The sequence below is a fragment of the Xenopus laevis genome, chromosome 3S (genome assembly GCF_017654675.1).
Source record: "Xenopus laevis strain J_2021 chromosome 3S, Xenopus_laevis_v10.1, whole genome shotgun sequence".
NCBI lineage: Eukaryota > Metazoa > Chordata > Amphibia > Anura > Pipidae > Xenopus > Xenopus laevis.
In genome coordinates this window covers 99,268,744-99,340,832 of record NC_054376.1, presented here as the reverse complement: position 1 = coordinate 99,340,832, position 72,089 = coordinate 99,268,744, and the positions used below count along the sequence as shown (strand labels likewise).

At 40.2% G+C, this 72,089-nt stretch overlaps 2 protein-coding genes across 2 annotated transcripts; one reads left to right on the top strand and one right to left on the bottom strand.

The window, feature by feature from the left end:
- The first annotated feature begins 20,187 nt into the window (after positions 1–20,187).
- n4bp3.S (NEDD4 binding protein 3 S homeolog) lies at positions 20,188–53,771 on the top strand. The gene is made up of 5 exons (XM_018256086.2): positions 20,188–20,408; positions 47,505–47,930; positions 48,650–49,219; positions 51,500–51,757; positions 52,956–53,771. Exons 2-5 carry the CDS (start codon positions 47,532–47,534, stop codon positions 53,448–53,450), a joined length of 1,722 nt encoding a protein of 573 aa, XP_018111575.1. The 5' UTR covers positions 20,188–20,408; positions 47,505–47,531; the 3' UTR covers positions 53,451–53,771.
- An 11,879-nt stretch (positions 53,772–65,650) lies between these two features.
- nhp2.S (NHP2 ribonucleoprotein S homeolog) lies at positions 65,651–69,806 on the bottom strand. Its single transcript, XM_018256085.2, has 4 exons — positions 69,528–69,806; positions 67,875–67,944; positions 67,407–67,512; positions 65,651–66,306 (listed from the first exon to the last, which is right to left on the bottom strand). The coding sequence occupies exons 1-4, from the start codon at positions 69,673–69,675 to the stop codon at positions 66,181–66,183; spliced, it is 450 nt and encodes a 149-aa protein (XP_018111574.1). The 5' UTR covers positions 69,676–69,806; the 3' UTR covers positions 65,651–66,180.
- Positions 69,807–72,089: the final 2,283 nt, after the last annotated feature.

Sequence of the window (72,089 nt, the reverse complement as noted above, 5' to 3'; positions counted from 1 at the left end):
ATCTGCTCATACAGAGGAATGTCCCCTAGTGGTAAGGTCACCACCAAACAAGCCACCAGCAACTCAGCACCAAATAATCTTATTCAATTGCTTAGTCCCCAGGTGAACAATTGGATTACATGAGGTCAAAGGCTGATCCCATTCACAATAAATGATTTCTGTTGCTAAGACATGTAAACAGCAGTCCCATCTGGGGGAGACAGAAGATCGTGGGGCCCATTTACTTAGCTCGAGTGAAGGAATAGAATAAAAAATACTTAGAATTTCGAAGTATTTTTTTGGCTACTTCGACCATCGAATTGGCTACTTCGACCTTCGACTATGACTTCGACTTCGAACAATTCTAACTAAAAATCGTTCAACTATTCGACCATTCGATAGTCGAAGTACTGTCTCTTTAAAAAAAAACTTCGACCCCCTACTTTGCCACCTAAAACGTACCGAAGTGCAATGTTAGCCTATGGGGAAGGTCCCCATAGGCTTTCTAATGTTTTTTTGATCAAAGGAAAAGCGGTCGATCAAACTATTAACTTTGACAGTCGAATATCGAAGGTTAAATCTGCCCCCTTGTGTACAATGCCCTATATAGTGAGAAAAGTGCAAAAAAAGGATGCAATTGGCATTTTTGCCCAATGTGTAGGGCAGTGTGCATGTAGCTGCATGCCTTTGTGCTCTATTCTCACCCAGTGCTCAATGCAGTGACATTGCCCAGGGGGTACAAGTGCTCCTAGAATTAGCTCTAATGTGTGTACTCATGTGCCCTTAGTATTCTTGCACTTTCAACTCCCCAGAGTTAAGAATGACTCCTAGAGAATCCAGTTTACTAATATAGATACTAAAAAAAATACACTTTACACACTGTGTGGGGCATTGTATCCACTGGGGCAGTGAATGATGAATAATCTCTGTAAAATAAACATAAAATAATAATAATAATAATAAAAAATTGATGGCCGGAAAATACTAAAACATTGGCACACACAGCAGTTATCACAAAAAGTGTAGGAAACAGGGTGAATATGTATATGTTTAACTGTTGCAAGCTGTATTATTATTTAATTATATATAGTCTCAACACATTAAGGGCAGTGACTGACTTGTCGTCTGTAATAAAAATGTACAACTGTGGGTGTCAAATCTACAGGAAATGCCTCTCCATTGAAAATGATTGAAATTGCCGGCAGTAAAACCAGCACATCGCTTCATTCTTCTAAAGTTGCTCGAAGTTGCCTCTGGAGGAAACTTTGGGCGATTTCATGATATATAAAGGTTTTACTGTCTGTGATTTCAGTTGTTTCCAATGGAGTGGCATTTTCAGGAGGTTTGTCACCCACAATAATCAAGGGCAACTAATCTCCCCATCGGCCACTGCTCTAAGAGTTATTGTCTTAAGGTGGCCATAGACGGTAAGATTTTTTTCCTCCCGAACAACCAATTGTTGTGTATTCCTTCAAATATGTCAAATTATCATGAGGTTAGTGGGCACCATACGAAAGTGCACCTAATGATTTTTGGTCTGACATCGGTCAGAAAATCGATTGGTCAGGAAAGAAGATTTTCATTGGTCACAGTGAAATCTATCCATTGTCCAATTGTTTGCAGGGCCAAGCAGGCAGCTGCCCACAGTTTTCCTGGCTTCAGCTAGAAGATATCACTTGAAATGGTCTTTTAAGTCGATGGACAAATCGTATATTTAAACGATTGTCTCAAGATAAGCTTGGTCTTATGATTATGAAGAAATCTTTTGAAAATCTTAACATTTATGGCCACCTTTATACATGGGTTGTTTTGCAGATATCTTTATTTGCCGCTAAAGTCCAAATTGCTCTGTATTGAAATATACACAATGAGTGTGCCATAGCACTAACACAGAAAATAAGTATGTTGCTGTTAACACCCAAACAAACCACAGACAGCATGGTGTAAGCAGTTATATCCTTATTAGGCTAAGGCCACACTAGGCGATAGCGCCGCGATTTGACTCGCGGCGACTTTTCGCCGCGACTTTTAAGCCGCAATCGCTGGGGAAACTTTTGCACTGGCGTCTATGGGGAATCGCGAAAAATCGCCAGCGTAAAAACACACGCGGCGATCTTTTCTCTACTGTCGCTCGAAATTGCCTCGCTAGGCGATTTCGAGCGACAATAGAAAAAAGATCGCCGCGTGTGTTTTTACGCTGGCGATTTTTCGCGATTCCCCATAGACGCCAGCGCAAAAGTTTCCCCATCGATTGCGGCTTAAAAGTTGCGGCGAAAAGTCGCCACGAGTCAAATCGCGGCGCTATCGCCTAGTGTGGCCTTAGCCTTAAGTTCATATATTTATATTTAAACTATTGTACAAAAGATTAGTGTGATTCCAGACATTCTTCAGTTGGTCCTCTCACTCTAGGATTAATTGAGCTATTGTATGCTTGGTGCCAGCCATACTGTCATCATAAGTATCTGCAGTCCTAACACCATTGCACAAGGATTAAGTCTGGCAGCAATCGGACATCTTGAGTGCATTGTGCATTGTTCAAGATTTGCAGTGTTTGTTCCACTACAAACAAGATGTTTATTCCACGATCTAGGCTAGGCAGCCTGGCAGCTCACAAGGCTTGATTAGAACGTTTACTTTGCTTGGTGGAGTCAGAGAAGGTTTATGGAAAGGCAGGTACCCGTCTAAACACTACAGGGATTGTCATACTGAGCCAACTGAAATATCTTCTGTACTTGTATAGCTTCCAAGAGTCTTTATTGTAAGTATGCATTGTCAATAATTAAATATTACATTTTTAATAAACAAAATTAAAGATAGGACAGAAAATCACAGTTTGCAGTTAGCTGCTCTACAATATGATAATGTATAAATCTGGAAAACACCACTGTTACTTTGTAATACCAAGATGACCACCAGAACAATGCTCTGTATTGTGTCAGAAACATTCCTTCAGTTTAGAATTATTAGAATTAACTCTTTGTGGGTTGAAATGTTTTAGGACTATAACTTTGATCTCCAGGTTCCCTGAATAGGACACACCACTCCCAGCTAATAACAAGAGTCTGGGTGCCACAAGAATACAATTGCCTTCTTGCTGTGTCCAAGGCATTCAGGTTCTTGTACCAGCGAGAGAATTATAATCACAATAAAAATCTATTTTTTATTAGAAGCAAAAGGTTAACTCTTACAATGATTAAATAAATGCTCAGACTCTACAGCCACACAAGGTATAAGTCGATTGTAATGAAAAGAGAGAAGGAAAGAAATGAACCTTGTTTTGTAACTGTATCAATTACTACACCTCTATAATTCGAACACTTCCCTCAAAATAATAATTTAGTTTCAATTCGTTGTATGGTTTAGAAAAGGATACCCTTATCTTATTGCAGTAGTCCGAATTGAAACTATGTTTGCGGTCTTTAAGATAAGCTGATAACACCAGGTTAGCAAATTACAATGTTGCTTATTATTGTAGTTTGGTAAATTTAACTCCTCTCTACTGGATATAACAAGCCATGTGCAACATTCACCTTCACAGACCTCACAATAAATATTTCTAATAGAGAAAAACTTATCAATTGGTATCGTTTGTTATTTTTTTCCGGTTTAACCCACAAAATCGATAACCACTAGAATTAAAATTCGGAGTTAATTTCTCCCTATTCAATCACTTTAATTTAAGGTGCCAGTGTTTTATAAGGATTCCAATTCATTTATAAATTAATTAAATTCGCTCTCAACGTTCTAATCAATTAAACCAATAAGAGGTTTACTATTCCTTACAATCCACCCTGATTAACTATGTTATTGGTCACTGCCTTATTGTTTGTTTCACACTCTCTCTCTTGTGAATGCAATTTTAAGGACAAAAACATTAAATAACAGATTAAAATTAAATGATAAGAAGTGAAAAGTTGAAACCTAAAGAAACTGCAGAGAAAGATGGGACAAATATGATGAAAAATGAGGATAACTTGAAATGTAGGTATAAAAGACAGATTTCAGTATAAGAAAACCAAATTAGCATAGAAGGCTCCTGTCAAAGTGAACAAGGTGGAATAGGTGACGTATGTAAGTGATGGGCTGGGAGAGGACCAGGTAAGGAGAACTGAGCAGAGTGTGAAACAGAGGATGAAGCAACAAATATGGTAAGTATTACACTTTTAGTGTAAATTTGATCAATGTTCTAGTAAGGTGTCTTAAATAATTATTTTTCCTTTAAATTATTTTTTTTAATTTTTTTTATTTTAAAGTTCTGTTCATTGACAATGATGCAATACACCTTGCTTATATCTGTAACCTATGACGTGCTTTTCAAAGGTCTATCATTATAACGAAAAAAATAAAGTTAGAAAACATTAGTTAGAAAAAATACAGTGAGTATTAGCAAGAAAAGAAATAATAAGATGATGATTAGATATTTCATCTAAGATGAGCAATTAGATAGAGTACAAAGAGACAAAGGTAATATGGAGGATAATTATCAAACTCAGAAAAAGGAAAGATGGAGGTGAGCCAAGAGGAAAGATTTAAGATAAAGGGGTAATGTCAGGTAAGATTGGGAATAATATGACTGGAGGTATAAGTAGGCATGGGTAAGGTAAAAGGCTAAAATATTTTGAGTTGGGTGAGAAGAAATATTTGAAAATTGTGGTGAGGTGGTGTAAGCAGTGAGTAAACAAACTACGAGATTAGAAGTGAAATAGAAGAAGGGTGACAAGCAAAGTAAAGTGGAAGGAGTAAGTGGTGGGTGGGAAAGCAGGATAACAAGATAGTACACGAGGAGGTAATTAGAGAGGTAAGCAGGTAACACAGGTATTGGTAATGATAAAAGAAATCCCCTTCTGCTTTTTTTTGGGAGAACAATGTCTGTCATGCTGCTCCAAGCATTATTGTGCATGACTGAACTAAACAAAACTGTTCCTGCTTACCCTAATGTTGTCACCAAATCTCCTTTCCATTGGCTAAAGAACTCAGATGGCAGACAAGCAGGAGCCTTCCACATTTGAAATCAGTTGATTTTATGGCAATGACACATATAAAACTCAAAGTCGCTCCCCATTCATTTGAATGCAAATTGCCTTAAACCAATGCTGCACCTGTCATAAGAGGGCACCTTCAAACAGAGGTGATTGCCTTTTGAATCAATCAATTTGTTGCTTCCCAATGGTGCTATGAATTACCCAGGTGGGAAGAATGTCCCAGAATTGCTATGTGTGCTATTCCCCTTGTGAACGAACCTTGTACTAGAAAACTTTGAAAAAGAGATGCAATTGTATTTTTAACTCGTTGATGGGACATGTTTATGTGCCCCTGTTAACTTAATGAGCTTTCTGCTGTGATTTATAATAGCCCTACATCATTTTACTGCCAATATCAATAGCCATTAATCAATAAGTTGTAGTTTCTACTAATTACAAGACTTTATTGCCTGTCCCTATCCTGGGATCACCCTTTGCTGAAATAGAGACCTTGTCATTTTTACAATTTGCACTAATATTTACGGAGGTGCTTTTAGCAGGTTTCCCCTATTTATGAGGAACATAAATTAGCATGTCACTTGCATTCAGTGGATCAGATCAACATTTTTCCGCGTGTAAAGGCAACAATACTTATTAAACGCTCAAATTGTCCTTAAAGTAGTTTGGATAGAGAATGGAATGAACAAAGACTGGTCAGCATTCCACAAGAAATGGTGCAATACATTTGAGCAGAAGGATATGTCATTTCCAGCCATTCTGTTAATATTCACCTTGATTACTGATCAACTGGGAGTTTCAAAGAGATTTTAAGATAGCTAGGATTGGGAAGTTAGTTACAAACTCTAGCACACACATTCGTACACATTGCTTAGAGAAATGACTTCCAGAGTAATATGGTTTCATTGAATTGTTTTTTTTTCATTTACTACTATATCTCAATTGCTAACATAATGCTGCCAATAACAGACAGTTATTTAAGCAATGCTCAGATTTACTAAACATGAATTCTTATATTTAGACTCTGATTTAAGATTCCTTTATTTGTCAATACAGACCATATACAGTTATATAGAGTATCGAAATGACGTTTCACCCAGGAACCCCCCCCCCTATGGTTGCATTTACATAAAGATTGAGGATTGAGGATTCAAATAAGGGTCAGGCCACACTGGGCACAGGGGCAGTTGCTGCTGCCCCCCCCTGGAAATTCGATCTTAAAGTACCAGGAGCAGCATTTTTGCTGCCCCCTGGTACCTAGTGGGGCGCTGCCACCTGAGGCGACAGCCTCAACTCGCCTCATTGGCGAAGCACCCCTGACTGGGCGTTTTGGGGAGATTTGGTCGCTGGCGACTAATCGCCTTATTTTGCAGCGACCAATCTCCTCAAACGCCTTCCCTCACTCTGCGCCTATTCCTTTTCATTTTAGCCGGCACAAAGTGAGGGAAGGCGTTTGGGAAGATTGGTCGCCGCAAAAACGAGGCGATTAGTCGTCAGGCGACCAAATCTCCCCAAAACACCCAGTGTGGCCTGACCCTAAAGTGGCAGGTGCAGGGAACAGTTAGTTCTACGATATTATCTAATTGCTTGTGGGAAGAAGCTTTTGCAGTGTCTAGCAGTTCTAGTTTGAATGCTGCGGAACCTTCTTCCAGATGGCAAGAGAGAGAACAGAGAATGAGACGGGTGAGAAATGTCTTTTGTTAAGATATTTGCATGGCGCATAATGTGTTTCCGGTAGAGTTGGGAAATGGGTGACGATAACAGCAGATATGTAAAAATGTGTTTCTATTTTGTGATGGTAATGTTGTAAGCTGTGCACTGAAATGGATCATACTTTCACAAGCAAAAACTTGCCTGTACCTAAATATTCAGATCCCAGCTGATGTCTTATAGCCCCTGAGATGTCATTATATCTTGGTATATTATATATCATAGCATTGCATTACATGTACTTAGCGATAGTGACCTGTGCTAAAGTGTTAGAGGAACAGTAGTATTCCCCTAGTTTAACATGAATGAAAAGAGCTTGTGCCAACTATACTACTTTTCCTTACTTTGTTGGTGGATAGAGCTCTATGAGATGTTATATATATTATGTATTTTGATATTGAATTGTTGAAAATAAGTATTAGTAACGATCCTTGGAATTTAGTTATACTAGGGATAGCTGCCTGGTAAATTAATATTTTGTGAAAAATCACAAAGTATAGTGTTTTCATTCAAGGGGATAGAATTGCTCAATCCATAGAATACTATCAAAATCTCTTAATGATAAAACATGTTGCTCATCCTTGCCCGGTCATGAAATATGTGATAGCTGTCATACCATGCACAGTTTACCACAGAATCTTAGTGGATCAAGCTTAACCACACCTGCAGCAGCATTCCTTCTGGTATCTACTTAGAATTGTTCAATGAGCCTATTCCTGATCAAGTAATGATAACATGCATTAAAGGAAAACTATACCCCCAAAATGAATACTTAAGCAACAGATAGTTTATATCAAATTGAATGACATATTAAAGAATCTTACCAAACTGGAATATATATTTACAGTACATAAATATTGCCCTTTTACATCTCTTGCCTTGAACCACCATTTCGTGACTCTATCTGTGCTGCCTCAGAGATCACCTGACCAGAAATACTACAACGCACAGGGGCAGATGTATGAAGGGTCGAATATCGAGGGTTAATTAACCCTCGATATTCGACTAGGAACTAAAATCCTTCGACTTCGAATATCGAAGTCGAAGGATTTAGCGCAAATCCTACGATCGAACGATCGAAGGATTATTCCTTCGATCGAACGATTAAATCCTTCGAATCGAACGATTCGAAGGATTTTAATCCAACGATCGAAGGAATATCCTTCGATCAAAAAAACTCAGGCAAGCCTATGGGGACCTTCCCCATAGGCTAACATTGACTTCGGTAGCTTTTAGCTGCCGAAGTAGGGGGTCAAAGTTTTTTTTAAAGAGGTAGTACTTCGACTATCGAATGGTCGAATAGTCGAACGATTTTTAGTTCGAACCGTTCGATTCGTAGTCGTAGTCGAAGGTCGAAGTAGCCCATTCGATGGTCGAAGTAGCCCAAAAAACACTTCGAAATTCGAAGTTTTTTTAATTCGAATACTTCACTCGAGCTTCATAAATAGGCCCCTAACTGTAACAGGAAGAAGTGAGGAAGCAAAAGGCAGAACTCTGTCTGTTAATTGGCTCATGTGACCTTACATGTGGTTTGTATGTGTGCACAGTGAATCTGACGATCTCAGGGGGCGGCCCTTATTTTTTAAAATGGCAATTTTCTATTTATGATTACCCAATGGCACATACTACTAAAAAAGTATATTATTATGATAATGGTTCATTTACATGAAGCAGGGTTTTACACATGAGCTGTTTTGCTCAGTATCTTTTAATAGAGACCTACATTGTTTGGGGGGTATAGTTTTCCTTTAAGTTGGTATGTTAAGTGTGCAAAGATCCTGCATTGGTGGTTTCTGGGTAATAACATTCAGGAATGGCAACAATTCCCAGCATTCCCTCAAATCCTATTCTGGTGGACGTTTTAGAGTTTTAGTTCATCAACATGTGGAAAGAGATACAGAATAAGGGATTTTTTAAAACTCAGTGATGAACAATACACATGGTTCATACCCTTGCTGCCAGTGTGCCTGTGCCACATTGTTTGGGAGTCTAGAAGCCACAATATAGATGATCAAAAAATCCAATTCAGGCATGGAACTCGGGACCAGAATACTCGGGACCTCTGGTTTTCCAGATAATGGTCCTGCAATTTGGATCATCATACCTTAAGTCTACTAGAAAATCATGTAAACATTAAATAAACCCAATAGGCAGGTTTTGATTCCAATTAGGATTACTTATATCTTAGTTTGGATCAAGTACAATGTACTGTTTTATTACTACAGCGAAAAATTTGGATTATTTTATTATAATAGAGTCTTTCCATAACTCAGAGCATTCTGGATAACAGGTTTCTGGATAATGGATCCCATACCCGTATTGTATTTGTAACACAGTTTAAATATATATATGGATTACCTGTTATTGCATTATTGTGCCAAGGATTATTCAGCACTATAATTGTGTAACTTAAAATGGTTCTTATTCATATTGCAGTGAATACTGGATAGTTGCAGCCATAGGCCCAGTTTACACTTCACAAAAAGCATATTTAATAAATGCAAGGTACTATATATACATACTAAATGCATGTACTGTATTTCTGTGCATTTCATTTCTCATAGGTTGCTGCTACTAAATTTATATAGCATCATCAGGTGAATATAAATTCCCATGGTCTGCAAATGCATTTGGCTTGGCCCAAGGGAAGTTGTGGTTAGGTGTGCAACCTTACAGTTACATTGTTGCCAAAACTAAAATAAGAATAACATAACCAATGCAATTTTTCACTCACATAATATTACCCTTTCTTGAAACTAATGTATCTTCCAGTACAACCTCTTCAGGGAGAGACTTCAGCAACCTCACAGCTTTATGTACCCTAAGATGGAACCTAACAGATGCCCTTACATTCCCAGGAAGCTACTACTGAATAAGGCAAAAGCCAGTTAACTGTATGGTCCCCCTGTATATTTATACCTAACTATCATATCACATTTTAATTGCTTCTCCACTGTAAACAATCCCAACCTAGTATGTCTAACTTCATAACTGAGATTGCACACTCCACCCAGTAAGTAAATGCCCCTTTATGTCTGTAAAGATATTCCACTGAACAAAACACAGTTCTGCAGGGCCAGAGGCCGATGGACTACACCCACTGGCAACATGGTGCTTTCAATTAGATTTTTTGTATGTGCACATGTAACATATAACATATTGTATAATCTGAAAAAAGAAACACTGTTGTGGTATAGCAATTATTATGTTTCAGTGTGATTTAACCTTCAAGCACATGAGTATAAAATAAGCACAATATGGCAGCCAGTAAAGAAAGATAGCTGAAGAGGCAAGACAGAAAACAAGGACAATCCCAGGGCTACAAATCCATCTCCATAGACCTTAAAGCTCCCCATAGACGCGACGATTCTTCTTGCCGAACGACCGATTTTAGGGAAGTCCGAGCAATCCTTCGAAATTATCGTGCGGTTAGTGGGATTCGAACGATCCTACATCTTACGATTTTTCGGCCCGACATCTGTCAGGAAATTGATGGGCCAGGTTAAAAAATCTTTGTCTGCCCCAGTGCAATCTATTTATGTTTGCAGGGCCAAGCAGGCAGCTCCCCTTTGTTTTCCTGGCAAATTGGTCTTTTTAGTTGATGGTCAATTCGTACGATCGTTCCGAGAAAATCGTGGTCTCACGATGAGGATCTGATCTTTTAAAAATCTCAACATCTATGGTCAGCTTAAAGGAGAACAAAAGGTTTAGATGAAATGTAGTATCCCTGGAAAGCCTTCCTTCCCCCAAACTGTACTCGTTACAAACCCAAATAGTTCCCCTTTCACCTTGCACAGTGAAAAAAAGCAATGCACAACTCTTTTCTTATAAGCGACTACTGACACCAAGCATCCAAAGCTGAAAATGATGTGGTCCTGGCATCAACTGCACATAGGGTTGCTCTCTTTTAAAAAAATCTTCACCGGCAGGTGGAGGGGGCGGAGTTAAAAGGGCGGGTTGTGACGCTAAAGAGGGCAGGGCCGTGACGTGCTATTGGCTGGGCAGTTCGTGACGTCAAAGGGAGCGGAGCCAAACGCGCACATTTGCCAAGAAGCCCTGGAAAAACGGTTAGTTTTGAGCAGGCTGGGGGCCTTTTTATAGGTGTATTACAAATTTACTGGCAGCTACATTGCCGGTAAATTTGTAATACCGGCCTCGGCCTTGGCTGGTGTTTTACCGGCTATGATTAAGTGTCCCAGTGACACGGAGCGAGTCAGGCGAGAGATGACTATATATAATAAAGCTTCAATTTTTAATCTACTACTATTCTGGTCTGATCAATACGTGAGTTTACCAGTGTGTCCTGCACCAACTTTTATGCTTTATATACACAATGCAATTATACTCAAATTTAGGCCGGTCCCACATGTCCAATATTAAAAGTTAAATATGGTCATCTTTGTTAAAGGTGTCTCCTTAATTCAAGTTTCTTTTGTATTCTCTTCATATTTGTTGAAACGTGCATACCAGTGGAAACAGACTTTGAACCAATTAAACCTTTTTGTACATCTAAAATATAAATCTAGCAGTAATATAGCTTAAAGTACCATTTAACATCATTGCATTCTAATAGGTTCAGTAGAATATTGTCCAATTGTTTCAAAATGAAGGACACTTAGCCCATACTAAGGCATTTCCTGCCAATTAAGTACATTTAGTGAGTGACTTGGTGCCTGGGAACTATACACATCATGCACAAGGAACAACCTTGGAGCAACTATGACATTATTTATAGCTTCCATTAGTGGATCCAATTGATTATTTTAAGGGCAGCTAAAAAGGAAGAAGAACAGCCATTCCACATTACAGCAGCTGGGTCTGTATCTCTGGGGACATTTTTAATAATTCTGACAAAGCAGAATGGCAGCATCAGAATACCTGCTCAGGAGTAATGCGGACAGTAAAGTGACTCATTTGTTATTTGAAGTCTTCATGAATGGTCCCATGGGGGCTGGGATCATAAAGCAAGTGCAAAAGGTTAAACAATAACCACTGTGTGCTATATAGCAAATGGCCAGAACAATGGCCTGAGAATCAGGAAATAAAGGTAATCAGCAAGTGCCTCCTGTGCTCTGCATCCTGCCCAGCCAGTTGGAGGCTGGGTATAGTCACCAACAGAGACCAAAACTATTGATGCTCTGTATCCTACTGGGGAAAATCAGAATACATTTTATCAAACTTTCTATAGAACCCAAATAATTTCCCACGTTGCACAGAAGAGTGGCTTGGATGATTTCTTGGACAGACATAATATTAAACGTTATTGTGAAATTAAACTCTATAGTTAGCATAGAAATGGGTATATATAATTTATGTGAAGGTATGGAGGGGTGTGTGTATGGATGCTGGGTTTCATTTGGAGGGGTTAAACTTGATGGACTTTGTCTTTTTTCAACAAGATTTAACTATATTTATTTTATGTTTTTTTCTATTTCTCTAAATAAAATCAGATATTTTAGAATTGTAGATTTGTTTCCTCTGATTTGCTACGATTTTTTTCTTTATTTCAGTCACTTTGCTAATTAACGCTGGGCAGTGAAGTAAAATGGGGTTCAAACTGGATCTCTGACTACTGTGATATAAAAAAAATGTGATTAGAATTTGCTACATAAGTATATATGTATATATACACACAGTCCCATAGGTGAAGCATTCAAAAGGCAATAAATGCCAAGGTGCTGTCAACATAACATTATAACAAACTGTTTGAGGGCCCAGGCTCCCCCGGTCACCTGCAGACTCCCTGCAGAAGAGGATGTCCACTTGCTCTGCTTCCTCTGTATTTATGCCACAGATATTAAAGCTACATGACCCTGCAGGTATACAAGCTGGCAGAGTAAGGATTACACCAAATAGCTGATGCGGTCCTCTTTCCAATATTATCTGATATTAAAGCTACATGACCTTTGGGTATACAAGATGACGGAGTGAGGATCACATCAACTAGCTGATGCTTTCCTCTATCGGAAAAATAAAACCTGCCTGATGGACATGTCCGATTTTTGACCAGATATCGATCTGGTGGGCCTATTGGTAAACAACCAAATTGGTCTAAAGGGCCCCAATTGGCAGATAAAATCTGCCCGTGTATGGCCACCTTAGGTCCAGCAAATGACTGATATGCCTTATCTACTTGCTAGGCCCAGACCGAAAATCTGTGGTATCTGACAAATGACAGAGGGACTGCTAGAAGATGCCATAGAAAGTCACTATTTAGTGGGTTGGTGGGGGCTGTGTGTGCCTCATTGTACTTGGAATGCCAAGGCCTATTTTGACTCCCATTCCAGACCTTCGGCTTGCTAAATATAATGCACATTACTGACTGATCATTGCACCTTTGTGCTACGCAGGCAGCTCTCCAGCTCCCCACATGTATATTTCTTAAACCCCACGCGCACACCTCTGAATTGCACATCCTTACACTAGAATGCTTTTAGTATTATAGAAAATAATAGTCTAAACACTACAAGTAGTCACTTTATTATTACCGGTAGGCTGCTAATGCACATGGTAAAAAGCCATTTAGATTAAATTAGTCACTTGTGAGTCTTTCCCTTTAACATAAGATTTCCTTCTCAGTCTTCAGTATTTTTTTCAGCGGTGACCCTCTTAAATTACCCACAAATGAGTAAATCTTCTACCCATTTTCTTCTACACATGTCAGCAGAGTCTCATTAACTGTAGCCAAGGACTCGTTTGTTGAAGAAGCTGATTTTTTGGGCCACTAGCCCAAAGGCCAATGTATGGCTAACCTAAAACAAAAAGTGACGCATGAAGTGCATTATATAACATTCTTAGTTAATTGAGTTATATTCTCTGTTCTTCAGTAGAAGATCAAAATCATGATATTACATGCAAGGGCAGAACTACCCCCCAATTTGAGAACCAAAAAAAAGTGAAAGTGTGTTTGTTCGTACTAACGATTTCCAGGATTAATCCAAAGAGGATAGTCACTGACAGATTGACTCTAAAAACATCAGTTAAGTAATACTGTGTGCCCTGCTGTTGCTTAGCTTTTTTTTTTATAAATAATACACAATGCAATTCTGCTAAGCCACTGTACCTCTGTTTACCAGAGGGAGTTTGTTTGCAATAAACATTAAATATCCACCTTTGCCTTTGTTTAGGTTTAGCCTCCTGTATCCCCTGATATAGATTTGGCCTCCTGTATCCCCTTTCAGGGGGCATCATTCAAAAAAAACTATTTATGCAGAAACATGCATATTAATGAAACCTGTAAGTTTGTCTAGAAACATATTTAAGAATCTTATTTTATTTTTCTTATTCCTTTTTCTTTTTCCTATATATGCTCTGATAATTGGTTATCTCTGAGAATTTCAATTCTCTAAAGCAGGGATTCTTCACCTATGGGTCAGGATCTAAAAATGCAACCTCGTGGGGCAAATTTTCTTTGTGCAATATAATGAGGCTCATAAATTATTCTGTACCAACTCTTGGGTCCCAAATGTGATTCCCAGATTCAATCTGAGTCCCGGTGGGAAAATGTTAAGAAACCCTGCACTGAAGTCATGCACAATATAAGTTGTGGTGCTTATGGAAGAGTTATCTTCAACTGTAGCCTGCTGTACACTTAATAAGGTATTTTCCTTTCTGTGCCTATTGAAAGAACTACTGTTGAACTGATTATGAATATGGGCCCACGCTGGACAGTAACTTTCTCTCGCTTTGTCACAATCATGGTTTTCAAATATAGGGATGTGAAAATTTAGACACCCTTACACATTACAGACAGGCACATCCCTAGTAATATGGACACCTAAGTGGGTCCTTATGGGGACCTTCTGCTTATAGTAACCCCTGTAGTTCTCAGAGTGTACACCAGATGGCACTGTGCAGTAGTATAAAGGTCTTGGAAACCATGAGGTCTGGGTCCATTGCTTTAGCCCAACCAAGCAGGCTGGAAGGAAATAGGTACATGTTGACCCTAGGTGCATTGGCCCTAGTAATTAGATAGCATACTCTTTTATAGATCACTCTAGGAGTGATAGAGAGGTTATTTAGTTGAGCAGCTCAAGGCTCCACCGAGGATATTAGAGGGATTAAGTGTTGAGACTAGGGATGATAGGAATTCCCCTAGACTGCCACTCAAAGAGATCCTGAAAACTGGGCAATACCCCTCACAAGTTGCAACTCTCTCTGCTGTATATTCTGGCCTGCAGGTATTCAGCCTATATTGGTACTGTGAGTATATGCTACCTTTATGCTGTCTGATTGTTCTAAACTCCTTTGTGGATATGTGCTACAGTATGTGCTATGTGCTATGTTAAATAAAGACAGTTCATTGTTTAAGAGTTAAAGAACTACTGGCGACCATCATTTGTGCTATTGCACCTGGTTACAGTTGCACCTGGTTACTACACCCTGCCTCCACCCCACTGCGAGGGCTTAACCCTGAGAGAGAGGGCCTCATATGTGGTATAACCACACACTGATAGTAGCTTAAACTGACTACAGTAAAGTCAGTTTACTATAGCGCTATACAATTAATGTAATAAAAGAACAACAGGATAATGGGGAAAAAATTTGCAGGAGAAGCTTTAGATATTATTAGAGAAACCCTCCCATGCTCCATTTATAGAGTAAATTAAGATGATAAAGTGGTGGTATGTCTGCACTTTGATGGCACACCCCACTCGGATTCTGTCTTTTTTTATGTACTGTAAGTATTGTGTGTTATGGACATCAAGAGAGTCAAGAGTGAGTCCAATGACTGCAGCACACTGTTAGTTATAATTCACTTTCAACGTTATGGTTTTATTATCTCAATTGTGCAGGTAGACAAAAAAGGGGCAATGTTTCGGGCCTCACAGGGCCCTTTCTCAAGCCTTGAGAAAGGGCCCTGTGAGGCTATAACTAACAGTGTGCTGCAGTCATTGGACTCTGTATTGAATTCTCTTGACCCGTGGCAGGTTGGGTTAATTACTGCTGAGCACCTGGTCTTCAAGGATTTTGCACTAGGTTGAGCACTCTAATATTGTGTGGAAGAGTGAGTTTATTGTAATTTCATCCATATATGTTTGTACAGTACACAGTGAAACGAAACAACGTTCCTCTAGGACCATGGTGCTGCACAACACAACATAGATGTACCGGACAACAGATGAAAAGTGCAAGTGCAAAAATATGCAACTCCTGCAAGACAGGTCAGCACAGTGCAGGGACAGGACAAGACAGTGCACACTCAGCAGATGTAATATGTTAAGTAAATAATGCTAAACGTCAGACATGATGGGTGCATCATTGTGACATGACAGTAGCAAGAACATGATAAAGAACATGACAAATGCAGTTGTGCTCATAGAGAACAATTGTATCCAATGGCTATTCATCCATACAATGGCATACAGTGGCTGTGCAACGCCATGGCACATAGTAAGGTCAGATGGAGTGTGTGTGTGAGAGGAATCTGTCCGGTCCCTGAGTATTCAGGAGCCTTATGGCTTGGGGGAAGAAACTGTTACACAGTCTGGTAGTGAGGGGCCCTAATGCTTCGGTACCTTTATCCAGATGGCAGGAGTGTGAACAGTGAGTGTGAGGGGTGTGTTGGATCAGCCACTATGCTGGTGGCTATACGGATGCAGCGAGTGGTGTAAATGTCCGTGATGGAAGGAAGAGAGACACCTATGTCTATGTCTATCTTCTCTGCTGTCTTCACTATCCTTTGTAGGGTCTTGTGCATGTGTAACTTTTAAAGCTGCAGCACATCTTTTTACATCCTAGCACCCATTAGTTGTCCAGCATTTAGTCAAGGGCCGCTAAGCTCATAAAAAACATACAGAAAACATAAAAACATTGCTGTATTAGGCATTCAGCCATAGATCCAATAATAGTTAAGGAAGGATTGCATGTTAATTCTTTTACACTATAGTTATTTTTTGTTTGTTTTTCTTTAGTAGACTTAAGTATGATTAATTGTGTTTAAGGACCCTATAGTGTCCTACTCCCACCACTTCATTATTCTAAGCAGACTTTATGTCAATATATGTTCTTATTTCTGACAGGTCAAAAAAAAATAGTCCCCCATATTTGAACTTGCATCATTTTTTTCAATTTACCATAGTTTTTTACTAAAGTAAACTGCACGTGCACTGATAGGCAAGGCTTCAGCCTGTGTGCACACATACAAGGAGATTTTAGTGAGAAAATAAATACATTCACTTCTCCCCAGCAAAATCTGTGCTGTGTGTTCAAAATGTTGACTGTAGCTCCAGGGTTCTCCTTCATCAATAGACGTACTGCAAGTGATGTAAAGGAACATGAGGAATGGACCCTGCAGAATCAAGTGCAGAATATTTAATAAATGCTAAGTTTTGCGTTGCGCTGAACACTCATATGAGCCCTCATGTGATGTTCTTAGTACCAGATTCAGTGTCCCTGAAGCATTTTCAGTTGCTGGCAGGGAAGAGGCAGAATAGATACGCTCATAATTAAAAAGATATACAAAATAGAATTAGCTTAGAATAAGTTCATCTTTATATTTATACTACAAGTTCCAAAATCCATAAAGTTTTTGGTGGGTTTTGATTCCATTCAGCCTTAAATAAGTTTCTAAACTGTCTGTGTTGTTCCAGACACGGTCTAAAAGTTGGCAGTGAGCATTCACACTAAGTTCAAGTCATTTTAGACAGAGGGTCTGAATACATTTGGTCAGGGCCGCCATCAGAAATCACAGGGCCCCATACGAAAATATTTCCTCGGCCCCCTGGGCTGTGCCCACCACAAGCCCCACCTACAGGTCCGCCCACCCCACAGGTCCACCACACACCACACTGAAAAAAAAAAAACATTGGTGGCTATGGCTCCCACATGTTAATAAAAAAATATTTGTGGTCAGTGACCCCCGCCATTGAAAAAACAATTTGTGGTCAGGGCCCCCCATTTAAAAAAAGATTTGTGGTCAGTGCCTCCCATTAAAAAATATTGGTGGCTAGGACACCACATGGGGAAATGGCCAGGCCCCCCCCCCCAAGTTATAGGAAAATTGGTGGCCAGGGCCCCCCTTAAACGTCCATGTAAAAAAACTTGCCCTCCCAGAAGTTTAAAAAAAATAGGTGCCCAGGGCCCCACCACACAACAGGGACCACAAAGGGTTACCTTTAGGGGGGCCCTACCATGTTACACTTACTTCATTAGTGGGGTCCACCTGCTGTCAGTGAGCTGCCAACTACAGAAGAGAGGAGGGGAGCACAGGTGGCTGCATCTTCTTCCAGTAACAGCATTTTCTTCCCTTATTGGTCACAGAATTTCAAGTTCTGGTAAAGCTGCATGGTGATTGGATGAGCTGGAGGAGAAGTTCAAACCTCAGCTATCCAATCCCTGAGCAGCTGAACCGGGACTTAAACTCAGTGACCAATAAGGGGAAGTAATGGACAGAAGATACCTCCCCTTGTGCTTCCACCCTGCCTTCCCGAAGTCAGCAGCTCTCAGAAAGCAGGGGGGGCCCAGCTAATCAAGAAAGTGCAGTGTGGCGGGCCCCCCTTACCCTCGGGCCCCCTACAATTCTCCCCCCTGTCCCCCCCTGATGGCTGCCCTGCATTTGGCCATATCATGTATGAACCTTCCCATAGGAAGCATTTACTAGAAGTATAACAATTACCAGTGGATTACTAGGAGACCCCTTCCTCAAGGAATAAGAAAGGTTACTTGCCAAACCCAATTAGCTGCAGGTTGCAGCTACGGCACCACCACCACTTTAGTACATTTACTAAGTGTCACTGTCACTCAATGAAATTTCCCAGGGGGCCACTTGGTGCTAATCAGCAATTAACCTGATGAATGACAGCAGTGACTTTAAGTGCTGCACTTCCATGTCAGCAGCCCTAGTTGACAGAATTCTATTCTCAGGCAGATTTATGGGGATGCCTTTCTGCCTGACACCATAGAAAAACTTCAGCGGTTACAAATAGAGAAACAAAATGAGTGCTTGAAAGAGGATAGCATTTCTGTGAATGGCATCACCACAATTTTGACGTTTCTTTTTGCATTTTATTTAGGGTCTGGCCACATGAGCAAATTTGGGGAGATTAGTCGCCCCAGTGACAAATCTCCTCTTCTTCAGGCCAACAATCTCCCTGAGCTGCCTTCCCCCTGCCTTCTGCCAGCTAAAATGAAAATCGCCTGGAAGAACGCCTTCCTCCAGGCCCCCTCCTTGGTTTTACTCAGTACTGGTACTTGTGAACTTGTGAGTCAGTCACAGGCACTATATACTGTAGCACTTCGTATCCACCTAATATTTGTGTCTGTAAATTACCCACCAGCAAAGACTTTAGGGCCTTTATCAAGGACCTTGAGAAATAAAAAAAAAACTTATTTTTGTTTGCAAAAGACCTGTACTTGCTGTACTTCACTACACAACAGGTCCGGACTGAGAATTAAAATAGGCCCTGGCATTTCAGGTACGCAGAGGCCCAATCAGCCCACACAGAGGCCCAAATAGCCCCAACCAGCCCACTATGGGGACCTTATAGCAGCCCCTCTGGCATTTGCCAGAACCCACATATTGCCAGCCTGGACTATTATATTATATATATATATAATACACAAAAGCTATGAATATCTTGTAAATGATATCCTCATAAACGGTTCTGATGTCATCAGTAATAAACGGTGAGTTCTGATGTCATTTCTGTCACATGACTCCCTGAAACTTGTGTATTATAATAAATAAAGTACCCCCAGTTGCAAAATGACATGAAACTCCTCGGTAACTTAGAATATCCTTATATTTACAAGAGGGGGTACTTTATTCACTATATATATATATAGAGAGAGAGAGAGAGAGAGAGAGAGAGAGAGAGAGAGAGAGAGAGAGAGAGAGTAGATATAGATATAGATATAGAAGTGTGCGTAGCGCAGCCAAATTTTTTTGTGGCCACACCCCTAATTGCCATTCTACAAAATTTGGCAGGTTATGAACGTTTGAACATATTTCTGTGTTTTTTTTTCAGTTATTACAGTTTTGCTAATGAAGGTGAATTGCCCTTAATGCAGGGAGTGCAACTTTTCCCAAGGGACCTGTTATATTATATTGTTACAATTACTTATTTCCTTATCTTGAAATTGTTACAAAAGTATCTTATAAGCAGTTGTGGATGTTCTGGGCTCTCTGCCAAAAGCCAATTAAGTAAGAAACATTGTTTCTTTTTCTGGCTGTTCAGTGCAGAGAAAAACAGGACTTTTCAGTACAAATGAGGGATGGGGTTGAGCTGTCAAAAGAGGGACTGTCCCTCTAAAAACGGGACAGTTGGGCGGTATGTATTTGTTATAATTTTTAAACATGATGCTCCTAAAAGTCCTATACATCTGAACAGAAAGCTGGAGAGTCATCCTATGGGGAACTATTTAACCACTCTGTGTTGCATACAGTTAGCAGTTGCAGGTTAACATCCCAGCCAGACAAAGTTATTGGAGATTGTGAGGTGTGCGTGAGGTGTGTGTGAATCCAGTGCGGGTTTTACTGACTGCCTATGAGGGATTAGTGTGTTGTCAGTGGAGCTGCTGTGTGAGTAACTTGACTCCAGGCCGGGACTTCCCATTGGCTGTGAGTGAGGCAGGAGGTTGGAGCGGAGAGTTTCATTCCTGCACTGAGCAGCAAGAGGAGCGGTTGTTGGAATGGGTGGGAGAGACAAGTGTAAGGACAGCTTTCTGTGCCTGCCACTCACCTTCATGTGAAGTCGCATCCGATCCTGCAGCGAGTGAAGCCCAAGTAACTTTACAATGGTGAGTTGTATAGGACTGAAGATTTCCTTAGGACTATATACAGGGCTGGGTATATGAGGGTCTCCCTGGTTGATAATTGCAAGTGGAGGGCGTACTCTGCCGATGCGATCTGTTGGTTAGTGCATGACAGTGATGATCACTCCTTGTTACCCTTTTGTAACTTCTCGTTACTACTTTTAAGAAGAAGAAGCAAAGGATCGCAGTTGTATTGCGTCTGACTCTGCAGCGTTTCTCAGCCCGTCGGTGGTGATTTCATTGCGCATGTTTGGCAACAGTCGTAGTTGTACAGTATTGGAAGGAGTTGTTTGTGCTGCGGGTTGTTCAGCAGCCCCAGTGCTCACTATGCTGAGCTTGCCCCAGAGATGAGCTTGCCCCAGAGATGTCAAAGTAAACTTTATTGCCATCTCAGCAGTATACGAATACACAGTGAGACGAGACGACGTGGCTCCAGCTAGTACATATCACAAAAAGGCACTTAAAAATACACAATAAATATGTAAACATGAAATGTGCAGTATATTGGCAGAAATTGGATATATACATGTGTAAACCTTTAGAATTGTGCAAATAAATTAAGTTCACAGTTCAAGTGTGTCTGGAATGTAGTGGGAGGGCAGGCAGTGAGTTGAGGATTCTGATAGCTTGCGGGAAAAAGCTTTCACACAGCCTGGTTGTTCGGCTTTAATGCTGCAAAAGTTTTTGCCGGGTGGGAGCAGCGTGAACAGTCCATGTGAGGGGTGTGTGGAGTCCAGTGCAATGCAGGAGGCCTTTCTTACACAGCGCTTGCAGTGATGGAAGAGCCGCTCCAATGATGTTGCCAGCTGCTCTGACATTCCGCTGTAGACTTTTCCGGTCAGCAGAGCTGGCACTACTGTACCAGATGGAGATGCAGCTCGTGAGGATGCTCTCTATGGTGCCCCTGTAGAACACTGTGAGGGTGGGAGGTGGAAGACTGGCCCGTTTCAGTCGTCTTAGGAAGTGAAGACGCTGCTGAGCCTTTTTGGTGATGGAGGCGGTGTTGGTGGTCCAGGTGAGGTCATCAGAGATGTGGACTCCCAGGAATTTGGTGTTCTTTACTGTCTCTACCGTGGAGCCGTTGATGTTGAGTGGTGTGTGAGCAGGGAGAGTTCTCCTGAATTCGACGATCATCTCTTTCGCTTTATCCACATTCAGTGACAGGTTGTTCTCACTGAGCTTGCCCCAGAGATGAGCTTGCCCCAGAGATGAGCTTGCCCCAGAGATGAGCTTGCCCCAGAGATAGAGTTGCCACCTGGCCGGTATTTTACCGGCCTAGCCGGTAAAACACCTGCCAAGGCCGGGGCCAGTATTGCAAATTTACCGGCAATGCAACTGACAATACAGTAAAACCCCCATTTTACGTTTTTCAGGGGACCAGGAAAAAATGATGTAAAATCCAGGAAAATGTAAAATCAGGGAAATGTGTTAAAGTAACTTTTTCTTCAAGTAATGACAAATCAGCCAAATCAGTAAAGGTGCCACGCTTACACTGAATCGCCTTTTGAAGCGTCGGGTGCACTCTGCCAAGGAATATATCCACAGTAAAGCAATAAATCCAGCAGCACTCCGATATGTGATTCAATTTTCTTCAAGTACTGAAAGCATATAATCACAGGAGTGTTGGTGGGATAATTGGGATAGGGGAAATCAGAGAGCTGGTGTGGGTGGGATAGGGGAAATCAGAGAGCTGGTGTTAGTGGGATAATTGGGATAGGGGAAATCAGAGCACTGGTGTGGGTGGGATAGGGGAAATCAGAGCACTGGTGTGGGTGGGATAGGGGAAATCAGAGAGCTGGTGTGGGTGGGATAGGGGAAATCAGAGCACTGGTGTGGGTGGGATAGGGGAAATCAGAGAGCTGGTGTGGGTGGGATAGGGGAAATCAGAGCGCTGGTGTGGGTGGGATAGGGGAAATCAGAGAGCTGGTGTGGGTGGGATAGGGGAAATCTGAGAGCTTGTGTGGGTGGGATAGGGGAAATCTGAGAGCTGGTGTGGGTGGGATAGGGGAAATCAGAGAGCTGGTGTGGGTGGGATAGTTCCTGTGCCTCCTTATTTACTGATTGGCTGCACAGGCATGTTACTGGGGACCCAGCCTTCACTTGTCCTGCTTTTCCTTCTAGGAATGCTCATTCTCATGGTGCCCACTGGCTCTACAGATGGCATGCTGGTTAGTCACCTAGGGTACCAACTTATAGGAGCACCAACTTTATCACGGGTTATTTTGTAAAGGGGAGCACACAAAAGCCAATAAGGGGTCCCCTTACCAATAACATATAATTGCTGAAAGTACAAATCACATATTACCTAGTTTTCTGTACAGAGTATTCATGTCTGTGATGTCTTAACTCTGGATTTTTAGGTGTTATATACAGTAAAACATGGTGTAAAAAAATGGTGTAAAGTACAGGAAAATGTAAGATAAGGGAATTGCGTTCAATTCTTCAAGTATTCCAAGTATATTGTTTTACTTTGAAATACAATATATACTGTTTTAATGACTAGACTTAAGCATTGCAGCATTCATTTTACGACATGCAGGGATATGTATAATACCTCTCTGCCATTCACATACACTGCCTAAAGCAGACAGGTGCATTGTACATGGCAGAGTAAAGTGCAGACTAATTGGAACGGACTATTTGCAGACAGAATGAGGGTGAAATATGCACTTGCATAAAACCCTCTTAATTTCATTAATAGCATTCACAGAAGATAAACTAAAATTTTTTGAAAAAATTTTAGTGGAAAAAGCAAACGCTGGTAATTAATGCCAAAAAACTGAAAGTCAGGGGATGTAAAATTGAGTTTTCACTGTTATTTCAACTCCTATCAGTGTCAATGGACACTGGTACTTGTCCAACAGTGATTATAGGCACTTACAATGCTTCCTTCCCTATTATGTTACGAAAATAAAAATCAAATGTATAACCAGGTGCCCTGTATTGGTCCCCTTCACCTCTGTCCAGGTTTACTTGACTCCCCGTCCTCTGCTCTCTGAAAGCAATTGCTGACCAGCAGCTTGCGCACGTAACACAAAATTATCTTTGCTTCTAATCTCATGCTCCTAGTCAACAGTCTGTGCCACAGAACAGAGGAATGGAAGTCAAGTGGGCACTCATGCAAACTGCCAACCCTGTTGCACAACTCTGCATCATCAAGAGTGATAAAGAGAAGTGGGGCTATCTTTGCTGCAGTTGAGAAGAGGAGACAGGGCACAGTACAGGAGACCCCTGCTTATACTTTCAGTTTGTTCTTCTTTAAGTTGGAGCCCCCAACCTTGTCACATGCCTCTATTCAACTCCAACAAGCAAGTTGTGTTCTTTTTTAAAGTATTTATGCCCAATGACACTGGCAGCTGTGAAGGCATTGTTTTTCTGCAAATGTTGCTTCTGGGAAAATCGTTTCTTGTGACATGTCAACTTTATGGGGCAGGAATGTTCTTCGTAGCCTGCCTTTTACCACATAATCTATGTGTTTTATAACTTTATAAATACATATGTGACTTCTTCCATCTCCTTCCATAGTAAAAGCAGGATTGGTATAACAAAGATGTAAAGAGCAGGTTGCCAGCTCTGTGCCCTTTTGTGGATATTGAGTCCACATTGATACATATATTCCCTGAAATTGTTCTTTTGCATTGGGGACCCTACAGAACTCTTTGAGGGATATATAGAAGTTATTCACAATTATGGTGAAAAGGCAGTGCTATTACCTTTAAAGGCTGTGCAGTATGTAACTTGTTGGTGGCCAAATCAGGCAGAGAAAAGCTCATTTGGTGACTTTGCCAAACAAGCAGAGTGCACAGCCTTATTAAGTTGGGCAACTCGGTGATGGAGAAGTACCTAGGTATTTCTGGATAAAAAACTTAACTATAGTAAGCATTGCCACTCAGCAGCAGGAAGGACCAACAAGGTACTGTACTGTATATAGAGAGAGCGCAATAGTCCTGTAATCTTCTATACAAAGTGCTTGTAAGGCTCAACCTACAATATTCAGTGCAGTCGGCCTCCAGTACACCAATTTTTCAACGTTATTGAAATAGATTCCAGAGAAGGGTGACTAAAGATTGTAATGTCCATGGAAAGTCTAAGCTTAGAAAATTGGGTTTGTTTACAGTGCAGAAGAGTGCTTAACTATGTATAAATATAAAATTGTGTTACAAAACAGCCACAAAATAAAAGTTTCCTAATTAAAGCACAGTAAAGCACAGGGACTGGTCCAACATAATTTTTTTCTACCTCTTTAGGAAACTGAAAATGGCTTCAGATGTTTTGGGGTTTTTTTTTTTTTGCTTTCCTCTGGATTTCACTTTGATAGAAGGTTAAAGTTCATTGGCGTATGTATTTTTCTAACCTCATTTACAGTGTAGCTATGTAATCTTAGCATTATCTAGTTAGAACTGTATAGACATGGCCACAGCACTTGTTCCTTCTGTCCATCCGTCATACTGTATGTCTGTGGGTGAAGAAGACATTGGAGTATCTTAGTGTGTGACTATTGTTTGAGTTTTCACCCTAGTCACAATATCCTCCCCAACCCTCAGGCTCCACAGAACTTCAGGGCCACTTCTTTTTGGGTTGTGTTGTGCGTAGTATTACAGTGTGTAATTGGATCTGTAATGCATGTATCACTGATCCTTACATTGGCTTTCTATTATTTTAGGTTTAAAAATAATTTGTGTGGATAGACAGTTGGGATAGAGCATATCTGCTAATCAGCATGGGAGATCTGTAAATATTCAGGTTTATTCATGGAAATGCTTGTCAGGCTGGTAAATATACATATATATGCTCATTATTTTCAGCATGCTTGTAACATATTTCTCAGGGTATCTGACAGTTTGTTTTGACACAGAAGAAATGGTGGCAACTGCAGTGAAAAAGTATTGCTAAAAGGGCATTAATCAAAAGCAGGAATGACAGATTGCCATGCAGGTACATGGAAGGGGTTGCAGTGATTGATTAATGAGGGATAATGGGATGAAATCTCCTTCCTGAATCTTTTCTGTATAATGGGAGGAAATCTCCACATTGTTAGCTGTTAATCTCTTACTTATTCTATGTTATCTTGTTTAGCCAATCATTACCACTCACATTGTTTAATAGCCACCCAGAAACCCTCAGTTTATCAATAAGTGATATACTTTAATTGTATTGTGATGGCACTTTTCAATTTTCATTTCCTGAGATGACAATGCATTGTAGAAACTTACAGATACTACCAGGGAAGGTTTAGTGGTCAGTATGCCACCTTTTTCTCTAGCAGTTTAATTGTCACCGATATTAATCTCATTTGTAAAGCCCATTGTGCAGGAAAATTAGGCATAGTATATCTAGCCTTACACGGATTGATAAAAACTCTGAAATCGTCTGCTCCAAACCAAGTCAGCAGCATATTATCTCATGTATGTGCTGCTCGGTTTCAATACCCTGTCAGACAAGGACCATAATGGGCACACTAAAGGTGGACATGCACTATAATATCCACTCGTTTGGCGTCATCGCCAAGTGAGCGGATCTTTTCCCCGATATGCCACTAACGGCAGGGCTATATCGGGGGTAATCTGAACGTTCCGAACAATCTGATTACGACGAGCGCAATGGGCTCCTACGGGTCGGTCAGGAGAAAAGTCAAACCTTCCCGTTCAATATCGTGTGCAGATATCGTTCGGAAAGCCTCCATACATGGGTAGCTGTCAAATTGGTCTAAACGACCGATATTGGCAGCTTTATCTGCCCGTGTATGGCCACCTTAAGGGGCTTATTGCAATAACAGCAGTAGTTTTTGTAAAATAGATTTGTTTCTGTACAAATTGTATTGGTTGCTTGCTGAATCATTGAGGGAATGTCCCTTGATTTTGTTTTGCCATAATATGCGTAGCTGACTATGGCAAAATAAAGTCAAGGATATCTGAGTGTGCAACGTATGGCAGACGCAATACTGCACCAGGCTCTTGTATACACTGTATGAAACTGGCAGGTGTGCAGCCTCTAATTATTGTGATACTGGACAGGGGCTGCGAAAGAACAGAGCTCCTTTGTTCTTTAGTTAATCCAGTCATACATGAACCCCTCCAGGAACAGTAGACATCTTATCTGCCCTTTAATATCCTGCACAATCGATATCTGCCCGATTTTGATAATCCATTTGGGTAAGGTCTGCATCAACACATAGATGCATCGCCTCCTGACAGGTCTTTGTCTGTGATCCAGTTATTGGCCAGGGTGCCAAATGATCAAATCACCAACATGGTAGGCCGAATAAGGTAAAGAAACAAGAGGATCTTACCATGTCCACCTAGTTTTACTTAAAGGGATTCTGTTATGATTTTTATGGATTCGTTTTTATTTCTAAATTAGATTGTTTACACTGCAAATAATTCACTCTACCATATACAATTTCATTCCTGAACCAGCATGTGTATTTTTTTTAGTTGTAATATTGGTGTGTAGGTTGCCATCTCAGGTCATTTTGCCTGGTCATGTGCTTTCAGAAAGAGGAAGCACTTTAGGATGGAACTGCTTTTTGGCAGGCTGCTGTTTTTCCTTCTCAATGTAACTGAATGTGTCGCAGTGGGACTTGGATTTTCCTATTGAGTGCTGTTCTTAGATCTACCAGGCAGCTGTTATCTTGTGTTAGGGAACTGTTGTCTGGTTACCTTCCCAAAGCTGCTAGGGGAAAGGGAGGGGGTGATATCACTCCATCTTGCAGTAAAGAGTGACCAGAGTTTATCAGAGCACAAGTCACATGACTGGGGGCAGCTGGGAAACTGACAATATGTTTAGCCCCATGTCAGATTTCAAAACTAAATATGAAAAAACAGATGAGAGATACAGATTTCAGTGCAGAATTCTGCTGGAGCAGCACTATTAACTGATGTGTTTTTGAAAAGAAGTTTTTTTCCCATGACAGTATCCCTTTAAGTTTGGGCGTTGCTCATAAGCAGTGCTCTAGAATATATGAATGGAAGGCCATGACAGGAGAACTAGACTAGGTTTGACTGGGATTCTAACTTAAATATCACAGCACTTTCCTGTGCAAAGCTGCACAACCCATAGGGCTATTGAAAAGAGCTAAAGTTTATAGGGCACTGAAAAATGAAAGTTGCTTGATATTAAAGATAAGCAACTTTCCAATATACATTCATTGCAATGTTTTATTGTTTGAAAGTTATTTGTAAATAGCTAAACATTTAGATATTGCTTACAATACCAGTTATATCTATAATAAACTACTTTAAGGGCTATTCCACACGGGGAGATAGCGACGCGTTTGCGGTCGCGGCGACAAAGCGCCGCGACAGTCGCCGCGACCGGCGCAGGCGACAGTTTTGTATGGGCGCCTATGTAAAAACGCCTGTGCTAACCACACGAGGCGATGCGCTTTTCAACAGTCGCCTGAAAATGCCTCGCCAGGCTTTTTCAGGCGACTGTTGAAAAGCGCATCGCCTCGTGTGGTTAGCACAGGCGTTTTTACATAGGCGCCCATACAAAACTGTCGCGGCGACTGTCGCGGCGCTTTGTCGCCGCGACCGCAAACGCGTCGCTATCTCCCCGTGTGGACTAGCCCTTATAAGCTATAATTCTAAAACAGATCATTTCAAGGGAAAGTAATGTTCACGTGACATAATAAATATTTATTATTCTGCTTCTCAGTACATTACATGAGTTAAATGCAGAGGCAAGTCAGATTTCATTAGCTTGTTCTTCTCTGCAGACCTTTTGTCAGCAAACATATTTGCATTGCTCTGTGAAAGTAATACTTTATTATGGTCTCCGCATGACCCTACTGGCTTAAAATGTGCTGTGGTATTGTCACGTACGTAGTGATTACTGTTGTTGGAAAGAAAAAAATGCAGACTTTACAATTATACGCACACGGGATAATCCGCCCACGACACTGAAAAACTTGGAGAGCACCTCTGTTCTGCTGATTTCTATTTTAAAGGGGAAGTCCAACAAAAAAAACAACATTTTGCAACCTTCCTTTATATATCAATAAAACATTTCCAATGGTAATGAAATGAAGTCCAGCCCAACTTGTCTGCTTATTGTGTAATCTTTTTGCTGCTACACAACGTAGTTATTTATAGTGCTGGCTGGATTATTTAAACCACAAACCTCTGCTTGCTTCCTCTCCATGCCGTTGCTATCAGGTCACTGCGTGAATAGATTCTGTTGGAAGCTGACCAGTTTTGCCTGCAGGTGGATTTGTTTGTAGGTCTTGGATTTTTGTTGTTTACATTGCTGGAGAAACCTATTGCTCTGACTTGGCTATTGTCATGCGCTGAGTTACAGGAAATCAGCAATAGAAAATCTTGCATAGCAGAAAATCTTTTCGTTTTTGTTAATAAAACCCTGTTTTCATAGATGGGGCCCCAGCCAGGAAGGACATCTGTTCCTTTAGACGGACTCCTCATCGTTAAAGGCAAAGTATCATATTACCATCAAAAGTGGCGTTTTTTGGGGGGGCTGACCTTAGTAGTACAATATTTAGTTAGGGACCAACTGCTTTGTAGCGTATAGTACATGAAAACATGGACTTTCGATTATCTTGCTGTAGTTCCAAAAATAAGTAAAGGTGGCCATAGACTCCAAGATCCGCTCGTTTGGCGACATCGCCAAATGAGCGGATCTTTCCCCAATATGCCACTAAACTGCATGGCTATATCGGGGGTAATTCGAACGTTCGCCGTATGGCCGAACGATCGAATTACGATGCGCTAAGCGGCTCCGACAGGTCGGTCGGGTAAAAATCCAACCTTCCCAATCGATATCGTGGCCAGATATCGATCGGGAAGACCCGTCGGAAGCCCCCATACACGGGCAGATAAGCTGTCAAATCGGTCCAAACGACCGATATCGGCAGCTTTATCTGCCCATGTATGGCCACCTTAAGGCCGCAAAACCGTGTTCCCCAGAACCTCACCCTGTTAGCTGTGGGGCTGTGTCCTAAAGTGCATGTAACATTGTCATTTGAGGTAACCATAAGCCAGCAGCATATATACCAATGTGAGTGGAGGTGGTCACTATTTCTTCTAATCCTTTAAAGAAGGAGGGGTAAATAAAAATACCTTAATAATACCTTAGCTAGTATCTGTGCAAAGTAGTTGGTATTTCACAATACAGCTACCTAGTACCTGCTAGAGGCCTGCATCTCTGTAGAATGCATTCTGATATACCTCCTGATACATATATGCACACTTATGTTTCTACTAATATAGCACCCCAGCTATTTGTCTGAATCTCTATTTCATTCCTCTGAACAGAACACACTCACCTAGTGGCCTGCGTGAATGCCTGGATTAAGAATGTGATATGATATTTCATATCTCATGTGTTGTAACTGGGGTAGAGTAATTTCATTGTGCTCCTACTAACTGTTTAGCTTGAATTGAAGGGCTTAAGAAACATCACATGAATGGTTATTGTATGTCTTTGTGTGACATTATTAATAATCTGGTATTTCAGCCTTGAACTATGTGTTTTGTCTAAAATACCAGGAGTTTTTAAGAGAACTGGTTTTGCAACATGCCTTCCTGGTTATAGGGGTTATACTGTATGGTTGTGTGCTTAAATTAGAAATACAGCTCTGTAAACATTGGCAAACCCTTCCCTAGTTTAAATCAAAAATCTTTGCCAACCATTACTAATGCTCTGGTTGTTCTACAGCTCTCAGGGTTCTGTGTTTTACCACCAAATTCACAAGCTGCCTGAAGGTAAGATTAGCATTTCATACAATGTTTCTCTGCTGAATTAGACAGAGAGATTTGTCTCCAGATATTGAGAAGTTATTGGTTGGCTTAATAAATATATATATATATATATATATATATATATATATATATATTATAAAAAGAATCAGTAATAATACTAAAAAGTAGGGTAGATCTATCAACATATGAAAAGTATATAGACTGGATTCTGTTACTGGGAATGCAATTTAGTAGATTAAAGCAGTGATCCCCAACCAGCGTTAGTGAGCAAGATGTTGCTCTCTGAACCCCTTTGGATGTTGCTTCCAGTTTCCTGAAATTGGGTGCTTATTTGTAAATTCCTGGCTTGGAGGCAAGTTTAGTTGTACTGCCAAACAGAGCCTTCCTTTAGGCTGCCAGCCCACATAGCGCCTATCAAATAGCCAATCACTGCCCTTATTTGGCACCCTCAAGAACTTGTGCATGCTTGTGTTGCTCCCTAACTTTTTTTACATTTGACTTTGGCTCATGGGTAAGAAAATGTTGGGAACCCTTGGGTTAAAGCATTTGGTAGGTAATAGAATATACAAACATAGTCCCTATTGCTTCGTAAAGGGCTTCCTTCGTAGGCAACAATATATTTCACATAAGTCACTTAAGCCTGTGTGTAAAGGTGTAACAGGACTTTAATTATATAAGTTTCTTGACAGTGCACCTATGCAGTAGAAGGAAATTCAAAATCTGTGTGGGGTGCCAAATTGTCACATACCTCCACAAGGGGGTACACTGGCCCCCATTTCAATGACTTACCATCAATCCCCTGCTTTGATTCTAATAGGGCACACATGTATTACAGAGGTTGTTCTCTATTGCTCATGCATTTTGCCTGGGGATACCAGGGCGGCTGGAAAAAGATGATGCTCAGCATAAATTGCCCTGGGTTGGTGTTGTTTTTTTTAAAAAAAAGGAAAAGCTCTGTTCCAGGGCAGGGTTGGACTCTGGGGGCTTCTGCCTCAGGGCTTCCCCTCTGGACCTTGGGGGCTGTGGCCTCAGACCTCTCATCCAGCAACCCCCCGCCGTACATATACGCTTGCACACAAGCGTGCACACTCGCACAACCAGGGTGTGGAGCTGGGGGCCCACCAGATTTTTTCACGGTGTCCTGTGGGCCCAGTCTGACCCTGTTCTAGGGTAGGAGGTGAGTGGCTACAGCTTGAGGTGTGCCTAATACGTGTTGCCCCCCTAGTGACATATCCAGTGTCATATCCAGTCTCTTTATTCCTGCATAGAAAAGTGTTCTATGTACTGAGAAATAACATTATTCAACCTCACATATGAAAAAAGATAATTGTACTGAGCTCTTAAAGGAGAACTAAAGTTTAACTAAAAAGTAGGCTAGAAATGTTGTGCAAAACAACCACAGCCCTTTAGTAGATCTGTGCCTCGAAAATGCACCCAGTAGCTTCCATCTTCTTTTCTGATGATTCACTGCACATGCTCTGCAGGACCGGATTTACATATCAGGCGCACCTAGGCCCGCTGCCATTCATAGCACCCATCCCCTCATGGGTCCGGAGTGCTGGGTATTGGTGCACAAGAAATTTTAAAAACTATTCTCCTTAGAATCCCCAATGTTTCCAAACCAATGCGGGTGTAGTTGCGCAGCATGCCACCCCCCTAAAAATTCTGCTGGCCTATTCCGGAGCCTTTGTGGCCTTTCCACAAATCCTGGCCTGATGCTCTGTGGTACAGTCAGTTATATATAATATAAATGTCACAATATAAGGCTGATTTGTAATTAAAACAGATAATTACTACATGGCAGTACAGAAACCAGTGCAACTAGCATCATAATTTGATAATCAGCCATGTAGCATCAGTTTATATTACAGACCAATACCATTTTCTGCTTGATAATTTGCGACAACCTCCTAGCTTCTCAACAGCTGCTCAGAGCCCACTGAGCATGTGAGTGTCACAGACACTTTCCAAGATGGTGACCCCCTGTGACAAGTTTGAAGTCCTGGATCATTGCTGCTATTGACAAGCTGAAACTTTAGGCTGGTGCAATAAGTTCAGTGTATAAAACATGGCATTTTTAGCCATATTCATTTTTAAGCTTTTGTTATTTTTTTAAGGCCATTGTAGAACTGTTTTTGCCCGATAATAAAAAAAACAAAAAAACTATGCACATTATGGCCAAACATTTCTGGATACTTGCCTTTCCAACATTTCATTCCCAAACCAAGAGTATTATGAAGTTAGTCTTTCCCTTTGTTACTGTTACAGCCTTTAGGCTCTATTCTTCAGGGATGGTTTTCCAGTGGATGCTGGGATGTTGATGGTGGGATTTGTTCCCATTCAGTTATGAGAGTATTTCTAAAATTTTTCACTCTAAAGAACAAATAGGTCATGTGCTGGCACTGGATACTGCAATCGAAGTACCCTTCGACATACTTGTATTAAGGCTGAGACCTTTCTGTTTTTGGATGCATATGGGTCTTTTGAAGAGTGTCTGAGCATCTTCTGGGGCATACGGGCTTGGGTTTAGCAGATAAAACACAATGCCACACTATAACAAAAAAAGTATTTTCAACATTCTCAAGATCAGGTACTGCTGCTAAATATTTACATCATTCTTAAATAATGAGCTAATGTTCACCTTGAACCTTGGCTATGAAAAGCTGCAAGAACATTGAATTCTTTTATACATTCTTTCTGGGTGAGAAGTTATCGGAGTGTTCCTTTGTATCTATAACATTCAAAGCTCAGGGAAAAGTCATGAAACTTTGTGAACTGGACCCTGTCAATGATAAAAGGCCCCAGCACAACTCTTTGGTCATTGGTATTTAGATTTTCACATGCAAATGAATTTTAGGTATGTTGTAGAAAATAGAGTTGTTAGACAATTAAAACCGTCTATTTTTCTTAACCTTTTCAGTTTTTAAAGTTATTTAACTTTTTTCTGGATTTCTCCAGTTCACTAGTCCCATTTTTATCAACCAGGCAGAACAGAAGATGGACAGGTGAGGGCTTATAGAGAAAGATAAGCAATAAAAAGGAACAATAAATATGTGGCCTCACAGCGCACTTGCTCATTGACCCCCCGCCTCCCCAACAAGCAGATTACATTTTAAACTGCATTCTGGGTAGATAATAGTATAGGACAGAATAGGAAAGCAAATAATTAAAAAATGTAAAATGAAGACCAAATGCAAAGTTGCTAGGAATTGTCTGTCTGCGCCATACTAGAGGTTAATATAAAGTTAACATTAAGGCAGCCCTTTCCCGTCCTACATTAAGGTGTCCCCTCAACTCACAGTAAAAGTAAATCCAATTTTCCAGTATACATTCATCTTCAGTGGTTGTAAAGTTATTTGTAAATGTAATTGCCATTTGAAACTGTATATGTCTGTCCCTTGCTATTCTCCGCCCTCGTGTCTCTGACTTTTGAAAATAATGTAGCAGAAAGCAGCTGGAGGAGTACTAAAGGCAATCATACACATGCAGATTAAAAACTGCTGATTTGGGTCCTTTAGACAAATTCAGCATCTTATCTGCCTATGTATGGGGCCTTCCAACAGGCCTCCCCTACTAGTGATGTGCGGGTCGGGTAAAATCCGACCCGCACATGACCCTAACCCGCTCTCCCTTAGCCCGCGCCTGACTTCCAGGTTCTTTTTATAGACCCACGCCCACCCCGCCGATGACGTCACAAAAGGGGCGCAGTGAGCAGGCGCACATCTATAAAAAAGGAAGCCAGCAGTGCAAGGTGGTGGGCAGGGAGAGCAGAAAGAAGAGCACAACCCGGACCTGCCCGCCACCCGCAAATGGGTGTGCGAGGTCGCGGGTATTGGGCTGGCCTGCACATCACTATCCCCCACCCATATCTGGCCTAAAAGCGAGCAGATATCGATTGGGAAGGTTTAATTTTCCCCATGACTGTGTCGGCTAGTTGATGCGGTCAGTGCCCATTCACATTGTTGTTAAGATCCACTCATTTGGCGACTTTGTCAAACGAGCAGATCTTATAGTGTATGGCCACCTTAACTACTTTACATTATTTGAAAAATTAGTAATACAGACTCCGAAAGGGACTGATTTACCTTTCAATAGCAACTACATTTACAAGTAACTTGAAAGCCACAGAATAAATAATGTATATTGGAGAGTTGTTAAGAATTATATTTTCTCTCATAAACCAAATCTTTTTTTTAGGTATATTTCACCTTTAAATAAAACCTTGTGTAAAAGAGCAGTAAATGCATAAATTAACTTTGAAGGATGCATTGTTCTGAACAGGAACCCAACTGACTCGGAGAGAAATCAGAATCATCGGTAGCCTTAATTTTTTACTCTTCGCAAGAGAATGCTGCGGAAAACTGTTTTTTGTTTACCTTTTTATGACCACACGTGGGGAACAACCTACTGTTGGGCAAAACTTGACCTGCAAGGTTTAATTATTTTTACTTTTTAATCAAATGATAATTATTTTTACCTGAGGCAAAATATGTAGCAGTTTATGTTAAGAGAAATCGGCTAATTGTCCTGTTGCCAAATAATCGACTTGAGAGACTTTGATTTAAACAGAAAATTGCGTAGATTTCACTTTATCATCAGGAATGATTCAAATAAGGTAGTCTGGTTTGAGGGAATAGTTCTTAGGAATTTCCCACTTCAACATATAAAACGTCTTCAGTTGCGAATGTGAAGTCCCTGTAACAAATGCAGCTACGACTGCAGTTCTGTTAGGACTCACAAAAGTTGGAATTACTAATAGTCTCTAAGGCATTACCCGGTGTACGTCCAGTTGCTGGCAAATGGCAATACCCAGATATTGGTATTTATATTAATGGAAATCCCCCATAATAATTTGCAGGGATTATGGTAATAATGTATTGTTAGTGTAAAAACCTGCCTTGCAGCTCCCTAGACTGCAGGTAAAAGTCAAACTGGAATTTACTTATCAATACCACAGAGCACACAATTGCAGCCTTACAGTGCTTCTGTGGAGAATTTGCAGTCCAGATTAATCGCAAGATGCTATTTGCATTTTTTCTGCCGCAATAAAATCTGACTGAGGACTGTGATTTTTTTTAGTAGGATGTACAGTGATGTTCCGAGACAATCTGCAGTTGGTCTTCATTTTTTATTATTTGTGCATTTGGAATTATTTACCTTTATGTTCAGGAGCTCTCCAAATTGGAATGTCAGCAGCCAGCTGGTTGCTATGGTCTGATTTACCCTAGCAACCAGACAGTGGTTTAAATGAGGGACTGGATACATTTGTAGCCTTGTTTTTAGATAGGGTCAGTGACCCCCAGTTGAAAGCTGGAAAGAGTCAGAAAAAGAAGGCAAACCATTAAAAAACTATAAAAAAATTAAAAAAAATTAGGTTAATTGAAAATCTGCTTACAATTCACCATTTTGTAACATACTTAAAGTTGAACCACCCCTTAAATACCTCTAAGTACAGATACCGTTTAAATGAATAGGCTTTAAAATCTACTGAATTAAAATGATTGCAGGAGTTTTTGAGATAGATTAAAGTGGTGGTTCACCTTTTGAGATAACTTTTAGTATGATGTAGAGAGTGAGATTCTGAGACAATTTGCAATTGGTTTTTATTTTATATTATTTAAGGTTTTTGAGTTATTTAGCTTTTTATCAAGCAGCTCTTCAATTAGCATTTTAAGCAATCTGGTTGCTAGGGTGCACATTCCCCTAGCAACCATGCATTGATTTGAATAAGAGACTGGAATGTGAATGGAAGAGGCCTGAATAAACGATGAGTGATAAAAAGTAGCATTAACAATACATGTGTAGCCTTAAAGAGCATTTGTTTTTTTAGAAGGGGTCAGCGACGCTCATTTGAAAGCTGCAAAGAGTCAGAAGAAAAAGGCAAATAACTATAAAACTATAAAAAAAAAAATAATGAAAACCAATTGAAAAGTTGCTTAGAATTGGCCATTCTATAACATACTAAAAGTTACCTTAAAGGTGAACCACCCATTTACGGTAGAATTTCCCTGCAGTTCAATGGAGTAGCATTTCAGAGTCCATGTTTTGCATCTGCTTCTTTCTCCTGAAGATATTACCTTTACTATTTGGCTTGCTTCTAATGTACGTAACAACCTGTACTTGGCAAGCGTTGCAAAACTGCAGCTCTTGCATCCTTGTGTTTGTCTAGAGCTGGCCTATATATGGTTCCTGGTTGCTCATTGTTTGTCTAACTCTCATTATATAACACAATCTGGGCCCACACAATGAAAATATTATTGCAGAAGACACCTTATAATTATAAATATATTGTAGAAGATTTCCATGAGACCCAGGTGATTTATGATGGGTGAGACCAGGTGATGACATTAAAGTTTAAACCTCTAATAGTAGATGAGCTTGACCTAACACATAGTATAATCTTAAAGGAAAAGTATGACCTGTCGCTACGTTCCATTATTTTCTGTTACTGCATATAGTAAAGCAAGGCACAGGTTTTTGTGTGCACAGACAAAGGCAGCAATATTGTCCACTTTCTCTAAAATACAGAAAAGGGAATTTTTGTGATCTAAAAATAGAAAATGAATGCAAATTGCAAAAGTGTGTAAGTGAGTTTACATTATTTTATTTATGGCCTAGATCCCATTTAAAGGCAGTGGTACATTTGGTCAACATACCTTGTAGGTTGTTTTCATTTGACATGATTAGGAAACATCTTGGGTCTTCTTGTGTGTGGGTGATTATTGCTCAAAATGTCTACTGTTGTGCAATCACCCAGTAATCTGACATGAAGGATGACCCACAATACTTCCGTTAATGTTAGTGGGAACCAATCTGCAATGAAAATGTTATGTTCCAAAACATTATGAGAAAAATAATAAGATGAGCCATCAACAAGGGTGTTGTTGTTTTTTTAAAGATCTAGTATTTTACTAGACAAAGCACAGTGAAGTGTAGATCTGTGCTAGAGGAAATAGAAACCTTTATTATGGGCCTGTTTCAGCATTGTCTAAGGCTGCACCTTTTATTATAAAGCCACAGTCAGTGATGCGGCAGCTTTGCAGACACTTTTTTCCCAAAGCAGAATGAAAGCCATTATTCTGACAGCTACTCCTGGCTCATTATCCACAAGACAGTTCTCAGAAGATTAGGACAACCAATCCTGTAATCTCTGGCATCTCTGCTTTTGAAGCCTCTATAGGGATTTCCATGGCAGAGAGAGAGAATGAGGGCCCTGAAAGAGTGCATTCTTTTCTACACTGGGAGCAGGTTTCCCTATCTTTGTGATAATATTGCCTTGGGCTTAGCTGTAAACTGAGCCTGAACTGCATAGTCAGCCTTGTGAGTCATGTAATAATTATTAATGAGCATTAATAAGTTTTGGCATTTAGCTGAAAACAGTGCCACTTGGATGGAGGAATAAGGGCAATATCCTGATACAGTGGTGACCTGTTACACAACACTCTACAGGGATAGTTCATGATTCGATTCAATCCCTGCACCAGTGGTGCTTACAATTTAACATTGCTGGGAACAGACCTGGGTTATAAGGGCAGTGGGGTGCGTATGTGATAATTAAACAATTTTACAAATACGTGGCTGTGGATTTCAAGGGTTGGGTGCTGTTCCACTGAATCACACCTGTCCATGGCTCTACCATGTGGATTATGGGTTACCATTTTTATGATTCACAGGAAAGTAGAAAGGTGTAAATAGAAAGGCGTACCAAACATGGGATTATCATGGGGTAATGGGGTTGCTAAGACAGAAAAAGCTAGTAGGTTTGTAAATATGCTGAATGACAACTTTTTATTCCAGCTCGTTCAAGAACCTACTAGGAATAACTCTCTTTTGGACCTTGTAATAACTAACAATACTGAACTCATCTCTAACATTTGTGTGGGTGAGCATTTAGGGAATAGTGATCATAACATGGTCTCCTTTGAGATTCTGTTGCAGAAGCAATTCTATAAGGGAGTAACTAAAACACTAAATTTCAGACGTGCAAACTTTGACAGTATAAGGGCATCTCTGCAACATATTAAGTGGGAAATGCTTTTCACAGGGTTAAACACAGAACAAAAATGGGAAGTCTTTAAAATGCTGCTTAATAAATATACTTGTCAGTATATTCCACTTGTAAGCAAGGAACGTCGTTGCAAAGCAAAACCTTTTTGGTTCAATAGAAGCGTTGGTGTTGAGGTGGGTAAGAAAAGACGTGCTTTTAAGGCTTTCAAGTTAGCTGGTACAGCCGAAACATTTATAAGGTACAAGGAGGCCAATAAATCATGCAAAGAAGCTATAAGGCAAGCTAAAATTGCTATAGAAAAGGATATTGCAGCAAGCAGTAAAAAAAATCCCAAATTATTTTTTAAATATGTCAATAGTAAAAAAATGAAGCAGGAAGGGGTGGGACCCTTACTATCAGAGGGGGATCAGCTGGTTGATGAAAACAAAATAAAAGCGCAGATTCTGAACTCGTATTTTTCATCTGTTTACACAAATGAAGAACCAGTAAGTGAAGGTTTCCTTCTTAACACTCCCAATTCTAGTAATACAACTAATGATGCATGGTTCACACAAGAAGAAATTCAAAAGAGACTTGAACAGGTTAAGATTAACAAAGGTCCAGGGCCAGATGGTATTCATCCCAGGGTAATTAGCGAGCTTAGCTCTGTGATTGCCAAACCTCTTTACTTAATTTTTCAGGATTCATTGAGATCTGGTATTGTGCCAAGAGACTGGCGAATTGCTAATGTGGTGCCTCTATTCAAAAAAGGATCCCGTTCTCAGCCTCAAAACTATAGGCCAGTTAGTCTGACGTCAGTATTAGGAAAGCTTTTCGAAGGGTTAATAAAGGATAAGATACTGGACTTCATAGCAAATCATAATACTATGAGTTTGTGCCAGCATGGTTTTATGCGTAATAGATCTTGCCAGACTAACTTAATTTCTTTTTACGAGAATGTAAGTAGAGACCTCGATTCTGGGATGGCAGTGGATGTGATTTACTTAGACTTTGCTAAAGCATTTGATACAGTGCCACACAAAAGGTTACTGGTTAAATTAAGGAATGTTGGCCTGGAACATAGTATTTGTACCTGGATAGTGAACTGGCTAAAAGATAGACTACAAAGAGTGGTGGTAAATGGAACATTTTCTAATTGGACCAGTGTTGTTAGTGGAGTACCGCAGGGCTCTGTACTAGGTCCCTTGCTTTTCAACTTGTTTATTAATGACCTGGAGGTGGGCATTGAAAGTACTGTTTCTATTTTTGCAGATGATACTAAATTGTGCAGAACTATAGGTTCCATGCAGGATGCTGCCACTTTGCAAAGTGATCTGTCTAAACTGGAAAACTGGGCAGCAAACTGGAAAATGAGGTTCAATGTTGATAAATGCAAGGTTATTCACTTTGGCAAAAATGATATAAATGCAAGTTATACACTAAATGGCAATGTGTTGGGAGTTTCCTTAAATGAAAAGGATCTAGGGGTCTTTGTAGATAACACGTTGTCTAATTCTGGGCAGTGTCATTCTGTGGCTACTAAAGCAAATAAAGTTCTGTCTTGCATAAAAAAGGGCATTAACTCAAGGGATGAAAACATAATTATGCCTCTTTATAGGTCCCTGGTAAGGCCTCATCTGGAGTATGCAGTTCAGTTTTGGACTCCAGTCCTTAAGAGGGATATAAATGAGCTGGAGAGAGTGCAGAGACGTGCAACTAAATTGGTTAGAGGGACGGAAGACTTAAATTATGAGGGTAGACTGTCAAGGTTGGGGTTGTTTTCTCTGGAAAAAAGGCGCTTGCGAGGGGGACATGATTACACTTTACAAGTACATTAGAGGACATTATAGACAAATGGCAGGGGACCTTTTTACCCATAAAGTGGATCACCGTACCAGAGGCCACCCCTTTAGACTAGAAGAAAAGAACTTTCATTTGAAGCAACGTAGAGGGTTCTTCACAGTCAGGACAGTGAGGTTGTGGAATGCACTGCCGGGTGATGTTGTGATGGCTGATTCAGTTAATGCCTTTAAGAATGGCTTGGATGATTTTTTGGACAGACATAATATTAAAGGCTATTGTGATACTAAACTCTATAGTTAGTATAGGTATGGGTATATAGAATTTTAATTAAAAGTAGGGAGGGGTGTGTGTATGGATGCTGGGTTTTCATTTGGAGGGGTTGAACTTGATGGACTTTGTCTTTTTTCAACCCAATTTAACTATGTAACTATGTAACTATGTAACATGCATGGAATATCCCTTGATTTTAATCTGAACCAGCCACACACAATATTTGGATCGTACATTTTTGTCCAGTGCAGGAAAGAGACGTCTGCAAGTTTAAAGCTGATTCATTGTGAACCCCCCCCCAAACTTACATTTTAAATATATTTAGAGCCAGAGTTTGAGAGCACTATATATATATATATATATATATATATATATATATATATATATATATATATATATATATATATATTTGTTCGCTCCTTCACTCACCATCTGCCATCGCTTAAGTCGATACTGGAGAATCTCTAGCCAATTCTGGTAGTTTTGTGGTCTGCTGGTATTCTGAAGAAAAAAATACTCATTTGTGCAAAAAAAAAAAAAAAAAAATATTAAATGCACCTTGCACTTAGCCCCTATAGTAAATACTGTATGTCTTTATAAAATCCATGCACTTTGCACAGTGTCATAAACACATCATAAAACAAAAACACAAAAGGCTGATCAATGGAGAACAGGGGCATTTTAACTGTAGTAAAAACTGTCAGGTCAGATATTTGCATATATTAATAATTTTACAAGTGTCCTAACCAAACAGCCTCACCTGCTTCCCCTTTAATCTTCTCATTTGTGCTGTGAGTTTGCTTTAACTTGTTTAAATCACCCTGACTCCTTTCTATCCCTAAACAACTAAGCCTTTCATTTCACAAGAGCAGGGTGCCCGTTGAGGGCCTTTAGCCATTTATTTCATGATTACATTGGTAGCGATCACTAAAAACTGGTTAGCCAAGGAATTTCACCAGTAGATGTATGGTGCTGCTGTCTGTCCTGGAAGTGAAAACTCTTTGCATTACTGCTTGTGGAATATTTTGAGATTGGTGTACTTTCCAGTTCAAGGGATAAGAAGGGGTGATATTGGGGATTATTCATGCATATGCCAGTAACAGTAAAATGGTGATACTATGGCTATGAGTGTGATGATGTGATCATCAGTGTGTACTGGGACATATCAGTTTAACTTCAAATTAGTAGTAATATTTTGCTAAATGGTTTAAGTGCAGTAATATTTCACGCATCTAATTTTATTTCATTATTCTAAAACCATTGCAGCAGTGTTTGGCACCATGGTCCTCAAGCTTCACCAAAAGTGCCACACTACAAGTGAATCAGTGATTGAAGGTTGGTTTTTTTTCTGCACTGTTGCTGAGGTCTGTTAGGTGAACTACAGTCTGCTGTGCTCTGGCATTGGGGTCAGCCTGTAAGGCTGGTTCCCATATCAGTTGCTTGTAACACTGTCACAGAAATCTCCTCCATGTTCCAGGACTATTCAGTTTCTGCAGACCACAGAGTCCATGTGCCAGGAAATATAGGTTTTTATATTGTCTGCCTGCAAATAAAGTTGAACATAATATTCTGTCATAAAGTTGAAATAGTTCCATATGTTTATGTGAATATGCCAGTACAGATGCCTGGATTGAGTTATCAATGGCAGATGCCAAGATTGCTGGGTGGTATGTTCTTCCTGGAAAGCCTAGTAGCACATATGGCCTGATGGGATGCCTTCTGTACATTGTGAATTTATTATTGTTCTGGGAGGCATGCAAGGAATTTGCTCTCTAACTCCAAGTGGCTCTACTCATTGTGTGTATGACAATTGAAAACCAACTCATTCTATCAACAAGTAGCCCTGTCGCAGCCACTTGCACTGTTTATCTTAATTAATTAAACAACCCCATATCAGTAGAGGAATGTGTGATAAGCAGGCTCTGGTGGGAAGAATCCTTACAGGTAGCAGGATTTTCATATAAGTACACTTAACCCTCTCTGGCGTGGTTTGTTTTGGTGTTCAATCAGTCAGACACAACCGTTCAAACAAAAACACAATTCAGATTTTCAATTTATTTGTGGTTCCCAGCTGTGTTTTTGTTTAACCTAGTGGTGATGCGTCATTTATTTTACAATTTCCCAAAATAAGCTTCCAGATAGTTCAGTGACTGTTTAAACTTCCGAATTACAGGAACCATCCAGATCCTCCGTAATGTATATCCTTAGCTTAGCACTTTGTAAACAGGGTCAACCTTTACTAACCTTTACTCACAGGACACTTTTTACCCCTGCTCGATTGAGAGCTTAGTTGTTCTTCCTGCACTCACTATAGGAGGTGACCTGTTATGTCCATGGCTGACGTATTTGACAAATGGAATTTTTAACAATCAAGAAAAAATGCAGTACATTGATGTATACACATAGCAGGGAGCCATCATATGGAACAGACTGCATTGGTTCTTCCAGCAAATACATATGTTTTGGTCAACGCATCACCAGTGTGCAGTATGACCCATGTGTAAGCTTAGGTGGGCAGCATTTTTTAGTACTGATTTGGGTGACTTGGATGACCAGTGAAAAATGCTGTGATTAAACAGGCTAATTAGATCCAGGGGCATGGCCCATATTGTTCAATTCGAGATATAGGGAGCGGTATGCAATTGTCCTTGAGTAATCCAGTGCTAAAGTGGTTGTTCACCTTCAAACAACTAGTTGTTTTCAGGTAGATCCCCAAAGAAACGACTTTTTCTAATTACTTTCTATTTTCTATGTGTCACCGTTTTTGTAATATTGAAGTGTATCAAAGTCTTTATTTCTGAGGAACAATCTGAAAACAACTGAACTGAAAAAAAGTGTGAACAACCCCTTTAAAGGAACAGTAGCATCAAAAAATGAAAGTGTTTTAAAGTAATAAAAATATAATGCTGTGTTGCCCTGCACTGGTAAAACTGCTGTGTTTGCTTCAGAAACATTACTATTGTTTATATAAATAAGTTGTTGGGTAGCAATGGCAGCAGCCATTAAAAGGAGAAAAGGCTCAGGTTAAACAGCAGATGTCAGATAAGCTCTGTAGAACATAATGGTGTTATCTGTTATCCACTATTTAACCTGTGCCATATAGCCTTTTTTCAATTTCCGCCATTGCTACAAAGCAGCTTGTTTATATGAACTATAGTAGTGTTTCTGAAGCAAACACACCAGTTTTACTAATGCAGGGCAACAGTACATTATATTTTCATTATTTTAAAACACTTTTGTTTTTTGGTGTCACTGTTCCTTTACGATGGCCATACAGAGGCAGAGTCTGAAGCTTATTGGCCCATGTATGGGGCCCTCAGCAGGTCCTACCCAGTTGCTATCTGGACAGTTTGAAAATCCCAATCGTTTGGGCCCCAAGTTAATGATTGGATCGTAATGGGGCAGTGAGACACCAGGCAGGGGCGCGCCGCCAATGAGGCGAGCTGAGACGCTCGCCTCAGGCGGCAGCGCCTGAAAGGATTGCAGGGGCGGCAAAAAGCCGCTCCTGCATCTTTAAGAGCCGAACTTCCGGTTTTTGAACCGGAAATTCGGCTGTACTATTGCGAGAGAGCGCAATTGCGCTCTCCGCAATAGTGTGTCTGCCTCCCCTCCCGACACGTTATCTGGTGAGGGGGGGCGGCATTGCAGGAGCCGCCTCAGGCGGCTCCTTAGTCAGAATCGGCTAGACACCAGGGGCCAACCAAAAAAACCTTAGAGCAGGGACCCACTTTCAGTACTATTATTCTTCCTCTCCTCACTCAACCTCTATTCTCCCAGTCTCTTTTCTTTACATATTATAATCTATTATTCCATCTATTTAGCTTCTTTATATGTCAATAAAGAAAAGGTTCTAATGAAAGAAGGTTTATAAAAAGTAAGTAATTTCAGCCCTGCCAAACACAGCTCCTGTGCTAGCCATCTGGCTTTCTCTTGTATGTTTAATGTTGAAATGTTTTTCTAGTAGACTTAAGGTATGATCCAAATTATGGAAAATCCCAGGTTCAGTGGCGTAACTAGAAAACACTGGGCCTCACCAGAGCTCTGCCAGGCGCCCTAGGCAACCTGGCAGGCCCCAGCGCCGTCTTGGTGCACGAACAGCTGCGTGCGTGAAAGGCCGTTGGCGTGCATGCGCGAACAGGCGCTAGCTCCAATGGACGCTGGTGCGCATGCGCAAACGATGCTGGACCGGACTAGGGGTAGGCAGGCGGCAGAAAAGGTACGTGCCTGGATCCCCCCCAGCTTTGCGCCCTAGGCACGTGCCTACTTTGCCTACCCTTAGTTCTGGCCCTGGGCCCCACAGCAAATTATTTTTCAAAATGTCTAGAGATTCACCTGTTTTACCAATATTTATTGAAATTGTATATGATTTACTATACTTCCTTGGCCGCCCTGCAGCTGCAGGCTCTGCTTCCTCTTACACCACTGCCCAGGTTCCAATCATTCTGTATAGCAGGTCCTATACCTGTATTATAAAATCAGCAGAACACTTCAATGTAACTGCTATCTGGTTGCTATTGGCTACTGAACCTGGAGTATATTTCTGCTCGGCATCCAAGAAACCATATTCAGAAAGCAAGTGTTTATGCATTCAAACCTTAATTATTTAGCAGCATGTACCGTTGTAAGTCATTAAATCGCATAGCATGATAAACAGACTAATATAAACACTTTCAGTCTATTTTTTGTCTTCTTTTAAAGGAAATGTAAACCCTATTTCACTGAGGGGTGCCAGAACATTGCTTAAATCTTCAGTTTGATTTTTATGTTGGGTAAATCTGCATTTTTTTTCAAGCTTCTATATCGCTATAGAGCAAACATTCATACTATTGCTATACTGTACATAAGCAGACACCCCTGTAATCTACTTATCAGTCTTAAAGGCCTAAGTATCAATTCTGGTGCAGCTTGGCCTCAAACATAGAAAACATAATGCATTACAGATATTTTTTTCAGTCATTGTTCAAACAAGAAGTTTTTGTGAACATTCGTGTGTATTTATTGATTAATCCTGCTGAGGATCCAGATGTGCTGTGAATAGGGGTCCTTCTGTTATTCTGTTGACAAGTTATTTCCTGCTGAGGATGATCAGTTCTGCTCAGGTTGGAACAGGCTGTCGCATAATCACCCAGCAGTTATCAGCGGGAGTCGCTTAGGGCTGTTATCCTTTTAAATCCACATGCCACATGGCTATTTAGCTGTTTGTTCAGAAACATAAAGCCAACTTCAATGATTTTCTGCTGCCATGCAAATACTTGTGATACAATTGTCAATAATTAGTGATGAGCTAATTGGTCCCGTTTCGATTTGCTGGAAAAAAATTTCGATGCGCATTGGTCAATGGGAGTTTTTTCTTATTGCAGACTTTTGTCATAATGCATTAGTCAATGGGCATTTTTTCTTATGGTGACTTTTTTTGTCCAAATGTATTAAAGTCAATGGGCAGTTTTTCTTATGGGCGTTTTTTCTTGTGGGTGTGTTTTCTCTGCGAATTTTTGCCACAGTTCATGAAAAAATTTGCACATGGCGAAACGCGGACATTTGCCGCAAATTCATGGCTGGAGAATAAATTCACTCATCACTAGTAATAATTAGGTTGTTTGTGAATTCTATATCTGTCCGTATTAAAGGGATGAGGTGTCAACCCCACAAACATGTTTGTGTGTGTTTATAGAGCAACAATCATTCGCTGATGGCAATTGATCATAGTAGCAAACAACCCTGCACCAGGTTCCGGCATTTAATAACTGTTCAAGTAACACAGAACAAAAATGTTTCATGTGTCTTAAGAACATAACTGATTCTATGCATTCACTCTCTCTGTTTATTAAGCTGACTAAATCATCATCTACTAGATAATGCAATTAGCAAGGTTATCTGCTTGGCCTGCATTCAAGAAATCCAGTCATAATGCCCTTTGCCATCAACGAAATGTCCAAAAAAAGGGACCTTAACCAATTTCCTCTAAAACAATAGCCTTTTTGAGAAGGTCATTTTCTGCAAGTGGCTGCTACAGATATTTCCTATCCGCCTTTTGATCAGTGACTCATGTTAAATGGCTGGTGTATTGCTCCATAGGCGGCTGCCTCTTCCCCTCCAGCTGTGGGGGAAAAAAATCTGAACTTTGCAAATAGAACAGCTGTTTCCCTCAATCCTGCTGCAGCCTGTAGTTAACCGCTCTGCTTCCTGACACTGGTGGTAACATTTCAGCGTTTTTGTCGAAGAGTAAAATAGCTACTCAAATAGATTCAGGACTTCAGGGATCTATTCATCGACCCACTACAGGGTAGAATGATCATTTTTATTGGTATGAAAGCAATTATTTAACTGGTCGTAATTAAAATTCATGTTTTAGCCTTGTTGACATCCCTTTCCTTCACATTTGTACTGCACATATGATTTATTGCTCCGGCTCAATAACAATCACCATATACATGTACCCTCAAGCACTCACAAACACAAATAAATTCTTGCTAATGTTTAGATTTTGACCATAGTGCTGGTACATCAGTTGTAGATCTGATCATTTCAGATCAGATGAATGAATGACACAGTAGAAGGTAGCCAGACACATGTATGGCAGTTAGGGTTGCCACCTTTTGTGGAAAAAATACTTGCCTTCCTATATATTTAGCTTTTTTTCCTATTAATATCATTGGAATCAACCATCATTTTTACCAGCCAGGCCGGTAAAATACCGGCCAGGTGACAACCCTAATGGCAGTTCATATTGTATCCATCCGATCATATGGATCCATCCTTAACTTGGGGTGGGCTATATGTCATTATCCACTTATATGGAAAAAAATATATAGATCTTTATAGAAGGAATTCTACTGCCCATTTAAAAGGACACTGTTGTCAAAATGATAGTCCTGGAATAATGCACAATATTGAGTAATATACAGTAGATTTGCCTCCCATGCCGACATTGAAATTGCAGAAAATACATTTCCTTGGTATTTATGGTAATCACAGTGCCCAAATCAGTTGAGTCATGGATCACATTCTGTGAGTGTGTTTCTACAGTGTTTGTTCTTTATTTACTTCTGTCTTATTGCTCCTGCACAAAGACCCCAGCTTCATTCAGCCCTGAATACAGACTTCTTTAAAGCACTGCTATAAAGTGTGTCTTTAAACAATTAAAGCCAGTCATGAAAAAAATCTGTCCCTCATATATGAAAATTCCAGTCACTGTACCATTGTCAGGCATGACTGCATTGCAAGCCTGGAGGACAGGAAACCAATGCAAATAGCAATGTTAAATGTGTATAATAAACTGATTTTAGGTTCAATTTCCTTTTCTAGATCTGCCAGGACCTGTGCTAGATATCCATGGCAGCTGCTCAGACCTTCAGTGCGAACTGTGACCCTGTAAATTTCCATAATCTTCAGTCTTACCCCTCTGAGTCTGTGACATACAGTTGTAAAATGGGAAATGTAAGCAGCCTGATGGAGAAGCAGGACTTCCCAAACGAAGGTTTTAACTTGGACTTTAGGCCATTTCCTGAGCCCAGTTGCAAGAGGGGACTGCACCAGAAGGAGTTTCTGAGCTACTTGAACATCACAAAGAAAGAAGGTAAAAATAACAAAAAGTTCCCCTCTGGCCTGGGATTCAGAAGAGAACATAGCTTACAAGCAGAGGAGAATGACTACCCTGTATTCTATCACAAAGATCACCGGGGAACAGAGTTTAGCAAGTCATCCCTCCCGGAGAGAGGCCACTCGGATAAGGTCAGTACCTGCATCAGGAATCCGCAAACTTTCACCCTAACCTCTCATGCTTCCGATAGGTACTTCTGGCATCTCAATCTTTCTACAATAAATATTACTTCTTGCAGCAATATAAAGAGGCATATTGTAGGTACACCATAGTCCTAAGAATATCTAGGACAACAAATACATTTTTACACCAAATTTCATCATCTCACTGACCTTCACACTGGGGTTTCAGGTGTATGTAGAAGAGCAAATACCCCCAAATTCATCCTAATCTGCCTTTAGGTTGAGGCCCCCCGCCACTAGTCCAAATCTCCCCAGGGGGCCAACACCACAGTTTAGGAACCATTACCTTAGAGGAATCTAGTTGTAAGTTATCCCGACTGTGAAAACCCTACCACTTAAATATTTATTTTTTTCTGTCTAATTTAGAATAACTATAACCCAGATTGTGTTTATGCCTTGTAATGTATGGTGAACATATGTAGTGCTATATAAATAATTACAGGGAAGGAGAGAGAGCTGTAGGATTAATGAGGGGGTCTAATTATATCTGCGTAGGGATTCTGTACGTAGGGATCTATACAACTGCACCTTGCATTAATAAATCCAGTCTTCTACTACTGCTTTATTTTGACAATCCTTTGCAGATAACTGAATAATGAACAACACAAACTACAATAAAAATGGTGCTGTTTAAGAGAATAATGGTTTTAAACCTCTTTTCGCTTCAGTCTCGCTTTGGACCTTCTGCCTTGAAGTCAAATGTAAAGGCCTTCATGTCTATTCAGAGCTTGCATCAGTCTACCAACAAACTATCCAAAAGCAATGGCAGTCTGAACACACTGGGTTGCGTGGGCAGTCCGCCCTGCCGTGGTCCCTTACAGCCAAGCAATAGTCACTCAAATAATCCGAGTGAAAGTGGAAATGATGAAGACGATGACAGTCTGTCTGATTCAAAACAAAACTCCATCAATAGTTTAAACTCTTACAGCCCCAGCTTCACTGTAGCAAGGGGACAAATCAGTGCTTCCTTGGGACATATAAATCACATTGGAGGGTCGCTGGACCGTGCTTCACGAGGGCTCCGAGACACCATGGCTGGTGAGAAAGGTACTCTCTCGTGCAGAAACATGGCCACTCTGAGCCGTCTGCAGTGTTCAGGGGAGCCACCACCACCATATGAGTATTCTGAATCAGTAGAAGATGTAGCGCGCCAACTGGAGAAGAGACTTCAAGAGAAAGGGATGGAAGCGCAGCAGCTGAGGAGGAACGCAAGCGACAATGACGATCCTTTCACTCAGGTTGGTATTTGAATACTCAACAATAAATTTATGTAAAATATTCCCTTAATCCAAATGGTCATTGAGGGTTTTAGAAATGATCATTGGGTTAAGGAATAGTCTTAAGGTTCTGGTGGCTCTTTTTTTTCTCTAAATTTCTGTCTCCTATTAAAGGGGTGATACACCTTTAAGTTAACTTTTAGTATGTTATAGAATGCCTAATCCTAAGCAACTTTTCAATTGGCATTTATTTTTTTTCTAGTTTTTGAATTATTTGACTTTTTTTCTTTTGACACTTTCCAGCTTTCAAATGGGGGTCACTGACCCCATCTAAAAAACAAATGCTCTGTAAAGCTGCACATTTATTGTTATTGCTTCTGTTTATTAATTATTTTATTAATTAGGTTCAGGCCCTCTTCCTATTCATATTCCAGTCTCTTATTCAGCACAAAGCATGGATTACAGATTGCTGAAACTGCAAACTCGAGAGATGCTGAATAAAAAGTTAAATGTCTGAAGAACCACAAATAATAAAAAAATGAATACCAATTGCAAGTGGTCTCGGAATATCACTCACTACATCCTACTAAAAGTTAATTTAAGGGTGAACAACCCTTTTAAAAACAATGGTATACTGCTAATGTCCCATTTAGACTTAAAGGGATACTGTCATGGGAAAAAAAATTTTTTTCAAAATACATCAGTTAATAGTGCTGCTCCAGCAGAATTCTGCACTGAAATCCATTTCTCAAAAGAGCAAACAGATTTTGTTATATTCAGTTTTGAAATCTGACATGGGGCTAGACATATTGTCAATTTCCCAGCTGCCCAAGTCATCTGACTTGTGCTCTGATAAACTTCAATCACTCTTTACTGCTGTACTGCAAGTTGGAGTGATATCACCCCCTCCCTTTCCCCCCAGCAGCCTAACAACAAAACAATCGGAAGGTAATGAGATAACAGCTCCCTAACACAAGTTAACGGCTCCCTAACACAAGATAACCTGGAAGATCTAAGAACAGCACTAAATAGTAAAAGCCAAGTCCCACTGAGACACATTCAGTTACATTAAGTAGGAGAAATAACAGCCTGCCAGAAAGTAGTTCCATCCTAAAGTGCAGGCACAAGTCACATGACTGGGGCAGCTGGGAAACAAAATATCTAGCCCCATGTCAGATTTCAAAATTGAATATAAAAAAATCTGTTTGCTCTTTTGAGAAATGGATTTCAGTGCATAATTCTGCTGGAGCAGCACTATTAATTGATGTGTTTTGTAAAAAACATGTTTTTCTATGACGGTATCCCTTTAAGCTGGCCATATGTTAAAAGATACAATTGTGTGGCGAGGTTGCCAAACAGGTGGATCTTTCTCTGATATGCCCACCTTGAAGTGGATGATACCAGGCTGATCCATGTGTTGGGTGGCCCAACGACCACATCACAGCTATGGAGATGCAAACCATCAGAAGTAAGGAGTGCATCAATGAGTCAATACAGTCCTTGTTCAGCTCAATATCTGGCCGATTTTCAGGGAGGTCCATGTATGGCCATCTTTAGTATGTTAGTATAAACTGGACAGGTATCAATACCCATACCAAGGACTACAAAGCAGTCTCTAGATGTCAGTGCGCACCATGTATGAGCGCTTTCATGGAATGGTTTTACATTTACATTGCGTCCGGTGCAGGCAAGGTAGCAGATCCTCGGCCTGCAGAAAATCCACAATAGACTGGCCTAGCCTAAGGTCCTAGGCTGTTATACAGATCAGAGAACTCTTAACATCTTTGTATTATAAAGTAGCAGGTACATGTCATGTGGCATTATTAACCAGAATGTATAATATGAATTCTCAAGTATCCGGACCCAAAATTTGATCTGCATAATTTTAATTGTTGATACTCTGATCTTTAAATAGTAATTCAAATCCTATGCATTATTGCTTTTTAAACTGAATCTTACAAAGGCCAACCCCTTGGGATCATTCCAGATCCCACTTAAGACATTTTGTGTGTCATTATAAGGTTATTAGAAAGTCATTAAGGAGTTGCATCATCACATAAAGTCCTGAGGCCACAGGCAATGTTATTTATGTAACATTTTTATTGTCCTTATATTCTAAAGATAATTACATTCTCTGTAATAAACAATCCCCCCCCCCATTACATGATATTGGATTTCTGTTTAAGCGCTGGAATGTGCAGAAGTTGACATGAGATAAAGTTCACATTACACAATATCTTGTCAGACATGATCTACATGATTCATCTTTATGTACTGTTACCCCCTCGGGAACTCTCACAGGTGTTTGAAGACAAGCGTCGGCTTTGGATGGAAGAGCTGGATGAGCTGAAACAGATGTACATGTCTAAGTTGCAACAGATTTCCCAGCAGGCTCTACGCAGCCAAAGAGCCCTACAATTGCAATTATACAAAGTGCAGCAGGAAAAGAAGCGTCTTCAGGAGGAGCTCAACTCCCTACAGGGCGAGAATGAGGAGCTGAGACAAAAACAATCCCAGTCAGATAATTCTGGCCCAAACTTAGAGGACTCAAAGTGGGAGGTAAGGTTAGAAACATAAAGGCTAAAGTCATTTTAGCAGTCACGTGTGCATTTGATGTATTCATAAAGATCTATAGAAAGCAGTCCTGCCAATGACCTAGGTCATGAATACATAAATGGTATACATATCAAGACCCACTCTTTTGTCAGGGCTGCCATTCCAGCAAATATTTGTCCAATTTGGCCATTCATGTTGTTCCAAAATAAAAAAAATCCAACACTTAAAAGATTCAAGAGAGCAAAAGGAATATATATTGCACAGTATTTCTGTATAGAAAGAAATGCAAAACATATGTGTCAGAAGGAACGCACTCCTCTTTTTATTTGACACATATGGTGAGCATTTCCATACAGAAATACTGTGCAATATGGATTCCTATTGCTGTCTTGCAGCTTTAAAGTGCTGGATTTCTTATTTTTTGGTTTGTTGATATGAAGGATTTTTGGGGAGATCCTGTATTCAGGCAAATCGAAAAAAAGGCATTTTCTATCTTATATTTCAGATTCTTTATTTTTAAAGCCATTATGTGGGTTGCCTTACAGGCATGTGCACGAAATACATGGAATGGTGTGGTCCTTCGCTGACTGTTTTTTCAGGCCTGACCAGTCAGTATCTGGCCAAGCCCAGATCCAATCTTAACCAGGGAAAAAAATGTAAAATCTTACTGAACTTCATGCTACAATGGTAGAAAAATGCAAAAAAATTTAATCTTTTATATGCACAAATTACTTCTTGTTTATTATTGTAAAACATTACCTTCCGACCACCTTTTAAAAAAAAAAAAAAAAATGTAATTGCTCAAGTGCTTTTGCAAGGTTAAGCACATTTGCACCAGTGTTTTCTCCATCTACTACCTCAATGGCTCACATGGAGTTTTCTTGCATTTTGCCTGGTGCTCTCATAATGCGGCATTGAAAAAAAATCCCATTATCACTGCTTGCTGCTGTCTGTTAAAATCAGGTGAGAATCAATTGAATAGTCCTACTGGTGTTTATGTTTCCTGTAGAAAGCATTTGGAGGAGATTTTGGGTGCATTGGTGCTGCATTTTAAGAAAGGAACCAGCACTCAAAGAGCACTAGCTGTGCCATAGGTTTTTTTTTGCATTCTCTTTTTAACATTAAATAGCCTCCTGAAGATTATACAGTGTATATCTTAACAGTAACTCATTACCGATTTTATCCTTTGTCTCCCACACAGATTTCTCAGAAAGCTGGAGAGATTTCTTTCCTTAAGCAACAGCTGAGAGACTCACAAGCAGAGATCAATCTTAAGCTTGGGGAAGTGGTCAGTCTGAAGGTTCAGCTTCGGGAGGCAAAAGCCCTAGTGAAGGAAAAAGAAAAGGAATCTGCAGAACTCTCAGATTGCCTCCAGGCTTTAGAAGATGTCAAAAGTCAAACTCCAGTAGATTTGCCAAGGGATAGCTCAGACACTATAGACGTAGAGCGCCTACGGGCAGAGCTAATGCTTGAAAGGCGTCAGAATGAAGCCCAGATATTAATTTTTGAGACTGAACGAAAAGTCTGGAAGGAGGAAAAGGATAAAGTGCTGAGGTACCAAAAGGAGATACAATCTAGTTACCTGGAGATGTATCAACGCAATCAGGCTCTTGAGAGGCAGGTCCTAGAATTAAGGCAGGGTGTGGGACAGTCTCTGAGTTCCCCTGCCAGCTGGATGGATACAGTGGAAACCTGAACATGGAACTCCCAAAAATGTTTCTCTATCATGGCAGAACTGCTATTTGCAGGAGATGAGACTCTGATATCCTCACACACAGATAGTCATGTTAAAACGTTGTGGTGGTGTAATGTGGTATCACTAGCAGTGATAGGTGTGACCATCACGTAAATTCTGAAATACACTTTCACTTGGTTCCCACAAAATGTGTTGCCAATTAACAAAAGATCAGAGCTAGGAATACCACTCCAATAGGCCGAGTTGAAGAGAGAATCATGTTCTGTTACACCCATGGAATCAGCTTGTAAACAAATTAAATATATATTATTTTCACTGTAAGAAATGTTTTACAGAGCATTTTATTGCCTTTGGTTCCCCTGAGAATGACACTGTGCCTTTACATGCACTTCATGGGCAAGATGGTCTTTCTTAATCTCTCTTTAATGTATTAGCATAGTGTGCCACCTTCCTAGCTAGAAACAATGTTGGGTGCTAGACTGCCAAAAAGAGGGCGGTATCAGTCCAAAAAATGGCATTTATAATCACTGTCCAGAGTGGTGTATCTTTGGGCCTTCATTTATACAATCATGGTCCAGTTTAATATAGCTTATTCCTTATAATTAGTCTCCAAAGGCTTTAGAAGAAAAGAAGGAAGTGCTCTCTGCCTACTCAATGGTATGATATCTGCCTTCGTTAAAGGAGAAGGAAAGGTTACATCTAAGTAAGCTTTATTAGAAAGGCCTATGTGAATACACTAGTAAACCCTCAAAGTAATGCTACTCTGAGTCCTCTGTCAAAAGAAACCCTGCATTTCTTTCCTTCTATTGTGTACACATGGGCTTCTGTACCAGACTTCCTGTTTTTTAGTATAAACCTCCAGCTCTTGGGCTTGAGCATGCTCAGTTTGCTTCCCTCTCCCCTCCCTGCTATATTCTGAGCCCAGAGCTATGAGCTGCAGGGAGACTCAGGCAGGAAGTGATGTCAAAGCAAGCTAATATGGCAGCTACTATCATAAACAAACTGAGATAGTGTCTAGAGCGGTTAACTCTAGTATAGAAAAGAATTCTGATGAATAAAAATGGCGTTCTAGCTTGCACTGTTGTGGCTAATCTATTGACAATAAACTGCCTTGGTAGCTTTCCTTCTCCTTTAAAGGGTTCAATCACTTTATATGTGCACACTGTATACATGGCACCATGATTCTTTTAGGGATCATGCTGGTGACTTTAGAGGCAATAGGTATGTTTAGAAACATGTTTTACAGTGAAAGCCCTTGTAGGCATCTGTCTGTGCAGGTTTCTTGCAGCACTTTGCTCAGAACTAGAAAGCCATTTGTGCTACCTCTGAAAAGACAAGCTTTGATGTTTAGGAGCTCTAGTGCTCACCCAACAGCAGCTGATTACTAATCTGTTCTCTGAACTGAGGAACAATGTATGAGAACTGTGCTCAGTAGAATGTACACAGTGAGACACAGGACTTTCACAACAGGAGTTTCTGTACATTAGACTTGTATGTAAAGGTCCCCATAGGCGCAAAGTTTTGTCATTGGCTACGATCGATTTCAGTGCAATCCGACCAATCCGTCAAATTATCGTGAGGTTAGTGGGAACGAACGATCGTGCATCTTACGATTTTTCATCCGACATCTGTCGGTCCTAGGTCCTGTTGTATTGGTCCTAGTGCAATCTATCTATGTTTGCAGGGCCCAGCAGGCAGCTACCTGGCAATATCGTTTGAATTTTTTTTTTTTTAGATGATGGACAAATCGTACATTTAAACCATCGTTTCAAGATAATTGTGGTCTTACGATAACAAAAAGATCTTTAAAAAATGTTTACATCTATGTCCAACTTTAGATGTAAGCCCCTGCAACTTCAGGTTCACTGTGTGGCTGATATGCATCTTGGTGCATAAGTGATGCCTCTTTGTTGCCACCTGAATTTTAATTTTATTATAGTTTTTATCACTCAGGGGCAATGGGTTATACCCAATATACATGCAATTGACAAAGCTGGATCTTCTAAATATTTAAAGGATGTGAAGAGATTTGAATGTGTGAGTGGAACTAGCAGCATAATCACATGTATATAGTGACTGGAGCATAAATAATTGTATGTTCAAAATTCCTGACCACTGACAAGTGAGGTCACAATTCTAACTTATTACAGACAAAAACAGAAATACCTCCCTTATTTTTGTACATATGATCAGTTCTTAATACACAGAGGCATCATTAGTTTGTTTACATTTATGGGATGCCCCTGTATGCATGTGGATGTTTCTCCACTTATAGCTTAGGAATGGTAGCAAAATGGCAGGCCTGTTTTGCTGAGTATGCCATTTCACATGGTACAATTCTGGCATTCACCATCTTAACAAATTGTAAGTTCTGTCCTAGGAATAGGCAACAACTCTTCCAAGCATCCCACTGCAAGGTAAACTTGTTTGCAACAGCATGAATGCAGAAGGTTGCTTATCAGTGCTATACTCGGTCTCTACCATCTGGGACTCACTGCTATTGTCTGGTCTGTATTTCCCAGCACCCAGTCCATCATCTGGTAGATGGGTATGACGACAATCACACATTATTTGGGGGTTTTGCAAACCAGGAAAGAGAAGCTGGTCTGTTTGCTGGCACTTACATAACATTAATGAAGTAACATTTTACATTTGTGCTTTTATTACAGTTTTCATTTTTTATCCAATATGAACCAATTATTTGGTTTGTATTTCACAAATAAATTGGGTTGTTTCCATAATTATGAATGAGACTTTTCTTATGGGAGAATGAAGAGAAAAACACGAAGTAGGTTAAAACCTTGGGAAATAAATGATCTGGGGAGTGCAACTTCTACAACTACACCTAGATGTCCCGAATTAGACATTAAAATAACTGATAAATACAATCTTGTTTCTAAGGGCATGGGCACACGAAGCTGTACCCTCCAGTGATGGACGAATTTATTCAGCAGGCATGGATTCGCAATATATCTCCACATTTCACCACCTGTGAGTTTTTTTGCACAAAACTGCTGCAAAAAATCGTCGCCGGAAAAATTTAAGCATGTAAAAATTGTCTAGCGTCAAAATAATTTGGACTCCCATTGACTTTAATGCATTTGGACAAAGAGCCGCACATGTAAAATTGTTGAGTGCATAAAAATTGTTGCACATCAAAATGATGTTGATGCCCAATGCATTTGGACAAAAAGTTGCCTTTGTAAAAGTTGTCACACCGTAAAATTTTCACGCATCTAAATTATTTTGACGACCATTGAGTTCAATGCGTTTCACAATTTTTTTTCGGGGTTTAACTAATTTTTCGGCGAAACTGGACAGATTTGCCCATCACTGCTATCAATCCATTGATATAAGGCTAATTCACACACAGCGGAGGTCAGCCCAAATACACAAGAGCAGGGGTCCCCAACCTTTGATATCCACAAGCCACATTCAAAAATAAAAGGCCTTTGGGAGCAACACAAGCATGCAAACATTTCCTGGTGTGCAATGTAAGGGCTATGATTGGCTATTTGAAGGTCCTTATGTGGACTGGCAGCCTATAGGAGGTTCTGTTTGGCAGTACGTCTGGTTTTAATGCAACCAAAAGCCTGGAATTCAAAAATAAGCACCTGCTTTGAGGCCACTCGGAGCAACATCCAATGGGTTGGTGAGTAGCACATGAGCCACTGGTTTGGGATCACTGCACAAGCGAAAGGCATCTTTAGGCTGACCTCTGCTGGAGTTGATCCGCTTCTCTCCGCCTGCTAAAATATGCAGACTGAGAGCAGCAGGGCCTAGAGCTCTGTGTGCCCAAACCCTAAGGGCATGGGGCCACTGCATCTGTTCCAGTGGGCAGAAACCCCTTCCCATTCAAACCTCATTTATCTGCATTCCTCCAGCATGAACCCCTTCCTTTAGACTCCAGGAATATAAAAGCCAGTATCTTGCACCTTTAGTTGGGTATTGTAATTATTATTATTAACATGTATTAATATAGCGCCAATATATTTCGCAGCGCTGTAAAGTAAATGTGATCGAAATCACATGAATTGCATACATAGAACATATGGAGTTACATACATCACAACCAATAATGTTACAAAAGGTGAGGAAGGCCCTGTGCAAAAGAGCTTACAATCTAAAGGTAAGGGAATAAACACAAGGTGTGGTACATAAACTATACCCCAAGAGGACCACGCCATAGGAACACGTAAGTTTGGCATGGGATGCTGGTTGCATAACAACCTATGACACTAGATAATACATAAGGGATATTCCGGGCTTTACTTACGTTTTAACGTCTGTTACAATCCTTAAAAACTTGTGCTCCTAGTTAAGTCCCTACAATTGTGAAAATCCATTGTTTGTCCTTCTTTCTAGGGTTCTTTAGCTATTGCTTTTTGTCCCTATTGTTGGCAGAGCCAGCAAAGATCTAAGCCCTGTTCGTTCCTTAAAGGAGAACTAAGCCTAAAAATGAATATGGCTAGAAATACCATATTTAATGTAGTGAGCTTATTGAACCAGACTAAAGGTTCAGTATATCTATCGTAGTAATGATCCAGACCTTCAAAGGTATCACAGGAGTTTCCCATGTGGGATTTTGTTAGGAGTGTCTGTGACACACACATGCTCAGTGTGCTTTGAGCGGATATTGAGAAGCTAAGCAAATCATCAAGTAGAAAATGTTTGCTTTTGCATTCAAGGACTGACTATTAAATTAGCATGCTAATTGTGCTGGCTTCTGAGCTGTCATGTACAAATTATCTGAATTATTTAATCATCAGTCCTATATTGTGACATTTATATTATATAGGTTCATTATATTGTGAGTGGGTCCCTAAGCTCAATAAGTGACAGCAGCACAGAGCATGTGCAGTGAATCAGCAGAAAAGAAGATGGGGAGTTACTGGGGGGATGTCTGAAGACACAGATCTTTACTGCTAAAAGGCTGTAGTTGCCTTGGGCTGGTACAGAAGCCCAAAACATAATGTACAACATTCCTGCCCTACTTCTTAATTTAGCTTTAGTTCTCCTTTAAATTATGTTACCTATACATCAATGAGTCAAATGGCTGATATGTATGTGTGGTTGCCTATAAAAATTCCAATTGTAGACCAAGCCATTACTAACAAGAAACCATTTTTTAAGATGCAAGCAAATAATATGATGTAGCCATAATACCATTATAGTAAATCTTAACATTCTGCAAAGTAGCCACATTCCACCCATTGTGCAGTGCAGTCTGATTCATTGCATTCTCACACTCAACTGAAGATACAGCACTCTATGTCCTACAGCTTTCCTGTATGCGTGCAATTCTTGCTCATCAGTATTCTCTCACCTACTTAAGAGCAGCAAGTGCCGACTTGTTACCCGCAGCTGCAGGGAGATGGAGGCCTGAGATCTGAGAGTAAAATATTGTGGGTGGCCCCAAAACTTGGCAGAAGGAGTAGAAACTGAATCTGAAGCTGTATCTTGACTCCCACCAAATGTGCCGGAAAAGTTTAATCACATGCCCAAAAATGTCATACATTTTTGGAACCTGGGTGTCTGATTCACAGCCATTTCATTCATTTAAATGTGTAGCTGTGGAGTAATGTTGCCTGGTGGGAATTTGCTTGATAAGGCAACAGTCCAGCGTGGCTGGCCAATAAACATGCATCTCCGTACAAATTGCTGTACCCTTTACACCAAGTCGGAAACAGACTTATTTGGAATATACATTGATTTTAAATAAATACATTTTATAATGAACTACGATTTAGTGATGCTTCCCATTCTGATGTCGTCAGATTTACCAATCTCTGCTCCATACTGGCATGAAGCATCCCAGCACACACTGTATGTTCTTCCCAAACTGCCAATTCCCCATTCATTTGCAGTGGTGGTTATTTAAAGGAATAATGACTAGACGAGTTAGTTAGTGAGAGACGTGTTAATGTCTAGTAAGTAGGAAAAAATTAAAACTGCTGGGAATACAGTAATCTTGCACCCTCCAAAGAATTACAACAAGGGAGACGTTATTTTCTTTGTTTCCAATCTGCCGCTGACAAACTGTGATCTTTATAATCTTGAGGATCCAAGACAAAAGGCATTTTCAGGCAGCAGTTACTATACACTCACTTGCATGAGACAATTTAATGTCAATCTAATAGGGCTGTTTCTGGTGCACCTCATTTTTGGCCCGTTTAGTTGCGATGAGCGAATGTGTCCCGTTTCGCTTTGCCAAAAAATTTGCAGAAATTCCGAAACAAGTCACGAAACGGCAAAAAATTTGAAAAACGCATTGAAGTCAATGGGCGTCAAAATAATTTTGATGCTCAACAATTTTAATGCGCGCGATTCTTTTGTCCAAATGCAGTAAAGTCAATGGGCATCAATAAAAATTTACGCGCACAACTTTTTTTGTTGTAGCAAATTATCACAAGCAGTTTTGTGAAAGAAATTGCAGGTGGCGAAGTGCGGAAACTCTCTGCACATCCATTCCTGGTGAATAAATTCGCCCATCACTACTCCTTAAAAATAGGCAGCTTAAAGGGGTAGTTCACCTTTAAGTTACATTTTAGTATGTTATAGAATGGTCAATTTTTTAAATTAATTGTCTTTTTTTCTTCTGAATCTTTCCAACTTTCAAAATGGGGTTCACTGACCCCATCTAAAAACGAATGCTCTTTAAGACTACAAATGTATTGTTATTGCTACTTTTTACTACTCACTTTCTAGTCAGGCCTCTCCTATTCATATTCTAGTTTCTTATTCAAATCAGTACGTGGTTGCTAGGGTGATTTAGAGCCTAGCAACCATATTGCTGAAACTGCAAACTGGAGAGCGGATGAATAAAAAGCTAAATAACTCAAAAACCACATATGATAACAAATTGTCCCCGAAGATCACTTTCTACATCATACTAAGGGTAGAACTACATGAGCGTTTTTCGTCGGATCGACACCCGGCGAAAAATCGAACGCAACTCAGGCATCAATATTCATCTTAGCATGTGTTTGCATGGGGAGGAATTGTGATGTGTATTACAACCTGAACCCATCATTTCCAATATTTCTTTTACACACGGGTCCATCTTTAATCTGTGCCAATACTGCAATAGTGAATTAATAATGTATACGACCAATGATTGATACTAAATGGGGAATCATACTAACCATTAAATCAGTTTTTTCCCAAGCAGCATATACATATCATGAGCATTCAGGAGCAGAACCTCCCCCAGCCTTTATTTTAACATTATGACAGTATGGAAATAGAATAGTGTACTAGACATAGCTTTTATCACCTTGGGAATCAATCTGTCATGCATTGCCAGACCCATGGGTGCAGCCTGATTTATCTGCTCATTATACATAAGGTTCATGCAATTTACTGGAATTCTTTCACCTCCTGCTTCTTGTCTCCCAAACAGTTTTGAAATCAGATTCATTTTCAGAACTTGGACTTGACTGGTTATATCAGAGAGAGAGAGAGAGAGAAAGGATAAATATAGCTGGAGAATGCTGAATGGGAAATAACAGCTGAACACCATTTGATGTTGTTTGACACAACATAAGTATATCAAGGCTAAATCACATGGAATTTGGTATCCAGTGGGAAGCAATAAGGCTGAATTATCATAGATACATACACTTGCTGAGGACATGCTAATGCAGCACAGAGACATAATATACAGTATAAACCTGAATATTGCACTCAGAATGTTATAATATTGCATCTTTCTTCAGGGTTTTTAAAGTTAAAATACAACATTAAAGGGGTGTAACATATGTCATACAGTCAATTCTAAGCAACTTTTCAATTGGCCTTCATTATTTTTTTTTATAGTATTAGAATTATTTGCATTGTTCTGCTGACTTTCCAGCATTCAAATGGGGGTCACTGACCCCATCTAAAAATAAATGCTCTGTGAGGCTACAAATGTATTGGTATTGCTACTTTTAATGACTCATCTTTCTTTTTCAGGCCTCTCCTATTCATATTCCAGTCTCTTATTCAAATCAATGCGTGGTTGCTAGGGTAATTTCCATCCTAGCAACAAGACTGATGAAATTGCAAACTGTAGAGCTGCTGAATAAAAAGCTAAATAAGTCAAAAAGCACAAATAATAAAAAATGAAAACCAATTGCAAATTGTCTCAGAATATCACTCTGCACGTCATATTAAAAGTTAACTCAAAGGGGAACAACCCCTTTAAGGAGTGCATGCCTCTTGAAGTTACCTTTTTCCACCTTGTTTGTTACAGGTATGGGAGTCTATTATAATCTATTATGCTGTATTTTTTATTACAGCACTAATTCTCCAGAAAAAAAGGCCAAACTAACAAAAGATGGTAGTACAACGTTAGAGAAAAAAATACTGAGTTACCCTACATCTGATACATTTACTGGCACTGAATTGTGCCTACATAAGGACTACCCTGTAATTATAATGTTTAATGACTAAATTCTTAGAAGCCCTCCTTTTATTCACTTTGTGTTCTGCTTAGTTCCTTCTCCAGTGGAACTGTCACTGTGGCTTTTTCTCTCGCTCTAGTCTAAAGGCTAAATGTTCCCATGTGTTTCATGGAATTTCATATGGCAGAACACCATGAGCAGCAGAATGCATGAGAGAGAATGAAAAATGGAACAGCTGCACATAACTCATTTATGACAATTGCTGTTCAAGCCACCGCAGGGACTATTCTCTTTAATAATAAAACAGTAGCTTGTACTTGATCCCAACCAAGATATAATTAATCCATATTTTGTCAGATGAAGACGCAGCATGCAGCATTCACATCTGACAGCCGTGTCAGGTTGGATGGAAAATTTTACATGTAGTTTACGCATACGATTTTTGTATCAGTTCTATTGTATTTCAACCCACACGACAACATCAGACTTGTAGGATGCATTTTGTCGATCTGACACCATCCTGCAAAAGCGCTCGTGTAGTTCTACCCTTAGGAGTCATTTCCATCTTAGTTTAGCAATTCTTTAACCCTTCTTTAATGCCCATAGGAGCACCTGGGGGGAAACAATATACACATATTTCATCTACTCTTAACTTCTGTCCGTTTTTTCCTAATAACCCACTCATATTTACAGATTATAAGGAAAAGCTAAACTTTTGCTTCATTTTGGTGTCTGATCAGCTTAGCGTGCCACCTGGTGGAGATAACATTAATTGATCAGCACTGTTAGTTGGAAGCTTCAGACCCCTAATGGAGAACTGTTGGTATTAGAAAAAATATACACAAGGAACAATTTTCCTCCCAGCCCACCATGTAAATGGATTTCACATTTTATGGTCATAACCAGTGTGTAGTGTATGAAATAAAATGTCTTACAGATATTCTGGCAGTTGGCCAGGTGCCGAAGAAAAGGTAGATTTTGTGCAGATTGGGGCAGGCCAAGGGCTTTAGTTAGGGATATTACAAATTTACCAGCAGGTACATTGCCGGTAAATTTGTAAGACCGGCCCCGGCGGGTGTATGACTTGCGACCCCATCTATTCCTCGCATCTCTATCCACTACTTGCAGCAGTACCCTTTGAATGTCCAACTACAGAAATTTACAGTTCCCACCTATAAGTTGAACTTAGTTTTGAAAATGTGGCACCATGTGTAGAACGTATGATACTTTTGTACCAGTATAAGATTCTGGGAAAGGTCAGGGAAATCTTTAGCTTTTTCTGTGTTACTGGCCCTTTAATGTGTAGTTAGCGGTTCTAGATCCAGAAAGTTAAAGAAGACCAACCAAAATTAAGTCAAAGTTTTTTTGTTTTTTTTTGGTCGAATAGGTCCGTATTCGGCCAAATTAGAATTGTTCGAATCAAAGGAATAGCGCATTTTATCGAATTCGATTCAAAGCCCCCCCCCCCCCAAAAAAAACTTTGATCTTTCAAAGTCCACCAATTGACTCCAAATAGGTTCTAGGAGGTGCCCTATACAACAGCAATTCGGCAGGTTTTAGATGGTGAATGGTCAAAGTTGAATTTTTAATTTTTTTTTCAAATTCAAATCGAATTTTGACTATTCCCAAATCTGTCAAAGTACACAAAACATAGCTTGAAATTCTAATTTGTTTTCATTCGAAAATTCACCTCGACCTTTGATAAATCTGCCCCTTTTAGTGGAGATAGATTTGTAGGATTTCTTGTCCTGTTTAGGCTAAGGCCACACTAGGCGATAGCGCCGCGATTTGACTCGCGGTGACTTTTCGTCGCGACTTTTAAGCAATCGCTGGGGAAACTTTTGCGCTGGCGTCTATGGGGAATCGCGTAAAATCGCCAGCGTAAAAACACACGCGGCGATCTTTTCTCTACTGTCGCTCGAAATTGCCTCGCTAGGCGATTTCGAGCGACAATAGAAAAAAGATCGCCGCGTGTGTTTTTACGCTGGCGATTTTACGCGATTCCCCATAGACGCCAGCGCAAAAGTTTCCCCAGCGATTGCGGCTTAAAAGTCGCGGCGAAAAGTCGCCGCGAGTCAAATCGCGGCGCTATCGCCTAGTGTGGCCTTAGCCTTACAAACCGCTATCTGTGAATCTGTCTTTACTCTCTTAATGTTTATTATTATATACACTGTATAGAGTGACATTGTAAGACAATTTGCAATTAATTTCCATTTTTACTTTTGTTTTTTAGTTATTTAGCGGCTCTCCAGTTTGCAATAAGCAATTTGGTTTGCTAAGGTCCAAATTAGCCTAGCAGCCATGCACAGAGACTGAACTATAAATGGGAGACAGCCTTAATAGAAAGGAGTAATAAAAAGTAGCAATAACAATAAATGTGTAGCCTTACAGAGCATTTGTTTTTTTAGATGGGGTCAGTGACCCCATTTGAAATTTGAGTCAGAAGGCAAATAAATAAACTATAAAAAAAAATGGAAGCCACTTGACAAGTTACTTAAAATCTATAACATACTATATGTTAATGCAAAGGGGAACCACCCCTCTATTTTTAGTAAACGTACTAAAATTGAATGCCAGGGGTCTACTGAACATTACAATGCCCATTATACATAGGATTACACAAGCATATGGCAAATAGAGGTCTCAATATAATGGGCGTCCACAGAAAATTTTCCAAGGAAGAAAACATATTTCACAAATTACTTGTACCCATATTTTGGTTTCCACACAAACCTAACAACAGCTTTTAAACATTTATGGTCCTGTCTCTGGTGATTCAGTCTGGCAGCATAGAAATTCAGGTGCCGATTCTGAACTGTTACAATTTGCTTCATCAGTTTATACGTTTCCCGGGAGCAGCATTGGTGAATTATTAGCAACTATTTTATCAATTCTAACAGCTGCTTTTTATGAAACTCCGATTCGGCTCAGCAGGGACAAAGATAAGGAACTTATCAACTAATTTATAATTTAGAACAGTCAATAGTCAGCGGCCCACCGGCTGTTTTAGATAGACATAAAAAGGCTAAAAAGGAAACATGCTTCAATATTAGAACAGTCACAACTAGAAGTAATTGGAAAAATTCTGTTTATGGGAAAACAACTGAACTGAAAAGAAAGTGTTGAAAGATAAACACCCCCTCTAAAGTGGTAGCTTCCAAGTAACTTATAGTGTGAGGTTCTGTGACAATTGGTCTTAATCGTTTATGATTTTAAGCTTTTGGAATTATTTAGCTTTTTGTTCAGCAGATCTGGAGTTTGGAATTTCAGCTTTTACATAGTTGCTAGGGTCTAAAACCAAGCAGAGGTTTGAATGAGTCAGAAAGGTGAATAAGAAAGGCCAATAACAATAAAATTGTAGCCTCACAGAACAATGGTTTTGGCAGCTGGGCTCACTTTGCCCCCCATCTAAAAGATGGAATGAGGCAGAAGAAAAAAGCAAATTTAAAAACTATAAAATATGAAGTTGAAAATAATAGCACATTCTAAAGCATACTGGCTAACCACCCCTTTAAAGGTTTAAATGAAGGGATACCGGTCTGGTCAGAGATCTTTGCAGCAAGATTAAACAAATGCTAATGCCTTACAGGCAATTGCTGCTAGTTCCTCATTACTGGCTGCCGAAAAGCTTTCTCAGTTTTCTCTGCCACCCACATGATGTCACAGCATGAACTATCAGTTTGCCCCAGAACCACTGTACTATGCTAGGATTCTTAACACTGATAAACATGAAACGTGGGAATGGGGAGGATGGTTAAATGGCAAATATTCATCATAAGCCAAATAAAAGTCACAATAGAAATGCATCCTGCCTGAAAGAAAAACCATGTACTTTATTTTTGGACCCTAAAAAGACTAATTGATCAGGTTTTGTCAACTTGACAAATGAATCCTAGAATGAGAAGTTATTTTAAAGAAGAAATAATCTATAGAAAAAAACAAAACAATTGGGTATTTATTCCTTGAAATTTCTATATTCAAAATGAAAATGAACCTTTTTTTTGACCCTTATCGCTGTGCTATGCATATCTGAGGATAGCAGGTAGGGGGAAGATGCCATGTTGATCTGTACTGCAGCAGTCAGCATCCATTTAAAAAGGAGCTCCCTTTCCAAAAGTAGGAACCATTTACAAAAACATGTAAAAAAAAAAAAAAAAAGTTACCAGGTTCTGTTAATCGGCAACGGGCTGTAGCCCTCTAGTAGCTCAGCCCTAGATATAAGGGTCAACTTAGATATTAAAGCAAATTGCTTATAAAATGTTTATGAAGAAATGTCTGGTACTAATTTTTTACAGTACTCCAGTACTGTTGATGGAAAAGTAATATCCTCAAAATCATTCTGATCAGTAGGGTAAAGGAAGGGCTTGTACATCCTCTAGACATTCATCATATGCTTCCTGGTAATCTTCATGCGGTTTGATCAGTATCACACAGGTCGGGCGCTTGGAGCCTGCAGCTGCTCCTAGGTCCTGAAACAAATGCATCACAATATACAAGATATAAATATTGTTCTAGGATAGATGTCATGATCAACTAATATCTTACAAGTCAGAGATAGCTCAACAGGCCTTACAATATCTACAGACTACATAGAGATGTCAGCTGAAGTGACAACTGTCAGGGCTACATACAAACAGAACATTTTCATTATACATGCTGGAATGACGGACTTCTTGGATAAAACTAAGCATCGCATGTACATGAGTCAATTGAAAACAGCCAATTTAAGATCATGAAAGGATTTTACATTAGAGCATATAGGACCAAATCTTGGTGCATCTCACAGAATCTTGTCTGTCATATTCTAAGTAAGACAAGGTTATGAGTGAAAGACAGATCTGTTAAAAGTAGACCCAGAAGCCATTTGTTCACACTGTGCAATTACAGGAACTTTTCATGTCTAGGAGATTCTCAAGAAATCAGTTGATGGCAAAGCACCTCCAATAGTGCATGTGCCATTCAATTACAAAGAAAATGTTTAGCAAGTGTGACAAAGAAGCGTATTTTGAGACTGGCTTCTTTAAACTGGCTTATGGAGCCCCTGCAAGAAACAAATCTAGGGTGTGACCAGCTCAATGAATGATGATTTTGTATAGAGGAAGAATATGTTTTTGCTATTTGACCAAGTGGAACTACTATTAGTGACATACTGTATCTAACATGACCATGGAGTAAAGTAAAAATGACATACTAATCTCACAGTGATTGGATTTGGTAAATACTAGATGTTGGTAAACACCAATAGTTCCCATACTGTGAAGCTCGCCACATGTGCTTAGATTCAAAGACCCTTTAGGAGAGATTTGTGAAAAATCCCCGTTTTCACCTATAGCAATTTAAAGCTCAATATGAGTGAAAATTTCTTTGCAGTCCTAGAAATGTTTAAAACTATAAATGAATGCCTTGTACAGCAATGCTTACACAGGTGTATAAATTGTTTAGGAGCAAACAGGTTTCCAGACAACTGCTTTGTCTCAAAACAGGACTTCTAAAGCATTCTTCTGGTATACACTGCAATGAGCGGTCAGTCCAGAAAAAAAAAAAAAATCAAAAGAAAAAGCATACTCACGGATTTGGATGGAACGTATGAATAAGGAATGCTGCGATCCTCACACATTACAGGGATATGACAATAAACCTCAATGGGAAGGGTGTCACCAGCCATTACTACAATGCTAGAAATGTAAAAGTCAGGAATGTTAAAACATACAATAGAAGCTATAGATTTATTATCAGATAATCCACAATTGTAATAAAGGTCATTTTCCCAAGTATCTTAGTACATTACGTGTGCTGCCAAGTCCACATAGGGGCTACCAAATAGCCAAATACAGGCAATATTTGGCACCCCCGGAATTTTTTTCATGCTTGTGTTGCTCCCCAACTCTCTTTACATTTGAATGTGGCTCACATGTATAAAAGGTTGGGGCCCCCTGCTCTATACACACATTAGAGACAGATTGTGTTACATAACAAACATGCCTTTACCCATTAGAACATTAGTGAAATGTGAAGTTAAAAAAATAAATGTGCTTACCCTTTCTCTCCCTTGTTGATGAACTTTTGCACTTCCTTCACGCCTCTGCGAATATTCTTGTGTTTTATGGCTGAACGAAAAAAAGAAAAAAAGATGGATCCTTGTGATGCTTGTAAGGGATTTTAAACAATGTAATTCTTCTAAAAACAATGGAATGGCATTGTTTGTGGCTGTGATTCTTATGTGCACCCTGAAATCACAAACACCTTTTCTGAAAATTCAAGAATGCCAAATATTGGTAGAGTAAGTAAAAGGCATACTTTAACCCTTCAATGACCAATCATATAGGGCCTAATTGCTAGAAGAAACTTCCAACAAAGCAAGTCCTATTTTTTTTCTTCTTTTTAAAGGAGAAGGAAAGTCATTTCACACTTAGGGGTGCCTCAAATTTCCTGGGGCAGATGCATGTTCAGTTGAACGAAATAGCAGGCTTTTTAGTTAAAGTTCGGCTTTACACTCTAATGCGCATGCGCAGCCGCGAGAGGAAGCCGGAAGAGAAGCACTCAGTTGCGCTCACTGGAATAACCCTGGGCCTGTGCAGTTTTCTGCGGATATGAACACCGGCCCGGGGTTTCAGGTAAGTAAATACATTCACTTGGTGGTGCCTAACATTTGGACTTTTCCTTTAAGAAGTAGTCCCTTAAGCTGGACATAGACGCAAAGATCTGATCGTACGAATCCTCGATTCATATGATTTTCGGACCGTGTGGAGAGTCGCAATATTTTTCGTCCGGCGGAGATCAGTTGTTTGGTCGATCGGACAGGTTAAAAGATTTGTCGGCTGCCGATAATATCTCTGTATGCATTGCCGATCGTACGATTTTCAGAGGGAGACTCACCAGCTTTGGTCAGACATAGCATTCGTACGATTGCTGTCAGGGGCAGAACATCGGCTGATCTGTTCTTTTACTAATTTATTTGATCTAAATGGTTAGTGGCAGGTCGGGAGATGGGGAATCCTCGAACGATCGGATCTTTGCATCTATGGCCAGTTTTATTCTTAGGGGCAATCAGAGAGCAATGCTGAGTGTCTTCCCAATGCGCTACAGGAGCAATGAGACACATGGCATTGTCGGAGCTGTGAATCTCTAAAATTAAAACACCTCAGCGCAGCGACCTGGCAATTCTCAACAATGGCATAGAATTTCCCCATGATAAAATGGGGGAGACAACATACATGTGTTATTGCCATAAAGGACACTACATAAAACTGGTGCAGGCAGATAGTCAATTGACTCACTGCTGGGATCCTCCAGTGAATAGTGGCAGCGTTTATGAACAGTGAAGCCCCGCAAAGTTCACAGTGTGACAGCCAGGAAGAAACTAGTAACATTTAATTAATTGACATCAGTTATACTTCTGTTTACTATGAATGAACGCAGATTAGATAAACACGATCCAGAAATTCAAAACAATGAACAGGGCCCTGGTTATTAGAGTGAAGTTCCATTAGCCACGACCTTCCGCTGAAAACATACACAGTATTGATATAGATCAGTGACGGCTCTGTGCCCCAATACCTACAGCCACGTTTATGCGCAAGTAGTCAGAGTGAGCGCTAAGTCCATCGTGAACACGTTTTAGACTAAATCGCTAATGAAGCTGCCACCAGAACGAAGTAAGAGCCGCCGGTAATTGAAATAAACGCGGTACCTTTCTTTACACATTTGTACAGTTTCTTGGTGAGTTTGCGGCCCGCGAGCGGTTTAGCGATAGGGTTTAAATGCGCCAACAGCTCCTCGTAAGACTTGCTCGGCGTCTCGGGCGCCTCCTCAGATTCCTCCTTCTTCACTTTGGTCATTTTTATCGGATCGAACACGAGCAGGAGAAAGCTATAACCACGTGTAAGCGCGCACGCTCTCGCAACGCTGGACTTCCGTGTCCGGTGGGAGGAGCATACGTACGCCAATCAGGGTCTTGCGCGAGGAAATGCCCTCAGTTTATGGTCATTGGATGTTTAATCGCACCAGGGTTGCCTGGTTGGCTGGTTTTCAGCAAAAAATGGGCTACGAATTTAAAGCACAGGCGGGTTTTGAAAGTACAAACTAGCCAAGGTTCAGCTTTGGGCTACTTTTTGGGCTGGTTTGTACTTTGGAAACCAGCTAAAATGTGTGTGTCAAGCCTGCGTATCCCAATGCATGTTGGGTAATGTAGTTTTTGTTAAACAATTTGCCAAGTTTAATGTAAGACTACGATACCCAGCGTGCAATGGGACTGACATGTGTAGAAGTCTGGAGTTACCAGATTTTGGGCTCTGTACCCCAGTTAGGGTTGCCACCTTTTTACAGAATTTTCACCAGCCAGTGGTGGGGGCAGGAACAAAAGGGGCGGGTCTTGATTTCAAAGGGGGCGGATCATGACGTCAAAGGGACAAATTGTGACGTCAAATGGGGTGGAGCCACCGCACAATCGTCAGAAGGCAGCGAAAATCGTAAGTTTTGATTGATTGATTGGGGGCAGTCCAAGGTCCTTTTTTAGGGGTATTACACATTTACCTGCAGCTACATTGCCGGTAAATTTATAATACCGCCCCCAGCAGGTGTTTTCCCGGCTAGGCCGGTAAAATACCAGCCAGATGGCAACCCTAACCCCAGTCTAAATTTCTTGCAATTTCCTCAATTTCAGACAATTTTGGAGCAAAAATCTGCTGGCCACCAAAATGTCTAGAGGTTGTACATGTATTAAAGCCTTATTATGGGACCCCTATACCTCCTTGAAAGGAACAGGAGAAATCCCGGGCTTTCACTGTGCTATCCTTGTGCTATCCCTAGGCGAACTGGTTCGTCTTGGCACGGCAGAAACCATCTGATTACACCCTCCAGATACACTGCGCAGGGGTCTTGCAAAGAACGACACAGTAGGCTCGTGTGTTACAAAGCAAGTTCCGATTTATTAGGGTTACAGCAGTTGCTTATATAGCCAATATGACGTGTAACAAAGGTATGCCTTAGCCTAAGGGAAAACAAAAAAGTATTATTCTGTGTGTCCCCAGAAAGAAACTTTGTAGAAGTTGTAAGAGTGGGGTGTGCTGGTATGCGTGATAAGAAGAGATAAGAAACATATTCGCCCAAGGGCATTGGGGGCTGCTCAGGCCAGCTGGGGAGTACGTGCAATATAAGCATGTTTTGCACAAAGAAGTTTGAGCAAGGACAGAAGTTTCAAGGATAGAAGTTAACCCTTTCAGTTCCCCCTTTCACTCCTGAGCCCTCCTTTGGAGTTATGTCCCTGGTGGAATTCCCTCATCTTGCTACCTGCCCACTTGATCCCATTTTTTCCAAACTTCTCCACAAAGCCAATCTCTCATCGATGTGTAATCTTTATTCTCAACTGGAATCTTTCCCTCTCAACTAAATCATGCACTTGTTACCCCCATTCTGAAAAAAATGGATCCCTCCTATCTTCATAACCTTTGACCTATCTCTCTGTTACCTTTCATCTCTAAGCTAATTGAGCACCTAGTTTATAACCGACTAACACTATTCCTTTCTGATAATAACCTGCTGGACCCCCTCCAATCTGGTTTTAGGCAACAGCACTCTACTGAAACTGCCCTAACTCAACTAACTAATGACCTATTGATGGCTAAATCTAGTACTTCTCACTACTAATACTGCTTGATCTCTCAGCTGCATTTGAGCTCCTCCAGTCTCTTCATTCGCTTGGCCTTTGTGACACGGCCTGTCTTGGTTCTCTTCTTACCTCACAAATGGTTCCTTCAGTGTCTCTTCCAATGGAGTCCATAACAAACAAGTTTCCTATTCCCCCAGCCTCTCCAAGTCAGTGATTCCTAGTGTTGGTTGGAGGGGTCGGCACCTCTCCCAAAGCAATGCAATAAGAATTTACCAAACACTTTAGGTGGGTGTAGCGGGGAGATCCCCTGCAGTTTTATTAAAGTCACGTGATGTAACGTTTGAATGAATGAATATGTTTAAAAATGGCATATTTTATATGACCTTATTGCACCAGCCTAAAGTTTCAACTTCTCAATAGCAGCAATGATTCAGGACTTCACACCTGTCCCTGGGAGGTCACCATCTTGGAAAGTGTCTGTGACACTCACATGCTCAGTGGGCTCTGAGCAGCTGTTGAGAAGCTAAGCTTAGGGGTTGTCGCAAATTATCAAGCAGAAAATTGAGGTTAGTCTGTAATAAAAGCTGATGCTACAGGGCTGATTATTAAAGTCTGCTGCTAGTTGCACTGGTTTCTCTGTGGCCA

Coding starts and splice junctions, on each gene's coding strand:
- n4bp3.S (XM_018256086.2), top strand. CDS start 47,532: ATGGCAGCTGCTCAGACCTTCAGTGCGAACTGTGACCCTGTAAATTTC. Junction 47,931..48,649: donor AGAGAGGCCACTCGGATAAG/GTCAGTACCTGC, acceptor TTTTCGCTTCAG/TCTCGCTTTGGACCTTCTGC. Junction 51,758..52,955: donor TAGAGGACTCAAAGTGGGAG/GTAAGGTTAGAA, acceptor TCTCCCACACAG/ATTTCTCAGAAAGCTGGAGA.
- nhp2.S (XM_018256085.2), bottom strand. CDS start 69,675: ATGACCAAAGTGAAGAAGGAGGAATCTGAGGAGGCGCCCGAGACGCCG. Junction 67,513..67,874: donor ATCAACAAGGGAGAGAAAGG/GTAAGCACATTT, acceptor TTACATTTCTAG/CATTGTAGTAATGGCTGGTG. Junction 66,307..67,406: donor CATACGTTCCATCCAAATCC/GTGAGTATGCTT, acceptor CATTTGTTTCAG/GACCTAGGAGCAGCTGCAGG.